The sequence below is a fragment of the Lissotriton vulgaris genome, chromosome 1_1, assembly GCF_964263255.1.
Source record: "Lissotriton vulgaris chromosome 1_1, aLisVul1.2, whole genome shotgun sequence".
Taxonomy (NCBI): domain Eukaryota; kingdom Metazoa; phylum Chordata; class Amphibia; order Caudata; family Salamandridae; genus Lissotriton; species Lissotriton vulgaris.
In genome coordinates this window covers 1217964279-1218036367 of record NC_141685.1, presented here as the reverse complement: position 1 = coordinate 1218036367, position 72089 = coordinate 1217964279, and positions in this window count along the sequence as shown.

The window sequence follows — 72089 nt, the reverse complement described above, 5'->3', positions numbered from 1 at the left end:
AGGAATTTGCATTTACAAAACCTTGAAAATTCAATGAAAAAACCATTGGTTTTAGGCCATATATAGTTAGGGATTTGCATTTAGAAAACCTTATTTTACTCGCATAAAACCATTGAAATTCCATATATAGTTAGAAGCGCTAACTATATATCGCGCACCCGCAATCCACTGCTGATGATGTCACATATTACATCATTCATGACATGGTTAGTGACATCACTGATGACATCACTGATGACATCTCAAATGACATCACTGATGACATCACTGATAACATCTCATTTGACATGACTGATCACATCACTGATGATATCATTCATGTGATAATACCATGAACCTCTTCAGACTCTAATATAACCTTAGATACAATCAGTGTAAACAGACAGTCACAGACTGTCACTCATCCATGGAGTTACTCACACACCTAGTCAGTTATGCCAAAAATCAATCACACCTCCATTTTCTCAACTATACAGTTATACACACCTTACTTATTCAAACATATACTAACACATATTTACTTTACTCTCTTATACAATCTCTGATACATGTTCACAATGATCCATACAGCCACTCACACATTCACTGGCTCTTATGCACAGTTATTTATAGATGTCAACTCTCACATGTACTGTGTTTTACATATGTACTTAATTTGACATGTAGCACTGAGATATCCATTCACTCACTAATACACTCATGCACAGTCAACCGCCCATACAGCTGTTTCCACATGCACTTTTGAATCTATACATATAGTGAATCAACTACTCACACATCTATGTACAGAGTCACACACCTCCCAGCCACCCATACACACACACTCAGTTTCCCATACAAATACTTGGACAACCAATCAATAACCCATACAGTTACTCATATAGCTACTGATCAACATATGCAGCAGTGTGTAGAACAACAGATATAATGATGCACAAATTAAAACAGTTTAGTCACTAACCCATGCACTCAGTGAGACACATTTAATCACTCACTCAATCAGTCAGTCATGCACCTAGTAAATCCTTCATCCAGACACTTATATATCCACTCATTATTCAATATGTAAAACATATTTTAACTTTACAGAAACATACAGTCACTGGATGTTGTAATCAGTGATGTCATCAGTGATGTCATTTGAGATGTCATCAGTGATGTCATCAGTGATGTCACTAACCATGTCATGAATGATGTAATATGTGACATCATCAGCAGTGGATTGCGGGTGCGCGATATATAGTTAGCGCTTCTAACTATATATGGAATTTCAATGGTTTTATGCGAGTAAAATAAGGTTTTCTAAATGCAAATCCCTAACTATATATGGCCTAAAACCAATGGTTTTTTCATTGAATTTTCAAGGTTTTGTAAATGCAAATTCCTAACTATATATCGACTATAACCTATGGTTTTTTCTGTGAATATATATATATGTATTTGTAATTAGATGTAGTTGTATATAGATGATCAAAATATCAATTGTAAATAATGAATTTTAAACAGAGTTTGTTGGGCAACTATCATAGTCACCTATGCAATTGAATACATGTGATAATTGAGTAAGAAGTGGGAGGACCATATTTACTGATAGATAGTATTGAAGTTAACCACCTGAGGAAAATGATCATGAGGAGTCATGTAACTGGGAACATTAATGATAAAATGAAAAATAAAAATTTAAATATACTTGTTGTATGATGTAGAATGTAGGAGTAAACACGGTTGGCTCAACAACTTATAACATGGAAATTAATTGCCAAAATTTACAAGGTATAGCCCTAGTTTACATAGTTTTTAAACACTGTTTTGCACAGGAGCACTTTATAAGGGGTACGGGTAAGAACACATATAATGCAAAAAAGCAAATAAGGTAATTAAATTGGAGTGTTTATAATGATTCCTAATCACAGTAATGGAAAAAAGACTGATATTGGGATTTAACCCAGAATTGCATTGAGTATGGCAACATCGTGGAAATGTGAAAAAATATATATATTTTTGTATACACACAATGGGATTTAACCCGGAATTGTTCAAAAATATTTAGGGATTTATCCCAATATTAAAGAAAAATGGACCGCAAATAACAGTAAACAATCATTGTAAATACGTGTATATATCGGTTCAAAGTGATGTGTAAGTCCATCATCGGTGTTTACCCAATGTATGTAAAATTTGAAAAGAACCAATCACTAATGAGCACTGTGCACTTTAAATATGTCAAAAAAACAAGGTTACGCTGTCATGTGATCAAGGCTTTTCAGCCGAAACGTTATGGCGACAGCTGAATAAACGCAACTAACCAGCATCCAAGTGTGGTCCGTGTCTGTTTCCAGCGCGATCAGGTCAGAGGTGATAGTGGCAGGAGAACGGAGGTTTTCCATATATATATATATATATATATATATATATATATATATATATATATATATATATATATATATATATATATATTCACTGAAAAAACCATAGGTTATAGACCATATATAGTTAGGAATTCGCATTTACAAAACCTTATTTTACTCACACAAAACCATTGAAATTCCATATATAGTTAGTTGCACTAACTATATATCGCGCACCCGCAATCCACTGCTGATGATGTCACATATTACATCATTCATGACTGATGACATCACTGATGACATCTCAAATGACATCACTGATGACATCACTGATGACATCTTATTTGACATTACTGATCACATCACTGATGATATCATTCATGTGATAATACGATGAACCTCTTCAGACTCTAATATAACCTTAGATACAATCAGTGTAAACAGACACTCACAGACTGTCACTCATCCATGGAGTTACTCACACACCTAGTCAGTCATGCAAAGAATCAATAACACCTCCATTTCCTCAACTATACAGTTATACAAACTTTACTTATTCAAACATATACTAACACATATTTACTCTCTTATACAATCCCTGATACAAGTTCACAATGATCCATACAGCCACTCACACATTCACTGGCTCTTATGCACAGTTATTTATATATGTCAACTCTCACATGTACTGTGTTTTACATATGTACTTACTTTGACATGTAGCACTGAGATATCCATTCACTCACCAATACACTCATGCACACAGTCAACCGCCCATACAGCTGTTTCCACATGCACTTTTGAAACCATACATCTAGTGAATCAACTGCTCACACATCTATGCACAGAGTCATACACCTCCCAGCCACCCACACACACACTCAGTCTCCCATACAAATACTTGGGCAACCAATCAATAACCCATATAGTTACTCATATAGCTACTTATCAACACATGCAACAGTTTACAGAACAACAGACATAATGATGCACAAATTAAGACAGTTTAGTCACTAACCCATGCACTCAGTGAGACACATTTAATCACTCACTCATACAGTCAGTCATGCACCTACTAAATCCTTCATCCAGACACTTATACATCCACTCATTCTTCAATATGTAAGACATATTTTAACTTTACAGAAACATATGTTGTCATCAGTGATGTCATCAGTGATGTCATTTGAGATGTCATCAGTGATGTCATCAGTGATGTCACTGACCATGTCATGAATGATGTAATATGTGACATCATCAGCAGTGGATTGCGGGTGCGTGATATATAGTTAGTGCAACTAACTATATATGGAATTTCAATGGTTTTGTGTGAGTAAAATAAGGTTTTGTAAATGCGAATTCCTAACTATATATGGTCTATAACCTATGGTTTTTTCAGTGAATTTTCAAGGTTTTGTAAATGCTAATTCCTAACTATATATGGTCTATAACCTATGGTTTTTTCAGTGAATTTTCAAGGTTTTGTAAATGCTAATTCCTAACTATATATGGTGTATAACCTATGGTTTTTTCAGTGAATATATATATATACATACATATATACATATATCATCTGTATATCTATATAAATACAAACATAAATGCATGCATACATATACTTATATGCATACAGATGCATGTTATTTACATGAAAGTTGAAAAAACACTAATAAAAGCAAAGCTAAAAAGCCACCTCATTACAAACAGAATGGCTTTAACTTAAACGAGGGCGAGATCTATTGCATTTTCAATGCTTGTTTACTTTGGTTCCATCAAGAAGGCATTCAGATGTGTCACACATTTGCCATAAATTCTGAATGTTAGCACTCTAGTTGCACATTAGATCACTGTAGTAAAGCTACTGCTCACCAGGGACGTCTGCTGCTGGTATTCAAAGTGCATGTTTCAGTCTGCATGTCAGAATTTTTTTAATGAAATAGAAGAGGATTTGAGAAGTCACTCAAAATGATCCCTAATTTTTCTTTCTGAAGCACTAATCATACTTTCTATGGCAAAATTAACCCCCTCATGTTGTTCCTTTTTAAATTGAGTGTTTTCAGACTTCCCACTTCATTCCAATCAAGATGGCTTCTGGTGTGCCATACTTTTGTCATAAGTAAGACTGTTAGCGCTCTAGTTGTTCTTTAGAACACTCTGGGACATTCTGTCATTGGGCTATACTTGGGGTACATCTGGGTGATATTTGGGCTACATGTAGGCTCTTTTGTCTCTGGTGGCCATCTTGGGAGACTGTATGTCAGAATTTTTTAATGAAATTGAAGAGGGTTTGAGAAGTCACTCAAAATGTGCCCTAATTTTTCTTTCTGCAGCACTAATCATAATTCATATGGCAAAATATACCCCCTCATTTTGTTCCTTTTTGAATTAAATGTTTTAAGAGTTACCACTTTATTCCAATTAAGATGGCTTCAGGTGTGCCATACCTTTGTAATAAGTAGGACTGTTAGCGCTCTAGTTGTTCTTTAGAACACTCTGGGACATTCTGTCATTGGGCTATACTTGGGCTATATCTGGGTGATATTTGGGCTACATTTGGGCTCTTTTGTCTCTGGTGGCCATTTTGGGAGACTGCATGTCAGAATTTTTTAATGAAATAGAAGAGGATTTGAAAAGTCACTCAAAATGTGCCCTAATTTTTCTTTCTGCAGCACTAATAATACCTTCTATTGCATAATATACCCCCTCATTTTGTTCCTTTTTAAATTAAATGTTTTAAGAGTTACCACTTTATTCCCATCACGATGGCTCCAGGTGTGCTATACCTTTGTAATAAGTAGGACTGTTAGCGCTCTAGTTGTTCTTTAGAACACTCTGGGACATTCTGTCATTGGGCTATACTTGGGCTACATCTGGGTGATATTTGGGCTACATTTGGGCTCTTTTGTCTCTGGTGGCCATTTTGGGAGACTGCATGTCAGAATGTTTTAATGAAATAGAAAAGGATTTGAGAAGTCACTCAAAATGTGCCCTAATTTTTCATTCTGCAGCACTAATCATACTTTCTATGGCAAAATATACCCCCTCATGTTGTTTCTTTTTAAATTAAATGTTTTAAGAGTTACCACTTTATTCCAATCAAGATGGCTTCAGATGTGCCATACCTTTGTAATAAGTAGGACTGTTAGCGCTCTAGTTGTTCTTTAGAACACTCTGGGACATTCTGTCATTGGGCTATACTTGGGCTACATCTGGGTGATATTTGGGCTACATTTGGGCTCTTTTGTCTCTGGTGGCCATTTTGGGAGACTGCATGTCAGAATGTTTTAATGAAATAGAAAAGGATTTGAGAAGTCACTCAAAATGTGCCCTAATTTTTCATTCTGCAGCACTAATCATACTTTCTATGGCAAAATATACCCCCTCATGTTGTTTCTTTTTAAATTAAATGCTTTAAGAGTTACCACTTTATTCCAATCAAGATGGCTTCAGGTGTGCCATACCTTTGTAATAAGTAGGACTGTTAGCGCTCTAGTTGTTCTTTAGAACACTCTAGGAGGCTGCAGTAGAACACAAAGGAATCAACTGACAGTCTCTGTCCTTGTTGGATGTACATGTTTTACTGAGAATGTCAGACTTCATTTTCACATGACTGAGAAAGATAATGTGAATTTACAGAAAATATGCTTTCAGTTTAGCTTATAGATCCCCTTCCAAACCACTGTGGGAAAATCATGAGATATTAGTTTTCTTTCAAACAATATTCATGATATCACAGCAGAAGGTTTTTTCACATGGTAAAATCACCTTAGAACCCACCACAATTCCTAAAACGAGTATGGTACCATCAACAAATGATTTATAATGTAACTAAAGTCCTAAAACCCTCTATTAACTACAATGCTTTTTAATGAGGTGCTATCATATATATTGGTCCCAAGATGGCTGCCAACACTTCTTGGATGAAGTGCTGACAGCCAATCAGATCAGATGTGTGGTTAGGCTCCGCCCAGATATATATCTTTTTTTTAACCTAAATTACTCAAAATCCGCTGGAGCACATATATTGAGACCTAGCAAAGGCACATCGGGCTAACAGTCCCTACATTTTTGCCAAGTTTCGTGCAAATCCATTCAGCCGTTCGAGCTAAAAGTGAGGCCAACCGCCCTATGGAAATTAACATGGGAAAAACACGTTTTGGGACCCCCCTTTTTTCTCGGCCCCCCCTTGATGAAACCCCCCCAAATTGTCAGGGGCTGCTCAGAAACAAAATGTTCCATTTTCCTGAAAATTTCAGCCAATTCCGTCCACAAACGCCAAAGTTATTAGACATAGAATTTTGAAAAATCCCATAGAGAAAAAATCCTAACTATATATACCTACTGGCGACCGCCAGTAGGTAATATATATATATATATATATATATATATATATATATATATATATATATATATATATATATATATATATTACCTACTGGCGGTCGCCAGTAGGTATATATAGTTAGGATTTTTTCTCTATGGGATTTTTGAAAATTCTATGTCTAATAACTTTGGCGTTTGTGGACGGAATTGGCTGAAATTTTCAGGAAAATGGAACATTTTGTTTCTGAGCAGCCCCTGACAATTTGGGGGGGTTTCATCAAGGGGGGGCCGAGAAAAAAGGGGGGTCCCAAAACGCATTTTTCCCATGTTAATTTCCATAGGGCGGTTGGCCTCACTTTTAGCTCGAACGGCTGAATGGATTTGCACGAAACTTGGCAAAATTGTAGGGACTGTTAGCCTGATGTGCCTTTGCTAGGTCTCAATATATGTGCTCCAGTGGATTTTGAGTAATTTAGGTTCAAAAAAATATATATATCTGGGCGGAGCCTAACCACACATCTGATCTGATTGGCTGTCAGCACTTCATCCAAGAAGTGTTGGCAGCCATCTTGGGACCAATATACATGATAGCACCTCATTAAAAAGCATTGTAGTTAATAGAGGGTTTTAGGACTTTAGTTACATTATAAATCATTTGTTGATGGTACCATACTCGTTTTAGGAATTGTGGTGGGTTCTAAGGTGATTTTACCATGTGAAAAAACCTTCTGCTGTGATATCATGAATATTGTTTGAAAGAAAACTAATATCTCATGATTTTCCCACAGTGGTTTGGAAGGGGATCTATAAGGTAAACTGAAAGCATATTTTCTGTAAATTCACATTATCTTTCTCAGTCATGTGAAAATGAAGTCTGACATTCTCAGTAAAACATGTACATCCAACAAGGACAGAGACTGTCAGTTGATTCCTTTGTGTTCTACTGCAGCCTCCTAGAGTGTTCTAAAGAACAACTAGAGCGCTAACAGTCCTACTTATTACAAAGGTATGGCACACCTGAAGCCATCTTGATTGGAATAAAGTGGTAACTCTTAAAACATTTAATTTAAAAAGAAACAACATGAGGGGGTATATTTTGCCATAGAAAGTATGATTAGTGCTGCAGAATGAAAAATTAGGGCACATTTTGAGTGACTTCTCAAATCCTTTTCTATTTCATTAAAACATTCTGACATGCAGTCTCCCAAAATGGCCACCAGAGACAAAAGAGCCCAAATGTAGCCCAAATATCACCCAGATGTAGCCCAAGTATAGCCCAATGACAGAATGTCCCAGAGTGTTCTAAAGAACAACTAGAGCGCTAACAGTCCTACTTATTACAAAGGTATAGCACACCTGGAGCCATCGTGATGGGAATAAAGTGGTAACTCTTAAGACATTTAATTTAAAAAGGAACAAAATGAGGGGGTATATTATGCAATAGAAGGTATTATTAGTGCTGCAGAAAGAAAAATTAGGGCACATTTTGAGTGACTTTTCAAATCCTCTTCTATTTCATTAAAAAATTCTGACATGCAGTCTCCCAAAATGGCCACCAGAGACAAAAGAGCCCAAATGTAGCCCAAATATCACCCAGATGTAGCCCAAGTATAGCCCAATGACAGAATGTCCCAGAGTGTTCTAAAGAACAACTAGAGCGCTAACAGTCCTACTTATTACAAAGGTATGGCACACCTGAAGCCATCTTGATTGGAATAAAGTGGTAACTCTTAAAACATTTAATTTAAAAAGGAACAAAATGAGGGGGTATATTTTGCCATATGAATTATGATTAGTGCTGCAGAAAGAAAAATTAGGGCACATTTTGAGTGACTTCTCAAACCCTCTTCAATTTCATTAAAAAATTCTGACATAGTCTCGCAAGATGGCCACCAGAGACAAAAGAGCCTAAATGTAGCCCAAATATCACCCAGATGTACCCCAAGTATAGCCCAATGACAGAATGTCCCAGAGTGTTCTAAAGAACAACTAGAGCGCTAACAGTCTTACTTATGACAAAAGTATGGCACACCAGAAGCCATCTTGATTGGAATGAAGTGGTAAGTCTGAAAACACTCAATTTAAAAAGGAACAACATGAGGGGGTTAATTTTGCCATAGAAAGTATGATTAGTGCTTCAGAAAGAAAAATTAGGGATCATTTTGAGTGACTTCTCAAATCCTCTTCTATTTCATTAAAAGAATTCTGACATGCAGACTGAAACATGCACTTTGAATACCAGCAGCAGATGTCCCTGGTGAGCAGTAGCTTTACTACAGTGATCTAATGTGCAACTAGAGTGCTAACATTCAGAATTTATGGCAAATGTGTGACACATCTGAATGCCTTCTTGATGAAACCAAAGTAAACAAGCATTGAAAATGCAATAGATCTCGCCCTCATTTAAGTTAAAGCCATTCTGTTTGTAATGAGGTGGCTTTTTAGCTTTGCTTTTATTAGTGTTTTTTCAACTTTCATGTAAATAACGCACCGTTTTCACCAAATCGACTTTGCCCAAGCACACCCTTCCCTTCGGCCAACAAATCCCGAAAATTCGGCACACCTGCCGATCCACTCTCCCTACAGCTCACCCAAGCCCCGTCCCTCTAGCGCAACGGGAACACCCCAAATTCACCCTCTCCATGCGCACCAAAAACTCCCATTGAATAACATGACAATTCGCTACTCCGCACAAAAATTGCTCTTTAAAGCACTTCCACTGCTCCGATCCGCTTCAAACTTGGCTGGACACTAGTTCCAGCGATTCCCTAACATCTCACCAAAAATCAGCCCAATCCATCCACTGGAACGGGGACGAATTTCAACCCGAATACGCGCCCCCCGCAAACACAAAAAAAAGCCATAAAACGGCCAAATCTCGACCAAAAACCGCCAAAATCCCTCAAAACCTTGCCAACACCAATACGCACGAAACTGAACCGGCCCCTCAGCCCTAGGCTCCGGGAACCCTACTTAATTGACCCAAAAGCCCTAAAAAAGCAACATAATACACACGAAAACGCCCTAACAACCCTAAAATGCATATAAGTATATGTATGCATGCATTTATGTTTGTATTTATATGTAGATATACAGATGATATATGTTTATATATGTATGTATATATATATATTCACTGAAAAAACCATAGGCTATAGACCATATATAGTTAGGAATTAGCATTTACAAAACCTTGAAAATTCACTGAAAAAACCGTAGGTTATAGACCATATATAGTTAGGAATTAGCATTTACAAAACCTTGAAAATTCACTGAAAAAACCATAGGTTATAGACCATATATAGTTAGGAATTCGCATTTACAAAACCTTATTTCACTCACACAAAACCATTGAAATTCCATATATAGTTAGTTGCACTAACTATATATCGCGCACCCGCAATCCACTGCTGATGATGTCACATATTACATCATTCATGACATGGTCAGTGACATCACTGATGACATCACTGATGACATCTCAAATGACATCACTGATGACATCACTGATGACAACATCCAGTGACTGTATGTTTCTGTAAAGTTAAAATATGTCTTACATATTGAAGAATGAGTGGATGTATAAGTGTCTGGATGAAGGATTTAGTAGGTGCATGACTGACTGTATGAGTGAGTGATTAAATGTGTCTCACTGAGTGCATGGGTTAGTGACTAAACTGTCATAATTTGTGCATCATTATGTCTGTTGTTCTGTAAACTGTTGCATGTGTTGATAAGTAGCTATATGAGTAACTATATGGGTTATTGATTGGTTGCCCAAGTATTTGTATGGGATACTGAGTGTGTGTGTGGGTGGCTGGGAGGTGCATGACTCTGTGCATAGATGTGTGAGCAGTTGATTCACTAGATGTATGGTTTCAAAAGTGCATGTGGAAACAGCTGTATGGGCGGTTGACTGTGTGCATGAGTGTATTGGTGAGTGAATGGATATCTCAGTGCTACATGTCAAAGTAAGTACATATGTAAAACACAGTACATGTGATAGTTGACATATATAAATAACTGTGCATAAGAGCCAGTGAATGTGTGAGTGGCTGTATGGATCATTGTGAACTTGTATCAGGGATTGTATAAGAGAGTTAATATGTGTTAGTATATGTTTGAATAAGTAAAGTTTGTATAACTGTATAGTTGAGGAAATGGAGGTGTGATTGATTCTTTGATTGGCTGACTAGGTGTGTGAGTAACTCCATGGATGAGTGACAGTCTGTGAGTGTCTGTTTACACTGATTGTATCTAAGGTTATATTAGAGTCTGAAGAGGTTCATCGTATTATCACATGAATGATATCATCAGTGATGTGATCAGTAATGTCAAATGAGATGTCATCAGTGATGTCATTTGAGATGTCATCGGTGCCGGTACACAAAAAATTCTTGCAGCATTTGCGAGCTATAATTAATAAGGATCAAACCTATCCGGTTGCCAGGCATTTTGAGGCGTGTCACAATAGTAAACCTCAAATCCTAAAATACTTTGTAATCAAATCCATCCCTGTGACAAGCAGAGGAGGGGATCGGGAAGCTTGCATGAGAAGAACAGAAACCAATTACATTCTAGAATTTGACTCTAGTTGGCCAGGTGGATTAAATACTACTGAGGACCTGCATACATATTTGTAAATAGTCTATTTATGTATGAGGCTCTATTTGTATGATTATTTAATAAGACATGAAATTATACAGATATATCATATATTTTTGGACTCATGTTTTGAAACTTTGCAATATTTATACTGCCTAGGTGTAATGGTGTATTTATATATATTTATTTAATCACTATTTTATGAAAATCCTTTTAAAATACAAAACACTAGGTTTTTATCATCTCAGTGTAATTATTGTGTGTCATGATTGATTTTAGCTGTACATTTTAGGCATCAGGGTAGGTTTTATTCATATGTCTTTTACTTTGGCTAAAACTTTTTAACATGTCACTGATTCCATTTTTACATGAGTTCTTATATATTTATATATGGTAATTAATTTGCACAAATGAAGTAAACAATTATAATCTTATGTGTGTAACTGTATGATCAACTGTTTAAAATTTAAAATCAAACCCTGTTCCCAGCTAACTGAGTATCCCCATGAACTGATGAACAAACCAATATATCTGTGAATGTTTATTCCATATGATTATCGGGTTTTGTTTTATTTATTGTAGCACCAGTCACTTTAAATTTTGTACTGTAGCACTGTGTCACTTTATTAGATTGAAGGGGACCCTTCCAAATAATTGTGGCGAATAGACATTGATTATCTCTTACATAAGAAATATATTGAAAGTGCTAAGTATCCTAGAAACCAAAAGGTTCTACATAGAAAAATATTGAATGTATTTTCCTACAGTTTAAAGTGTACCCTTACTGGCTACAAAATCTTTTTAAGTACAATCTGCTTTTTGAATATGATTTGTTGAATTATGCCAAGATGAAATGTGCGAAAAAATCTTCTTTGATCTCATGTTCTTAGAAAAATTAGAAAATGTTTTCTTTTCTTTAAAAAAATGTTTTTCACGTTTGGGTGGGCACGTGTAATATTTGGAATGTAATTATTCATGTTGAAGAGACATAGGTTGAATTATAAATGTTATGGAATCAAATGCATTCATGCAGTGAGGAAAAAATCTATATTGGCAGTTTATCATTATTTGTTTTATGAAAACAGAAACTGTATCTAGAAGAAAGATGTTTATTGTATTTATACAAATAATTTCTTCCTGCAACCATGGCATTTCAATAATACATTTATGTGGATAGTATATCTTCTATGTCTATGACAACATGTCACGCACTTGCACTTTAAAAATGGGCTGAGCACTATGCAATGTCATGTGATCAAGGCCGCAGGGACGGCCGAAACGCGTCGTGGCAAAGCTGTTTTGGGGAAATAAATATTTTGAATGCTGCAACAAGTTGGTCTATGCCTCGTGTTTCCGCTCGACGGGTGAAGTGCTGCTGCTGCGAGGTATTGCAGATATATAGATATATATATATATATAAAAGCAGATCCTGCTACCAAAGTTTTCCCCTCAGGGCTGGAGGAACAGAAAACAGGAACAGACCACCAACAGCTCGTGAAAGTTGGTGCTTCTTTATTTCATCACGACCTCTCTAGCATGACGCGTTTCGACCGGGTCTCCCCGGTCTTGATCACATGACATGCCAACATAGAGGCGTGTTTTAAATAGTGCATGTACAGAGTAAGCCACTCCTCACTTATACAATAGACATGAAAAAAATCCTTATCTTGCTCACACAAAATAAAAAGCTGCAATAGCACAATACATAAATAAATGAGTACAATATTCTCACTGCTGTTCCCCTCAATGCCAAAAAACGAATAAAACAAACTTAATATGATACATCATTATGGCCAAGTGGCCTGAGACATTCATGAGGTACTGAACAGTATTACAAGCTTACATATATCATATGATGAAACAAGATAATTAATCAAGTTTATATATCACTAGCAGCTCGTCCCGACGTTGTCCGGGGATGAAATGTAATGTGTGCAATGTTTGTAATAGTAAATCCTAATTCATGTGGCGCCAAGTGAATTCCGCGGTTCTGAAAGCCGCGCCCCTTTTTTTAGGCCTGCCCCCTCTGACAACGCCGAGGCTCACAAATGAGTAAAGGTTTGTTTTTGTTATCGCCGCAAGTATTGTGAGTGTTATTAGTAATGGAGCGTGAATGGGCGCGCACATTGAAATCCAAGACCATTCATTTAGTGTTTTTTGTTTTGGCCCAGGCCCCTCTGACAACGGTGATGGCCACAAAGGCGTGAATGTTGCGCAGAATGAATTCCGCGCTTCTGAAAGCCGCGCCCCTTTTTTTAGGCCTGCACCCTCTGAGAACGCCGATGCTCACAAATGAGTAAAGGTTTGTTTTTGTTAGCGCCGCAAGTACTGTGAGTGTTATCAGTAATGAAGCTTTAATGTGCGCGCACAGTGAAATCCGTGCACTTTTATTTAGTTTTTGTTTTTGTGCCAGGCCCCTCTGACAACGGTGACGCCCACAAAGGCGTGAATGTGGTGCTGAGTGAATTCCGCGCTTGTGAAAGCCGCACCCCTTTTGTTAGGCCAGCCCTCTCTGACAACGCTGAGGCTCACAAATGAGTAAAGCTTTGTTTTTGTTAGCGCGGCAAGTCGGCAGTTAGCGCGGCAAGTCGGCAAGTACTGTGAGTGTTATCAGTAATGGAGCGTGAATAGGCGATCACAGTGAAATCCGCACCCATTTTTTTTTGTTGTGCCATGCCCCTCTGACAACGGTGACGCCCACAAAAGAGTAATGTAAAGTGTCGTTTGAGATGCCCATCGCTACTTTGACTCGCCCATCGCTGACAGCATAACACCAACGCCCACAAGGGACTACTTTACCCCTAAGGTTCTTTGACCTTTCTAATGTATATGGTGGCCAGCTGTATAGCCTATGTCCATCTGCTGCAACTCCCCTTTACAATGCTGTATTGGGTGTTGTGATTGGTGCTGTACTTCTTGAGATTACCCGCCTCAAAGGTTTCAGCTCTCTCTTTATAACAGTAGTATAGATAAAGAGAATGGCTTCAGAAAGTGCAAGTGCTAATAAATGTGACACGTGCTGTATGTTGTAAAAATTAATTTGGGAAGTATTGAAGGGCGGAAACTGGTTAAAAATCCAGATTGCATGTAATAGGATAGAAAGATTACATTGAAAGATGTCATATAACAAGATATATCAAGGATCCTTGAATATCAGATTAGGTACTGTAAGATGTAATTAGCGGGAACTTGCCTTGTAGGCGTACAAGGGTGCAGAGTTATAAATAATGGAATGAGGTAGATGATTAGCAACAATAGCAGCATAAATGCATAGCACAATATATATATATATATAAATACAGGGCGTGGTGTCTCAATTTGACAGTCCTTCCCCACATTTTACCCTGGGAGGAGCGGCGGTAACAGTACGAGGGGACTAAGGGAGGCAGCCACGGACTGTGATGAGATCCTGGGGGTTTGGATACCACTCGCTTGCAGCTTGCATGGACCCACTGTCTTAACTTGCTCCCCCACGCCACCATCTCAGCAGGCCGACACAGTGCATGCTGGTAGGTGTAGTTCGATGGACTGAAAACGAACTTTACACAGGTGTGCCTACTGCATTAGGGGGAGGAGTTTTGGATGCAAGCACGTATTTTACACAGGATCGGGATTAGAGGTGAAGGACTTACCACAGTGTTGGGCGCTGAAGAAGGCTATCTCGCCGAAATGCATCCGCCCCAACTGTGATTTCATCATTAAAGTATGCTGTTTACCCTGAATTCCCATCCGGCCTCTGATTTCTTCTCCTAAGAAATTTTCCGTGATATTTTCTTCACCAACCAGAGACGCAGCACAGCAGGCCCTGCTACAACAAAGTGTCCCAGACTTGTTACTTGCTCTTCGCTGTTTCAGCGTGATTGTGATCGAGGTATTGATATGTCCGGAGACAGGCAGGAACCCCAGACAAATGTGGGCAGACGGAGGTATTTTACTTCTACAGGGCGTGGTGTCTCAATTTGACAGTCCTTCCCCACATTTTACCCTGGGAGTAGCGGCGGTAACAGTACGAGGGGACTAAGGGAGGCGGCCACGGACTGTGATGTGATCCTGGGGGTTCGGATACCACTCGCCTGCAGCTTGCATGGACCCACTGTCTTTACTTGCCCCCCCCACGCCACCATCTCAGCAGGCCGACACAGTGCATGCTGGTAGGTGTAGTTCGATGGACTGAAAACGAACTTTACACAGGTGTGCCTACTGCATTAGGGGGAGGAGTTTTGGATGCAAGCACGTATTTTACAGAGGATCGGGATTAGAGGTGAAGGACTTACCACAGTGTTGGGCACTGAAGAAGCCTATCTCGCCGAAATGCATCCGCCGCAACTGTGATTTCATAATTAAAGTATGCTGTTTACACTGAATTCCCCTCCGGCCTCTGATTTCTTCTCCTAAGAAATTTTCCGTGATATATATATATATATATATATATATATATATATATATATATATATATATATATATATATATATATATATATATATATATGGCGGTCGCCAGTAGGTATATATAGTTAGGATTTTTTCTCTATGGGATTTTATATATATATATATATATATATATATATATATATATATATATATATATATATATATATATATATATATTACCTACTGGCGGTCGCCAGTAGGTATATATAGTTAGGATTTTTTCTCTATGGGATTTTTGAAAATTCTATGTCTAATAACTTTGGCGTTTGTGGACGGAATTGGCTGAAATTTTCAGGAAAATGGAACATTTTGTTTCTGAGCAGCCCCTGACAATTTGGGGGGGTTTCATCAAGGGGGGGCCGAGAAAAAAGGGGGGTCCCAAAACGCATTTTTCCCATGTTAATTTCCATAGGGCGGTTGGCCTCACTTTTAGCTCGAACGGCTGAATGGATTTGCACGAAACTTGGCAAAATTGTAGGGACTGTTAGCCTGATGTGCCTTTGCTAGGTCTCAATATATGTGCTCCAGTGGATTTTGAGTAATTTAGGTTCAAAAAAATATATATATCTGGGCGGAGCCTAACCACACATCTGATCTGATTGGCTGTCAGCACTTCATCCAAGAAGTGTTGGCAGCCATCTTGGGACCAATATACATGATAGCACCTCATTAAAAAGCATTGCAGTTAATAGAGGGTTTTAGGACTTTAGTTACATTATAAATCATTTGTTGATGGTACCATACTCGTTTTAGGAATTGTGGTGGGTTCTAAGGTGATTTTACCATGTGAAAAAACCTTCTGCTGTGATATCATGAATATTGTTTGAAAGAAAACTAATATCTCATGATTTTCCCACAGTGGTTTGGAAGGGGATCTATAAGGTAAACTGAAAGCATATTTTCTGTAAATTCACATTATCTTTCTCAGTCATGTGAAAATGAAGTCTGACATTCTCAGTAAAACATGTACATCCAACAAGGACAGAGACTGTCAGTTGATTCCTTTGTGTTCTACTGCAGCCTCCTAGAGTGTTCTAAAGAACAACTAGAGCGCTAACAGTCCTACTTATTACAAAGGTATGGCACACCTGAAGCCATCTTGATTGGAATAAAGTGGTAACTCTTAAAACATTTAATTTAAAAAGAAACAACATGAGGGGGTATATTTTGCCATAGAAAGTATGATTAGTGCTGCAGAATGAAAAATTAGGGCACATTTTGAGTGACTTCTCAAATCCTTTTCTATTTCATTAAAACATTCTGACATGCAGTCTCCCAAAATGGCCACCAGAGACAAAAGAGCCCAAATGTAGCCCAAATATCACCCAGATGTAGCCCAAGTATAGCCCAATGACAGAATGTCCCAGAGTGTTCTAAAGAACAACTAGAGCGCTAACAGTCCTACTTATTACAAAGGTATAGCACACCTGGAGCCATCGTGATGGGAATAAAGTGGTAACTCTTAAGACATTTAATTTAAAAAGGAACAAAATGAGGGGGTATATTATGCAATAGAAGGTATTATTAGTGCTGCAGAAAGAAAAATTAGGGCACATTTTGAGTGACTTTTCAAATCCTCTTCTATTTCATTAAAAAATTCTGACATGCAGTCTCCCAAAATGGCCACCAGAGACAAAAGAGCCCAAATGTAGCCCAAATATCACCCAGATGTAGCCCAAGTATAGCCCAATGACAGAATGTCCCAGAGTGTTCTAAAGAACAACTAGAGCGCTAACAGTCCTACTTATTACAAAGGTATGGCACACCTGAAGCCATCTTGATTGGAATAAAGTGGTAACTCTTAAAACATTTAATTTAAAAAGGAACAAAATGAGGGGGTATATTTTGCCATATGAATTATGATTAGTGCTGCAGAAAGAAAAATTAGGGCACATTTTGAGTGACTTCTCAAACCCTCTTCAATTTCATTAAAAAATTCTGACATAGTCTCGCAAGATGGCCACCAGAGACAAAAGAGCCTAAATGTAGCCCAAATATCACCCAGATGTACCCCAAGTATAGCCCAATGACAGAATGTCCCAGAGTGTTCTAAAGAACAACTAGAGCGCTAACAGTCTTACTTATGACAAAAGTATGGCACACCAGAAGCCATCTTGATTGGAATGAAGTGGTAAGTCTGAAAACACTCAATTTAAAAAGGAACAACATGAGGGGGTTAATTTTGCCATAGAAAGTATGATTAGTGCTTCAGAAAGAAAAATTAGGGATCATTTTGAGTGACTTCTCAAATCCTCTTCTATTTCATTAAAAGAATTCTGACATGCAGACTGAAACATGCACTTTGAATACCAGCAGCAGATGTCCCTGGTGAGCAGTAGCTTTACTACAGTGATCTAATGTGCAACTAGAGTGCTAACATTCAGAATTTATGGCAAATGTGTGACACATCTGAATGCCTTCTTGATGAAACCAAAGTAAACAAGCATTGAAAATGCAATAGATCTCGCCCTCATTTAAGTTAAAGCCATTCTGTTTGTAATGAGGTGGCTTTTTAGCTTTGCTTTTATTAGTGTTTTTTCAACTTTCATGTAAATAACGCACCGTTTTCACCAAATCGACTTTGCCCAAGCACACCCTTCCCTTCGGCCAACAAATCCCGAAAATTCGGCACACCTGCCGATCCACTCTCCCTACAGCTCACCCAAGCCCCGTCCCTCTAGCGCAACGGGAACACCCCAAATTCACCCTCTCCATGCGCACCAAAAACTCCCATTGAATAACATGACAATTCGCTACTCCGCACAAAAATTGCTCTTTAAAGCACTTCCACTGCTCCGATCCGCTTCAAACTTGGCTGGACACTAGTTCCAGCGATTCCCTAACATCTCACCAAAAATCAGCCCAATCCATCCACTGGAACGGGGACGAATTTCAACCCGAATACGCGCCCCCCGCAAACACAAAAAAAAGCCATAAAACGGCCAAATCTCGACCAAAAACCGCCAAAATCCCTCAAAACCTTGCCAACACCAATACGCACGAAACTGAACCGGCCCCTCAGCCCTAGGCTCCGGGAACCCTACTTAATTGACCCAAAAGCCCTAAAAAAGCAACATAATACACACGAAAACGCCCTAACAACCCTAAAATGCATATAAGTATATGTATGCATGCATTTATGTTTGTATTTATATGTAGATATACAGATGATATATGTTTATATATGTATGTATATATATATATTCACTGAAAAAACCATAGGCTATAGACCATATATAGTTAGGAATTAGCATTTACAAAACCTTGAAAATTCACTGAAAAAACCGTAGGTTATAGACCATATATAGTTAGGAATTAGCATTTACAAAACCTTGAAAATTCACTGAAAAAACCATAGGTTATAGACCATATATAGTTAGGAATTCGCATTTACAAAACCTTATTTCACTCACACAAAACCATTGAAATTCCATATATAGTTAGTTGCACTAACTATATATCGCGCACCCGCAATCCACTGCTGATGATGTCACATATTACATCATTCATGACATGGTCAGTGACATCACTGATGACATCACTGATGACATCTCAAATGACATCACTGATGACATCACTGATGACAACATCCAGTGACTGTATGTTTCTGTAAAGTTAAAATATGTCTTACATATTGAAGAATGAGTGGATGTATAAGTGTCTGGATGAAGGATTTAGTAGGTGCATGACTGACTGTATGAGTGAGTGATTAAATGTGTCTCACTGAGTGCATGGGTTAGTGACTAAACTGTCATAATTTGTGCATCATTATGTCTGTTGTTCTGTAAACTGTTGCATGTGTTGATAAGTAGCTATATGAGTAACTATATGGGTTATTGATTGGTTGCCCAAGTATTTGTATGGGATACTGAGTGTGTGTGTGGGTGGCTGGGAGGTGCATGACTCTGTGCATAGATGTGTGAGCAGTTGATTCACTAGATGTATGGTTTCAAAAGTGCATGTGGAAACAGCTGTATGGGCGGTTGACTGTGTGCATGAGTGTATTGGTGAGTGAATGGATATCTCAGTGCTACATGTCAAAGTAAGTACATATGTAAAACACAGTACATGTGATAGTTGACATATATAAATAACTGTGCATAAGAGCCAGTGAATGTGTGAGTGGCTGTATGGATCATTGTGAACTTGTATCAGGGATTGTATAAGAGAGTTAATATGTGTTAGTATATGTTTGAATAAGTAAAGTTTGTATAACTGTATAGTTGAGGAAATGGAGGTGTGATTGATTCTTTGATTGGCTGACTAGGTGTGTGAGTAACTCCATGGATGAGTGACAGTCTGTGAGTGTCTGTTTACACTGATTGTATCTAAGGTTATATTAGAGTCTGAAGAGGTTCATCGTATTATCACATGAATGATATCATCAGTGATGTGATCAGTAATGTCAAATGAGATGTCATCAGTGATGTCATTTGAGATGTCATCAGTGATGTCATTTGAGATGTCATCAGTGATGTCATCAGTGATGTCACTGACCATGTCATGAATGATGTAATATGTGACATCATCAGCAGTGGATTGCGGGTGCGCGATATATAGTTAGTGCAACTAACTATATATGGAATTTCAATGGTTTTGTGTGAGTGAAATAAGGTTTTGTAAATGCGAATTCCTAACTATATATGGTCTATAACCTATGGTTTTTTCAGTGAATATATATATATATATATATATCGGCAGTAGGTATATATACTTAGGATTTTTTCTCTATGGAACTTTTGAAAATTCTATGTCTAATAACTTTGGCGTTTGTGGACGGAATCGGCTGAAATTTTCAGGAAAACGGCACATATTGTTTCTGAGCAGCCCCTGAAAATTTGGGGGGGTTTCGTCAAGGGGGGCCGAGAAAAAAGGGGGGTCCCAAAACGCGTTTTTCCTATTCATTTTTCCATAGGGCGTTTGGCCTCACTTTTAGCTCGAACGGCTGAATGGATTTACACGAAACTTGGCAAAATTGTAGGGACTGTTAGCCCGATGTGCCTTTGCTGGGTCTCAATATATGTGCTCCAGTGGATTTTGAGAAATTAACGTTTAAAAAAACAGATATATCTGTGACTGCGTCCCGGATAGCGCTCCAGATCGCGTACTTTTCGCGTAACGGAGCTTTGCGAAGCGAAGCTGATTGGCTCTCCGGTGTCTGTCAACATTCTAAACAGTCCGGTGCGGCCGCCATCTTGTCTCTCGGTAGGATCGAGAGACAAGAGGAGGAGAAAAACGAAGGGGGAATTTAATGAAAGGGGGCAAGGTAGACCCCTCTTGACCCCCTAGGAATGATGTTGGGGTTATTAAAGGGTCCCGTGGGGCAAATAAACAAAATTTGATTTTTCGCGGTAGAAGCGCTTCTCGGTTCGCGAACCGGGTCGCAAACTGGTAGCGAAACGTGAATTCGCCATTTTGTGTTTCGATTTAATTAAATTACTAGATGGAGGAAAAGCAATGTGAGTATTGGGTATAAGGGGGTATGGGAGACGTATCCTGACCCCCTATGTTTTCTGAGGGTGGTTGAGGAGGCTCATATATGTTGATACTTGTCTTCCAGCGGTTGCGCGTGAGCGTTTTTTTTTTTTTTTTTGCCGCTTGACTTCTGTTAACGTTCGATTTGAAGGAAATCAGGAAGTGTTGATCGCCATTTTGACACTGCGAGTAAATATATTGTTAAAAATAATTGTTATAAATTAATCCGTATTGATAAACATTGTCTGCGCCATCTTGCTTTTTTTCCAATGCCACACTTTTGTCGTGCACGGCAGCCATTTTAGATGCCTTGACCAGACCCACTCTCTGCACGACGCCGATCCTCAGCATGGCTCCCCACCCTCGCAAGCATCTCCCCCACGCACTGGTCACCCTTCCTCTCTCTCTCATGCATGGGCCATAAACCTCCCCCATCTGCGCTGCTCTTCCCTGAGTATCACACCCTGTGCCCGCCCGACACCTCCCTTTCACCCTATTCACTACCGCACCCTCTGACACTCCTCTTCCTCTGTGTCTGTTTGTCCAGGCCGGTCCCAGGCTATCACCTAGCCCTGCGGATGTAGTTTATGGCCCCAACTGTAAAGAATCATCCCTGTTCAAAGGAGTTACAGTAGATCAAGGTCGCCACCTCATGAGATCCGTCACACCACACGCGTTCCTACTATCTGATAACGATCCTGTATTGTGATTGGGGAGGGGATTCTCACTGTAAGGGTGTGTGGGACCGAGCCTGAAGGGGAAGATTCCAGGGATGCCTTTTTGTACATCAAAGTCTTCACAATTATGTGTCACATTAAAAATATATAGCACTCCAACAAAGTAGTAGGATTATAACACTTTAATAACTTATAAATATATACAACGCTCCAACAAAGTAAACACGTTAAAAAAAACTTTTTAAACAACTATTTACATGGCATTGCTTTAACCAGGATAGACAAAGAAATGACACAGTGATGTAAAGGTTTCTGAAAGAAATGCCAAGAACGTCCCATGTGAAAGTGAATTTTATCTGGCAATTTATTTCTTTTCCTTCTCATGAAAAGAAAGTTAATGCCAGGTTTGTTACCTGCCTCATCTGCAAAAAAAAAACTCTCGAGAGGGACCGAAAAAAAATATAGCTATGGTAATCATACCATGCATCGGCACATGGAGAGGTGGCACCCTCTTCATTATTCTAAAGCACAACTTCGAGATTTGGTGGATAACCACCGACCGGCAAAAACATCCACCAATGACTTAGCAATAAGTGAGTCAGAGGCGAGGGAAACGGTCCCAAATCTGCAAAAGAACTTTGGGCAGATGAGATTGACTTGTGTAGCATGTGGAAAATTCATTTCATGCGGAGAGATGAGTATTACTTTAATAAATAGATCATATGAAAATCATCAATGTCCAAAACGTCCTAGAAAGTAATTTTTGTCATTTTTGAGGAAGAGAGATAACCTACAGTGGTACGGAGTCGTTTTCGTTCGTACTAGGGGGGCCAGGTGACATTCCTTCGGGGTGGCTTAGGGGCATTTAAAACAACTTCCCTGATACAGGTAGCATATAAAGTAGAGGCTAAATACCAGGATCTTTATCGATTGCTTTATGCTGTTTAAAAATGAAAAACACATACAACAAACCTGGACCATTCATATTTTCAATGTTTCTGCGTACTATACTTTTTAACCCTTAACTAATTGAGCTGCTTCATTTCACCTGCTTTTAAAAAAAAAAACAGTGGCCATTTCTTCGAAACTTACCAATCTACGCGTTACAACTACGTTTGCTTTTTCAAAATCCTTTAATAAAAATGTTGGTGCCCAAATACGGGCCTACAACCCCGTGGGCCGGCCACGGAGCAGGCTGGAACTGTAAATGGGTGGTGAGGGGGTATTTATTTGTGGAAAACATAACAGAGTCAGTGGTCGTCGATTTCATAGTAAAAAGTGCGACAAGTGCAACAAAATCATATCGATAATTCATTGTGAGCAAGTACCATTAGTGTTGACAATTCCAACCTTCAATAATAAATACAGTAATCAATGATGCATTAGAACTTAATATCAATTCATTGTTCGAACGTGTAATCAGTCTTATCCCATATCAATTCATGTGCTAAAAACTGCATACATATCTCATGATATCAAGGCTGAGCAATCGGGGCACAACAAGGAGTTGAGAGTTTCATTTGTACCGGCGCCATTTTGGGTGAGGTCAGGAAGGTCCAAGTATAGTCAAAATGTCTCCACCAACTCGTGGTTGGACCGGGACCTCTTTTGGCAGTCCAAAAGTTTTCGTTGAAGGGTAGCAGAGGGGACTGGCGACATGAACCATCAGTGAAAGTGGGGTGGGAGGCAACAATCTCTCCTACCGGGTCATACTGGTGTCCCACCGGAACTGATCAAGTTGGTAGTCTTGCAGGATTTTGATCATTTCAAGACTGAGGCCGGCGCCGGCATGAGTGCGCCGACGTCCCTCGGCTACGTCGTGGTCGTTCCGTGGGTGATCATGGCAGTCATTCCCCATCGGGGGTCGGGGGCCCCCGTGGCTCTTATAGAATCTTCAAAGTTGAGGAGAACATTTCTGGACGCAGGACTCATTTTCTAGCTGAACTCAAAAGCGTTGTTGTACCGCAAAAGTAAACGAGACACCCGCTGGGTGATCGGAGTATCATTGCCTCGCAATAGTGGACGAGACCTTTTGTCGGGTCAGTGGAGCGCCGCTGCATCGCAAGAGTGGAGGAACCCTTGTCGGGTGAGTGGAGCGTTGGGGGTGCAGCTGAGGGGCCCCCACCTGGGGGGGTGGGAGAGGATCGTTTGCGCCGCCTCTCCATCCCAGCGCACCCCACGCCGACACCTGGCGTTGATATCGTGATGTCCGGACCAGTCGATAAGAGGGGGGGGGTCGGAGGCAGAGGCAAGACATCCCCCCCGTGGCCTGCAGGGCGCCGCTTCAGGACCGAACGGGGAGCTCATACCAAGCCGGGGCCAGACCAGGAGATACAAGGGGAGGGGGGGGGTCGGTGGCATGTGCAAGACATCCCCCCCCAGTGTTGTTGCAGACATTATTGAAGAAAGAAGAAGATCCCGTCGGCCTCGGCTCCTCTCCTGGTGCACCTTACACGACGACCCTTTTGTTGGGTGAGTGGAGCGTTGGGGGTGCAGCTGAGGGGCCCCCACCTGGGGGGGTGGGAGAGGCTCGTTCGCGCCGCCTCTCCCTCCCAGCACACCCCACGCCGACACTTGGCATTGATATCCGTGATGTCCGGACCAGGCGATAAGAGGGGGGGGGTCGGAGGCAGAGGCAAGACATCCCCCCCGTGGCCTTCAGGGCGCCAGAAGAGAAAGGGAGGACCAGCACATTCCGGGCCGACCATCCCACGACTTCTCCGGCTGATGGCGGCTAGTCGGGCCCCGCCCTGCACGTGTCGAGGCCTCGTCTTCCGGATGGGCGTAACCGTGGACCTGTTGCACTTCGGGAGTTTCCGGAATGGGGGTAGGTATCTGCTGATTTGTATCTATTTCATGTTACTGTTATTGGGCGTGGCGGGCGGTGGGACAGACATGCTTGGAGCAGTGGGGGGTGGCCGAGGTTAGCTACCTCGTGGCTGCCGTAACGTCAAGCTTGGCTTCTCTCACCACTTCCATGTTTCTTATTTCTAGCAAAGTCAAAAACTCATCAGTGGCCTACTGATTTTGTTCGATTTCTTTCCCTTCTTTTTCAAGTGTGTTTCATTGTAAAGTTTCTGTTTAACAGGATACAGTGATTACTTCGTATTTTACATATGTCTTCTTTATTAGGGGTACTCTTCGGTTGAGCCAGATGATGTACCTCTAATAAATGGTCCGGGTGGAACTAGTTTCTCAATCAGTGGGGAGTAGATGGGCATGACAGATTACAACGGGGGACAAAGGTCCGCATTACCCACCCTTCACTACTTGCAAAGACTAGACAGAATATTTCTATTCCACGTTATTTGCAAACAGAGAATACCTCAAAAGAACTATTCCTTGAACAATAAATGTCCAGCCAATCAATCAATCAGTGGGGAGAAAAACAGGCTTGACGGATTACAACGGGGGACAAAAGTCCGCATTACCTATCCTTCACTATCTGCAAAGGGAGACAGAATATTCTTCTCTGTTTGTAGACAGGGAATATCTCAAAGAGCAATAATCAATAAAAAATTAACAACTTTAAGGTAAATACTCACAATATGACTACTCAACAAAGTTAAAAAGTAACGGATATAGGTACTTGAGAGGTTTTCTTTGGCAGATAATCTACAATATACACTTGTACATATGAGTCTGATACAGGGCGGATCTCTGTATAACTATGGATAATTAGATATTAGGATGGCATACAAAGCTCCCAACCTTCTTACTTTTTCTCTTAAAGGGTTTCAAATTGGGGACAAATATTAGGCTGTGCTCTAGAGGTTGACGGTGTTGCTCCACTGGTACTCGGGCCTTCTCATGAAGCAGAAGGAGCCGCTCTCAATCTCCTTAACTCTTCCCTTGCAAAGTTGACCGAATTCTTAGTCTGCAACTGCTTCAGCATACTTGCAGTTCCACACAAGTCCTTTTTATTGGGGTCTCCTCTTGAAAGCAGTCTTGCATATGCGGCAAGTAACTTTTCTTGCATTCACCTTTTTTAAGACTTGTGAAAATGAATTTCAAAACATTCAATAAATACGGTGTTACTATGCATTGTGTCAAATGCTTTATTAAAAATATGCAGAAAATGTTCCCTTTATTTGTTGTTAAGGTCTTTACAAGAGAATTTGAAAGGAGAAAGTAGGAGATGAATAACACATGTAGGACGTTATATCTCAAACTGCAAAAATTGATAAAAAGGGTGGACCAAAGTCTGCATGTACAATGCCAGTGGAAGCGTTTCAGGCACACTGCGAAGATTTAAAAAAATATAAATATTGTCAAGTTTTACTTTGACTTGTGATGTTTGATCTCATTTAGTCACTTCAATCTAATTTTAAACACTAATTTTCTTTTTGTTTTGCAGATTAACTACAATACTTATTTTGGACTCCATATTATATGTTGTTTATTATATTGTTTTGTTACTTATAGTTCTAGTTATTTATTGTAGTGTTATCTTTTAGTTATAGTTCCAGTTATTGTTTTAATAAAGGTTAATTAAAAAAGTACATACGTCTGTTTTTTTGTGGGGGTAGCAGTCATCAATAGAAATGATATTTATAATTTGAAGTATAATGCTGAAGCTCACTCATTAGCAACATATTGTGGTGAACTTTTAACCTATGTGCTGATGTAAGTGTTCCATAAACTACTACTATGGTAACAGGCAAAATAGTGTTTGGGGGTAGGGTATAATACACAGGAATGCTGTAAAAATAAATGGGCAAGGGCTGTTTTGTTTTCCACTGTTGCAACATAAAGTGATCGATAAAAATCCGATAATCAGGCCTATCAGCGACTAAGACAGCAGGCCAAGTCTCTTTTGCTCAACGGCTCCCTCATGGGACGAAGAAACGCCCTTTTTCACGAAATAGGAATATTTTACTTGCAGGACAGTTGTTAATTTCCCGTGAAAATACATTAGCCTGGAACATTGTTAGTGATAAACTGTAAATGCATCTGGGTCCTTTGCTTAAAAAATAAAATATAAAATATATTTGTGAATTAGAATAAGAATATATGTTACAGCTATAGATATTTGCTATTAAAAAACCATTGAAATTCACTGAAAAAACCATAGGTTTTAGGCCATGTATAGTTAGGGATTAGCATTTACAAAACCTTAATTTACTCGCACAAAACCATTGAAATTCGCATATATAGTTAGATGCAATAACTATATATCGCGCACCCGCAATCAACTGCTGATGATGTCACATATTACAAACAAAACAGGTGATGGACAGAATGTGGATCAATGTCACACATTCACCCCAGTCCAAAGATCTGGGCCCAAATCCATCGTTTTTTTGCACTCCACACCACCCTGGGTTAGACAATGGCGATATGCAAATCAGCTCTGACCCTGTGCCCCATGGGAACAGTCCAGTCCGAACTACAAAAGCCATGTCCTTCCCAGAACGGAATCAAGCATCCGAGGACCGGACCGGTTTCGAGTTAACACCTCTCATCAGCCCGGCTAGCTTGACTCCAGTGGTGTGGAGTGCCTGGGACCCACGTCTGGGCATTGATCCACATTCGGTCCATCACCTGTTTTGTTTGCAATATAGTCACATATTACATCATTCATGACATGCTCAGTGACATCACTGATGACATCACTGATGACAACTCAAATGACATCACTGATGACAACTCAAATGACATCACTGACAACATCACTGATGACATCAATCATGTGATAATACGATCAACCTCTTCAGACTCTAATATAACCTTAGATACACTCAGAGTAAACAGACACTCACAGACTGTCACTCATCCATGGAGTTACTCACACACCTAGTCAGTCATGCACTGAATCAATCACACCTCCATTTCTTCAACTATACAGTTATACACACCTTACTTATTCAAACATATACTAACACATATTTACTCTCTTATACAATTCCTGATACAAGTTTTCAATGATCCATTCAGCCACTCACACATTCACTGGCTCTTATACACAGTAATTTATATATGTGAACTTTCACATGTACTGTGTTTTACATATGTGCTTACTTTGACATGTAGCACTGAGATATCCATTCACTCACCAATACACTCGTACACAGTCAACCACCCATACAGCTGTTTCCACATGCAGTTTTGAACCCATAGATCTAGTGAATCAACTGTTCACACATGTATCCACAGAGTCACACACCTCCCAGCCACCCCCACACACACACTCACCCTCCCATACAAATACTTGGGCAACCAATCAATAACCCATATAGTTACTCATATAGCTACTGATCAACACATGCAGCAGTTCATAGAACAACAGATATAATGATGCACAAATTAAGACAGTTTAGTCACTAACCCATGCACTCAGTGAGACACATTTAATCACTCTCTCATACAGTCAGTCATGCACCTACTAAATCCTTCATCCAGACACTTATACATCCACTCATTCTTCAACATGTAAGACATATTTTAACTTTACAGAAACATACAGTCACTGGATGATGTCATCAGTGATGTAATCAGTGATGTCACTGACCATGTCATGAATGATGTAATATGTGACATCATCAGCAGTGGATTGCGGGTGCGCGATATATAGTTATTGCATCTAACTATATATGCGAATTTCAATGGTTTTGTGCGAGTAAATTAAGGTTTTGTAAATGCTAATCCCTAACTATGTATGGCCTAAAACCTATGGTTTTTTCAGTGAATATATATATATATATATATATATATATATATATATATATATATATATATATATATATATATATTCATATTCATTGAAAAAAACAAAGGTTACAGAGAGATTGTGGATAGGCTTAGATTTCACTCATACAAGACCATTGAAATTCAGCAACTATAGTTACCTGAGCTAACTGAAATGTACACCCTCACAAACGCACTACATATGACCTCACATATTACACCACTCGTGACTTTACTGACAACATCACTGATGGCAACTCAAATGACATCACTGATGACATCATCCATTGAGTGTAAGTGTTTTCTAAAGGTTACGGAGTGTTAAACATATATACTAAGTTAAATTAGTACACTTTGTGTAATACTGAGTGATACTGTTTATAGCATATATAATATGAATGGTTATTTGACTGTGTGTATCTGTGTGTGAGTGAGTATGTGAGTTGTTGCGTGCTTATCTAGGTTCCTGATCGATACTGTGACCTTATGCCCCTATTCGGCTATAAATCCATTTATTCCCTATATTGGCATAACCGTTCAAGTGCGATTTTCTGAAAAGTCATCTCTGGCCTCACACGAACAGAGCCACATTCCAGCATGACTCTCTGCTACTTCCTTTGCGACCAATTAGTGCAATGACAGAGCAGCAGTCACTATCTGATATTCCTAGATAACACTCCGAGTTCTTCAACAAGATAAAAACTTAGCAAACCTGGAAATCCCCGCTTGCTATGTTTTGATTAGTAATGGAACTCTAATGAGCAACTGATAACTGTCACTTCCTAGTGACATCTTTAATTGACGTCTTATGTCCAGCAAACTTGCGTCAAACCCGGCACCTGTCAGGTATAAATATTACCAACGTTGCCTTAAGCAATGCGAAGCTGTGAGCTGTTAGCTGTGAGCTACTGTTGCTGATGCCAGCTGCCTGCATGACCCCGTGTTGGTAAAAACTAGCACTCTGTCGCTGCAGCCTGCTATCCTGTGGTGGTGAAGCTGCTGATTACCATTATCGCCGCTACAGCGCGAACTATGGTTCAGTACGCTTGAGGAGCCGTGCAGCCGTCCTCTGCGAAGACATCCAGCCGATTCCAGCTGCCCGCGGACGCTGTCACCCCTCCTTCCTCGACGCGCTGAGAGAAGCCGCTGCATTTCTCGTGCAGAGAAATCCAGTCCCGGCGCTTCCGGTTTACCCTCGCGGGTGACTGGGATATCGAGAGAGACCCCTGAAGGAGATACCAATCCTCCATCATTCTATTCAGAGGTATGGTGTTGACTAAACCCTTAGATGAGAATTCTTGAAACAAACCTTGGCAAAACCAACTTAACTTAAGCTACTTACTTACTCCCCTTCTCACGTGTTAGGCTTAGGTCAGGCACACTGGGGTAGGCTTAGTTAGAAGCACCAGTTGAGTATGTTAGCCTAATGTATATATGACTGTATATATGTTTTATTACTTTTAAACCATTGTATGGCTAAGAAACCATATCAATGCTTTTAAAGTTCTATTTCGCAATACTTATCTTACAGTACGTACTTTTTATAATAACAGTTATTGCAATTGTGGCAATACATTTCTCTTGTATGAGAAGAAAGACTGTTCAATAAATGTTAACCCTTTATTGATAAACGCCCGTCTCTCTATTCTCTACATACTGTGAAAGTAAACTGCACTAGACTGACTGAGTGAAATCTATGTCTATTGTTTCACACGACCCTAGAGATTGACTCTTGATCTGAGGAGCAAAGTTGTCATGTTGCACGGTTGTTGGAAAACTGAATCCCTTCTTGTCTGTGCCAAGGAAGCTGATCACTTCCTATGCAGAGAAGAAAGTTTCCAGTGACCTCTGAGCTAGTTGGTAACACAACCCAATTAAGTTTAGCATAGTCAGTGGAGGCCTGGAATATAAGCAGTTCCACGTCGATACTACTGTTTATGTTATTCCAATGCGCAGGGCCTAGTGGGAAACTAGGAACTACACTACATGGCGCCCAACGTTTGGTAAGGCGAAAAACTAACGCAAGACTTATAGAGTAACTCAGTCGTGCATATTTCACACCCCTTTCTCCCGTAAATACTCCAATAGACGTCTGGAGTGGGTGAAAGGTTAAAATCCGCCCGACCTTAGTAGGAAGAGATTCCTATGTAAAGCTCTGGTTTATTCAATGTTGAAGGATACAGTGTTCCAAAATATTGTGCATCTAATCTTTGTCTCCTTGGAGACCTACTCTGCAAAACTCGCATTTTTACAATGCCAGAAAACGGAGCCCCTGGGGCCGCAGCAGATGCGACTCAGCAAGGTCCCGAATACACAGACCCGGGTGCTATTATCATCCCGGTCCAGTTAAGAAGATCTATAACTTTAAAACTTATAGAAAACGGACTGCCACCTCAAGGTGGTACAGTAATTTTCGTGATAGAGGCTCACGAATATCGGCAGACAGAGGTATTCTATTCATGGATAAACTTTCCAGCGGTAAACGCTATAACACAAGAGTTTCACTATTACAAAATAGAGGAACCTCCGGATGAGTACGCCCCTTTCGAGGAGGTTGAAATTCCACTTAAATTTCAAGAGCACCTGCTCTGGTTTAATGGCGCCCTAAAACACAATGATCACATAACCAGGCTCGGTCCACTAGGTAGACCAGGAGCCACGTGGCCGGTTCTAGCCAGCTACACACCACATCCTGACATTGCAAAAATGTCTAGAGAAGAGCTGTTAGCACAGCTAAACACATTAATAAAAATACATAGGCAATTAGTCCAATATGTAATACGGACTGCAACAGTCCAGCCAGCTGTTAATACACCACAGCTGACCCCTCATCAGGGGAACACAAATAAAATTACACCACAGAACATACAGTCATGTCTTGGTAAAACACCCGTAAAACGGGAACAAATTCCTTTCTGGTTAGCCCAGAAAATCACTCAAATAGAGGCAGTATTTCCTGATACTACCCCTATTGAGAAACACAGAATCTTGACCATCTGCCTTCCTATGGGAATCGCACCACACGTGGAGGACTGCGACACTTGGGGTACAGTCTTTGCTTCCATTTACACAAAAACACACGGTGTTCCGTCTATGGCGGTAATACCAGAAGTGCTAAAACAGATTCAAAATGAATTCGGTCCAGAGCCCGCTTTAAATCTAGGTATGAAATTACTGAAAGATTTCAAGCAGGTCACGGCTATATTATTAGCCAATGTAAAGGGAGAAGCAGCATCTGTGGCGATTCGCCAGAAGTTGAGGGAAACCGATATAAAAGATCCTGTTGAGCTTGCAAAAATCATAGAAAAGTGCTATGAAGAATTAGGTAGAGACAGCTTGGGTGGAAAACCGGTAAAGCCCCAACTGCTCGAAAATCCTGAAAAATTATTTATTAAAAATAATTTAAATACTCCTAAAAAGAGCTGGGATGGAAATAAACAATCCACTCCCAAGGAAAAAGTTTTCCAGTCCAGAGGAAGGTCTCCTCGACGGAGGGAAAGAACTCCGACTCGAGAACGCCAGTCTCCCCAGAGGGAGCCCTCTGAGAAAAGATATAACCTTAGAAATAGGGATAATATAAAAAAACCTGATAGATATCAAAGTATTGATACACGTCCCTCTCGATCTTCTCCACAGAATTCGGAAAGAAGAGGACGGTCAGACCCAGGAGAGCACACCAAGTCCAAAGACAAGGAACCTGCTCAAAATAAGAAATCTCAATTTCAGAAAAAGAAGGTAGCCAGTATTAGAGTAATCAACCATGCAGAGAATACTGAGGACACAGTTGAAAAACGGGGAGTGGGCATTGACAATGTTGGACAGTGCAGCAGAAATCAGTATAGCGCACAAGAACTTGATGAGTCATCTGGAGACAGTGGACACGAATGAATACATTCAGGTTGAAACTGCCGACGCCAGACTTAGCGAGCCCCATAAAATATACAAAATAACATTGCGTATAGAGGGTGATAAGACTAGGAAAATTAAGGGTCTATTTTGGGATAAACTCTCAAAAGGCTATGATATTCTGTTAGCTGAAAAAGATTGGCCCCCAGAGTTTGTCAGGGAGTGCCCTCGTGGCGAAGAAGTGATTATGCCTGCCTTCTCGAATCACATACCGATTCACAAAAAATACACATATGCAAGGAAATGGGCAGTAGCCCAGGCACCTGCATTGTATAAAAATCATGTAGGATGGGATGAGGATTCACCACCTCACAAAATCCAATTAAAAAGTGAACCAACTGCCCAACGGCAGTATCCCATAAAGCAAGAAGCTAAAAAACAGGTCAGGGAGATCTTAGATCAACTTGAGTACCAGGGGGTGATTGAAACATGCACCTCTCAAATGAACAATCCTTTGTTTCCTGTCTCCAAGCCAGACAATTCATATCGTCTAGTTTTGGACTACAGACACCTTAATACATGTTGCAAAACTTTTGCAGAACAAAACTCGCATAGTGCAGCCCTAATGAATAACATAGTTAGGAAAAAATACAAAACGACATTAGACATTTCTAATGGTTTCTTTTGTCAAAACATTGCACCAGAAAGCAGATACTTGACCGCTTTCTCCGCATTTGGGTCACAGAAAAAATTCTGTCGACTCCCACAGGGGTTCAAGAACAGCCCAGGACTATTCTCAGCTAGGGTAACAGAGTTACTACAAATCTATGATGATGAAGCATTATCTTACGTAGATGATATTTATCTCACAGACGACGACTTGGATACTCACTTGAAAAGAGTGAACACCATTATACTTGGGTTCGCAGCAGAGGGTTACAAATTCAACTTTAAAAAGTCTCGAATTGCCCATCTGACAGTACTGTTCTTAGGGTACGAATTATCAAGTGAAGGGAAAAGCCTAGCGGACAACTTCTTAGAAAAGTGCGCTGTATTCCAAGCTCCAAAAACGCTGAAGAATTTACAATCCATTCTAGGTTTTCTGAATTTCGGAAGAACTTACATACTAAATTACGCAGAGAGGGTTAAACCTCTCTACGAACTAATAAAACCTGATTTAAAACAAATCAATTGGACTCAAAAGCACACAGAAATTTTGAGATCATTGCAAACAGACATGTTAGCAAAAACAAAATTAGATACACGTGACAACACGATAGATCTTGTAATCCGAGTCATCCCAGGAAGATGCGGATTCACGTACCTAACCTCTAATGAGGGAGAAAAGGTACCAATTTCAATTAAATCTCACTTGTACACACAAGCAGAAAAAACATTCAGTCACACAGAAAGAACTGTGAACGCAGTGCAAATCGCATTAGCAAATGAACGAGAACTAGCACACGGCAAACGGATTAATATCCTTATAGCGGAATCCGCCTTCGAGGCGCTATTCAGCCCAGTAAACCTGCCTACAGTGTCACTAGATCCGAAATGGATACAGTACATAGATTCTCTAGGAGCGGAAGACGTGAAATACTATTTCGCCCCGCAATACACAGAACTGAATGATTTAGAATATGAAGAAGAATATCCTCTGCCAATCGAAATCCTGCCTCTCCCACAATACGCCTGTATAATCTATACTTTGCTTTGTACAGCATTTTAATGTAGAGAGCAAATCCTACAATGCAGCATGTGCGATTATTAAAGGTCGTTGGCTGTGCGGTAAATTCAGACCGAAAGTAACAAAAACTGAATCTGTAAGAAACTGTTCGGTTCAAAGAACTGAAATCAGATCTTTAAAGATGGCGCTCGAAAATGCAGAACGCGAATTCCCCACACTTATAGTGTGCGATTCTCATTTTTGCGTCAACTCTTACAACAATTACATAGACGGGGAAACCATGCTGGCAGTAAAAACGACCGTAAAAGGCGATTGTGCAGCACTGCCCATAAACTATCCACTCAATTATGCATACATAATCGATGCAAACTCCGTTCCTTTTGCTCGAATCCCTGGAGTGGGGGATAGAGTAATTCCAAACAGGAGCAGGAGGGGCTTCCTATTACTGGAAGCACACATGGGGTTGGGTCTGAGACACCAAACAATCAAAGCCTCTCTGAAAGAATTGCAATCAGAGTACTGGTGGCCAGGAATGAGTATAGATATTCAATGTTTTGCTCAAAATTGTGAAGACTGCAATAGAGATCGCAGTAATGAACAGGCCAGTGTAGTTTCAGGATCCCTTCTAGACAGCATAAGGCGGTCTATCTGCGCAATCAAAGAAGAGAAGCGCGTCCCAGTGTACAATGTTTAGGGCGAAAAGCACTTAAATAATGAGGCCTCCAGCGCTCGGCTGACGCTAGAACGGTTATAAAAGATTAGCGAGTCCATATCGGCACATACGCAATTACCACGTTCCATTCTGACCAGGGTCCTGCTTTCAGCTCTCGAGCCTATAAGGAGGCCATGGCCAGCATGGGAATTGGGTTGCGGTATTCTTGTCTGTCGCACAAGTGTGGTAGAAAGAAAAAACCGGGACATAAAGCAATCTATAACAGCGAAGGTTTTAGGTTCAGGCGCTGGGTGGGTCAAACATTTAATAAGTGTCCAGACTAGTCTTAACAACATGCCAAGAAATTCTCTAAAAGGTTTCAGCCCATACGAACTATTGTTCGGAATTAGAATGAACGTTCAGGACCTCGATAGTCAGATGTCAGTGGTACAAGAAGAAACAAAGCAGTTTGAAGTAAAAGACCGTTTGGCTGTTTTACAGGAACTGAATGAAACAAGAAAATCATTAAGCAACATAAAGTTAAAGCAACAGCCAAGTACCACTGACGAGGCACCACCCGCAACAGCCCCAGCAAGGCCTGTCTGGATTCCAAAGATTGGGGATCTAGTCAGAGAAAAGATCGCGGTTAAGAAGGAATTTGGGCCTTCTTACAGAAAAGCAGTACCTGTCTTAGCAGTCACCGGAACAAGATCAGTTGTGCTACCGCCCCTTGCTGGTAAAAAGGAGAACAGAGTCGTGTCCATCGACCTGGTAAAACCACAAGCATGTGGCCTATAATCAACAGTAGGCCCAGTGGACTCCCAAGAAACAACAGAATACCCAAACTTGCAACAATCCAAGAGGTTCAAACTGAAAGACTCATCACATTCGATCAGCCTGCAGTGCACAATGAAGGACTATGCAATACAGCCATGGAACTCGTGCCTCTTGAAACACAAATTGAAACAGTTCGTCAAGAAACAACACCAGTCTACACTGATGTGGCATCAGAAAGTGCTACCGAGAGACAGATTGAAAGAACAATCCCATCAATTGACAGAACTGCCTCTGGTTATTTCATCAACTTCGACAACTTCTCTGAAGATTTAAACGACCCCGAAGTGATGCCAGAAACAAAAAAGTATTCTAAAGAAAATACAACAGGACTCCTTCAACAAATCAAAGAACTATATCTGGATTCACCGTTGATTGAGCATTGGATTATCTCAGGAGTTTTCATACTCCTACTATGCCTAAATTTAGTTTTAATTTTAGGGAAGTTCATTACAATTGAATGGACACAGCAAGTCAGAACATCAACCTAGTCCTGAAACCACACAGATCATCCCACGTGAAGAAAAGAGAACTGTCAACAGTAAACGTCACAGCAATTCCAATACCTGGTGGGGTAGTATGGGAGAAAACAGACTATGAGATCTATGGTCCGGTCGAAATCCTGAAGTATCCTCATCAACTAAAGGTTTCCTTAAGTGACTTTGTGACACCAAGTACATTCTCTGATGATTGGGACTTTAACAGTATTAATGACATGATGTCTGATTTAGTAATGTCAGCTAGATTCACAGATCATGATTATTTACAAGGTTCATCTAGTTATGAGCAGTTATTCTGTTATACCCACTATGGGGATCATTACTTGCATAAATCTGCACCGCCTAGAAATGTTTTTATGTATAATCAATGGGAACATTGTTCTACACCACCTAAAAGCAGTTCTAAAGCATTTTTTGAGAAATTCAAATACTTCTCAGGGTTTAACACCAGTGATGCAGAAACGTTTTATTACAAACTGTTAGATAAAACAGGAATGAAAACAATGCTGACAAATTCTAAATTGATATATTCAGAAGCATTTTATGACAAAATGATGACATTTGGTTTTGATTATTGGAAAAATAATATTGAAACGAAAACAATTTGGGGTACAAAAGATTGGCAGGTGCAAGGCATAGAAGCACTGTTTAGAACCTGCATGATACCAGAACAAATGTTATTTTTAAATGACACAGTACACCAAACATCTTGTCTTGGCTTAGCTAAGATCAAAGACCTTAAAACACCATCTATACCAAAGCCAATACCTGAAAATACAACAGCTGATATTGAGTTAGACGTGTCACAAATTTTACATTTCAACAGAACACATCCTGATTGGAAAAAGTGGTTAATCTGGCCTACAGACACAAATAGCTGTCAAGATAGATTCCTGAATAAAACACAGGGTTTAAAAATGACCAGATTAGACCCTAGATACTCCCAGAGACAACATCCAGGGATTATAACAACATACAGTGTAGGGAAACTCTGCCTAGAATGGCTAGCTATGTCCACACTGGCTGAAATTAAGCAACACTTGTCTTTATTAAAAGATGGTGCTGATTTGCGCGATTTCATTCTTGGACCACGCAAACAGCGTCAAAAGCGTTTCATAGCGACCAGTATCTATGCTGCTTACAACGAGGCTTGGAAAGTAAAGCAAATTGAAACTGCTGAAAAAATAGGAGAAATTGATCGTATTAATTTGGAGAAATCACTTTCTGTGGTAGACAATGGGTTAATGACTCTGTCTTCCAGAATATATTCTTTGGACAATATTGTATCCTCTGCCTTTGATGTGATAGACAGAGATTTGCTAATGTTACAACATGGCCAGTCTCAATTACGCTCTATTATAGAACTAGGCTGGACGCTGCAAAATCTTCGTTCAGGCTATGTGCCTTGGCGTTTAATCAACACAACGTCATTATTTTCCAGTTTTAACCTTACTGATAAACAGATCAGTTTGGCACAGAAAGGAGCAGACTATACAATCTTGAGCATCGAGAAACTCGAGAGATTACCATTGACAATGTCAGAGAGCCCTGTCATTGAATGGATAATACACGGAATTATCACAATTCCGATAACAACTTTCCGATTTCATAAATGCCTTGAGTACATACCTGCTGGCCAGTATGAACAATTGGGTAAGGGATATGTAAAATCCGAATGGAAATTACCATACACTCATTCTTGCTATAGTGACAGCGACAAAAATGTATTTCTTAGTGGTGACAACTGTAAACACTCACTAAGCGGTATACTTTTGTGTCAGGGTATTAATTTACACGGAGCATGTGATGGAAATTCAAACAACCTCTCATGCCACCAGCTAGTCACACCTGCAACTCAGATAGAGCCCTTCTTTATGCAACTCGCAAACGGGAGTTACATTCTTAGAACGGATCACAGGTGCTGTGGCCTCGCGCCCGGACTAAGTTATCTAGTACAAGTAACGTCCATGGTCAAATGTTGTATGCAAGCATTGTTTCCGAGCGGGCCTCCAGACATAGTGACTCCCCTCTGGCCTCGTCTGAATCTCTATTCTATACGAATTGATACATTAAGCAAAATGAAATCTGTGCTTTTACAGACAACAGTGCCTATAACGTCATCTAAAGAGACGTATGATCTTCTAGTCGCAAGGACGGCTACTGAGGTCCATGACCTTTTATCAACAAATTGCCCCGTGCATTTCGTAGAAATGTTTAGCCAACTCCTTAACATGTCTAGTGCAACAAGCATCCCAGGCATATTTAAGACAGTCTTTACAGGACTGCTAACACCCTTCCAGGCAATTTTGGGAATCTTTCCTAATTTTGTGCACTCCATCTTTGGCGGCATTCCACTATTTTTGGGACTCATCGCAGGGATTCTATTTTTGACCATCCTGCTACGATATGGCAAGCCTCGGCTCAGACATAGCTCCCATGGGAATGGAAGAGACAATCCTAGCAATGCGCTACAGGGACAGGATAACTAACGTCCTCGGATTGGCCAGGCTGAGAGATCTAAACATGACCTGGTTCCTTTCATTCAGACCAATATGGCAAAATTGCATTTTACCTGTGCTACGGTGTATGCTTTGCGGCGAGGAATGCGTGTTGGACATCTGTCTTTCACTTCCATCAGCAGTACCAATGGACGTCGATACTTTGCTAAGTCCAATAATGGCTCACGCATTGTGTTGTCCCCAGCGGCTACCAATCCTGATGACGGCATTCGTGGAGACTCCTGTACTACAGCCAAGTGGTAACAGTGGAGCGAGTGACAAAAGCAACATCATCCAGGTACAACGTTCTGTGAGCATTGCTGGTCCTGCCTTCGATGACAGCAATCATTCTCACACCTGCCAAGTTACAGCGCTATCTAATTTGGTTGAACTATCACCTGATTTTGTAGACCAATTCTTTGCGAGCCTGTCTGATACGATGTTCTCACCCATAGAGAAACAATAACTTTTGAGAAGCTTTCCGACACACAGCGTTCCCATGAACTCTGAATTCGGCCTTCAGTTTTGATCAACAAAAACTGCCAAGTGCTTTGGAAATCTATTTTTCTTTGAATTGGACAATTTTTTCTAATATTGACCTTTTTTGGCACGAACAATTCTTTGCTTAACGTAGAAACTATTCTTAGAGAACAGAAGCTTCACACTTCTATTTCTAAACACATCTAGAGACATAACAACATAACACCAGCCTCTAGCACACATGTTATTACAATGCATTTTTATGTGATGATTTATCTCGCATTTCTTCTGTCAGAGATACTTCATGTGTAATTCCTTTTGCATAATCGTTCATTGACTTCATATGCAATAATTTTGAATGATTACTATGCTTTAAAAAAAAACGTACAGTACCTAAATTCCATGTATTACAAGTACGCCTATTTCGAATGCATTTATGTATTTTGGGGTGGGCAATGTTACACATGCATCTTATTGCTTAGTTTTAGTAATTTTGATGGACATGTATACGTGGAGTGGGTGTTGCGTGCTTATCTAGGTTCCTGATCGATACTGTGACCTTATGCCCCTATTCGGCTATAAATCCATTTATTCCCTATATTGGCATAACCGTTCAAGTGCGATTTTCTGAAAAGTCATCTCTGGCCTCACACGAACAGAGCCACATTCCAGCATGACTCTCTGCTACTTCCTTTGCGACCAATTAGTGCAATGACAGAGCAGCAGTCACTATCTGATATTCCTAGATAACACTCCGAGTTCTTCAACAAGATAAAAACTTAGCAAACCTGGAAATCCCCGCTTGCTATGTTTTGATTAGTAATGGAACTCTAATGAGCAACTGATAACTGTCACTTCCTAGTGACATCTTTAATTGACGTCTTATGTCCAGCAAACTTGCGTCAAACCCGGCACCTGTCAGGTATAAATATTACCAACGTTGCCTTAAGCAATGCGAAGCTGTGAGCTGTTAGCTGTGAGCTACTGTTGCTGATGCCAGCTGCCTGCATGACCCCGTGTTGGTAAAAACTAGCACTCTGTCGCTGCAGCCTGCTATCCTGTGGTGGTGAAGCTGCTGATTACCATTATCGCCGCTACAGCGCGAACTATGGTTCAGTACGCTTGAGGAGCCGTGCAGCCGTCCTCTGCGAAGACATCCAGCCGATTCCAGCTGCCCGCGGACGCTGTCACCCCTCCTTCCTCGACGCGCTGAGAGAAGCCGCTGCATTTCTCGTGCAGAGAAATCCAGTCCCGGCGCTTCCGGTTTACCCTCGCGGGTGACTGGGATATCGAGAGAGACCCCTGAAGGAGATACCAATCCTCCATCATTCTATTCAGAGGTATGGTGTTGACTAAACCCTTAGATGAGAATTCTTGAAACAAACCTTGGCAAAACCAACTTAACTTAAGTGATTACTTACTCCCCTTCTCACGTGTTAGGCTTAGGTCAGGCACACTGGGGTAGGCTTAGTTAGAAGCACCAGTTGAGTATGTTAGCCTAATGTATATATGACTGTATATATGTTTTATTACTTTTAAACCATTGTATGGCTAAGAAACCATATCAATGCTTTTACAGTTCTATTTCGCAATACTTATCTTACTGTACGTACTTTTTATAATAACAGTTATTGCAATTGTGGCAATACATTTCTCTTGTATGAGAAGAAAGACTGTTCAATAAATGTTAACCCTTTATTGATAAACGCCCGTCTCTCTATTCTCTACATACTGTGAAAGTAAACTGCACTAGACTGACTGAGTGAAATCTATGTCTATTGTTTCACACGACCCTAGAGATTGACTCTTGATCTGAGGAGCAAAGTTGTCATGTTGCACGGTTGTTGGAAAACTGAATCCCTTCTTGTCTGTGCCAAGGAAGCTGATCACTTCCTATGCAGAGAAGAAAGTTTCCAGTGACCTCTGAGCTAGTTGGTAACACAACCCAATTAAGTTTAGCATAGTCAGTGGAGGCCTGGAATATAAGCAGTTCCACGTCGATACTACTGTTTATGTTATTCCAATGCGCAGGGCCTAGTGGGAAACTAGGAACTACACTACTGCTGTATGGTTCCGTGAATGGGTGTGGGAATGGCTGTGTTTGTGAAAAAGTGGGCGTGTGAATAGCTGTATGTTTAAATATGTAGGTGTGTAAGTAGCTGTGTGGGTAAGTGAATGGTTTTGGGAGTGGCTGTATTGGTGTGAGTGGCTGAGTGACTGTATGGTTGGATGAGTTGATGTGTCAGTGGTTGTATGGGGGACTGTGTGGCTGGGTGAGTGGCTTTATGGGTGAGTGACTTGGTGTGTATGTGGCTGTATAGGTCAGTGAGTAGCTGTCTGAGTGGGTGGGTGAGTGAATAGGTGTATGGTTAAATAAGGGGGTGCATGAGTAGCAGAATGGGTAAGGGAATGGTTGTGGGAGTGGCTGTATTTGTGAGTGAGTGGCTGAGTGACTGACTGTATAGGTGGGTGAGTTGATGAGTCAATAGCTGTATGGGTTACTTTGTGGCTGTGTGAGTGGGTTATGGGTGAATGACATGATATTTAAGTGCCTATATGGGTGAGTGAGTAAACATATACATGCTTATCTGAATGTGTTAGTGGGTATATAAGTGGTTGTGTGGGTGTGTGAGTGGCTCTATTATGAGACTATATGGGTGAGTAGCTCTATTGGTGAATGAGTGGGTGTATGAGTGACTGTAAAGGTGGTTCAGTGGCTGTTTGAGTGATTGTATCGGTGAGTGAGTGGCTGTATGAGTAGGTATATGGGTAAGTGAGTGGCTGTGAGAGTGGCTGTGTGTGTCAGTGAGTGAGAGTATATGTGGCTCTGTAGATGAGTAAGTGAGTGTGCAAGTGGTTATGTGTATACTGTTTGTAGTGATATTAAGAATTATATATTTACCATGGCTCCATGTGGTATAATTGACTCCATTTTCTGTGCTGACTCCATTTTGTGTAACAGACTCCATTTTCTGTGCTCTCACGTAGCTGCAAAGTGGGAAGGGGACGTTTTTGTTCCTCACTTGTTTTCGCTGCTTGTCGATCAGAATGAACTGGAACATGTTGTGTGGTATGTGTGCTTGGTACCTTTCAGGGAATGTGTGGAATGTACATCTCTGTCTCGAAGTCAGAATACAGGGGCCTGGCCAGCTTTTGTCTTGACCTTGACAAAGACCAGAGCAACCAGCTCAGATTATTGCAACAGAAGAAAGGGGGTGAGGTTTCTAGAACCTTCGCCTCATGGTGAGTACAATGTATTAAAGCTGGAGAATGTTGACAGGAGGATTTGAGCTCACTTGCGGAGTAGACGTACTGTGGCAAGACAAATTGAACCGTCTCGGTCAAGAGTCCAAGCCCAGCTGTCAACAGGCTCCCCAGCTTGAGTTTGCAAGGATGTGAATGATTGGTGAGGTGTTATTTACTATTTGTATACAATTTCTACTTTTCTTTGCTCTCTCCTACGTGTATTTATGCTACATGCTATTCTGGTTTTGTGCTTAGGTTACTTTATACGTGGGAGTCTGCAATAACTGATATATTTTGCCTTCCTTTCCAAAATATTGAATTAATAAACGTGTGTGTCACTTTAAGTGCACCTGAATTTGTTTTCTTGCTTCGCCTTAAGAGAGGGCTGGGTGTTGTTTTATTGCCTCGTCTTTGGGAGTGCTGTTTTACATGTGTTATTTAAAGGTGCAGCAGTGCATTTGCCTCCTCTTGGGAGTGCACACTTTAGGTGTGTCAAATTACAAGCACTACAGTGTTTCTAAGTTTTTTTTAATTCTATTTCCTAACTATAACTTCACTGTAACATTTGTTTTTAGGGTGAATTTGAATGATTTTTAAAATTATATTTTCAAAGTATATCTCTGTAATGTTTCGTTTTTTTAGTTTATTTCTAGTGTTTATTTTTAGTACTAAGTATACTACAGTTTGTTTTGCTTGTTTATTTAGTAAAGTATTTTTCTAAACTGTAGACATTTAAAAATATAGATGTTATGTACGTTTTAAGAGGTCATGTCTATAAAACTGCTCTGCATTCCTCAGTTACCATAACATGGGCTCTATATACTACAAGTATTTACGTTTTGACATGGACAGAATATATTGAAGTGATGGATTAAATTTCACAGAGAAAAGCAACAGGGTGTTCTTCAACAACTTGAAAAGCTGCAACCTTTTTTGTTTCAAATCTTTTTTTATTTCACCCCCGAACAGGGAGTACGCTGAAGAGTAAGCCTACAACCCCTTCCGGGCCGGCCACGTTAGTACAAAAATGCAATAAACAACATTGACAGGCCATAATTATGGCAACATTATACACAGCGTTCCGCCTACAACCCCTCAGGGCTGGCCGTGTCTTATATTTCCCAGTATATACCGAGCAGTCACTGCCGAGGATAGCCTAGTCTCTAGGACCAGTTGTAACCAGGAACCAGAACTGTGAAAAATATGAGACCCAAGAGGTCTGAACTTCAAGTGAAGAGCAGAAAAAGAATAGCAGAGTATTGAAGACAGTAGGAATGAGGATAGAAAGAAAACTAGGAGAGAGAAGAGCCCCAGGGTGCGTCAAAGGTGGCATGGGGGGGAAAGGGGAGCATCGCATCGGGTAGCCGCACCGTCCATAACTCCAACAGCATTCTGGACTTTGCTCACTGGGGCATCTCATGACTGCAGCCTGTCCGGCTCAGGGGGGCCACAGAGTCCTCCACTAGTCGTAGGGCCCGGAGCTTAGGGGGCATGTGTCGCGCCTGCTCAATTGTACTTAGATATTTTACCAAGGGTTGCCACACCGCCTTGAAGCGTGTGTCACGGGCCTGCAATCTAGCTGTGAGGAGTTCCGTTGAGATGACATGCTAGAGTCCCACAAACCACGCAGCAATGGGCGGCTCCTCCGGTTTCTTCCAGTATAGAGCAATGAGCTGCCGAGCCGCCCCCAGCATCTGAAGCGCCAGTGCCCAATCGCTCCGGGTCAGTGCCCTCAGGCCTACAGGTTTGATACCCAGCAATATCATGCAAATGGTCTCAGGCAGAGGAAACCCCAAAACCCCCTAATGTGGCTCAAGACCTCCTTCCAGAAGAGGGTGAGCGAAGAGCAGGTCCACAATATGTGCAGGAAATCACCAGTCGCCGACCGACCTTCGATTCAGTGAAGGAGCAAGCTAACCGCTCAAATGGGGTAAAAGCTCGCGTAGCTGCTTGATAGGTTTCGTCCGTCATCACCCAGTGCCGCAATTGCGCATATTGCATCCTAGCCTCAGGTGGCAGTCGGAATTGCTCTCTACAGTGGGCGAAGGTCTTAAGAGAGCCCCGGTCGAATAGGTCCGTGAGGACTCTACAATTGCCCTCAGGCCACTTGTGGAAAGCTCTGGTGTGATGTGCCGGGGGGAAGCTCGGGTTCCCCTCAAGTGGGGTATGTGGTGAGGGAAAGGTCGTGAGGCCCTTGCGTACCGCTACCCTGTCCCAGATCTCCAGCACCGTTTTCGTTGGCACCGCCAGATACTCACTAAGGGACCGCCCCGCCTTGGGCTGCCATGCCATGTCCCAGATGGTGTGCCCAGCCACGTCTTGGTCCATATGCAGCCACCCCTTCTCGCTCTCAGTCGCTGCCCAGTAGTACTCCACCAAGTTAGGGCAAGCCAGCCCCCCTCAGTCTCAAGGGGCCATGAGAAGCGCTTGGGAGAAGGGGGGCCTTCTACCCCCCAGATGAAGTTGGTTAAATCTCTCTGTAGACTTCAAATGTGATGAAGCGGTATGGGAGTAAGGAGACACTGAAATAAATATAAGATTTTAGGTAGTGTGGACATCTTAATCGCATTGAGTCTGCCCAGCCATGACGGCACGAGCAGCTTCCACCACCGTAGGTCTTCGAGGACCGATCGCCGACACTCCCTCCAGTTGGCTTGCGTCCAACCATCCAGCGAGGGGGTCAGCTGTAGGCCGAGATAACATATATGCTGTGACGTCCATCGATAGGGGGCTATCCGCTCCAGGTGGGGGATTTCTGCCTGCGGGATGGTAAGATTGAGCGCCAAGTACTTGCTGTGGTTGATCGTAAGGCCGGACACACGTTCATAAAGGCAGAGTGCTGAATGCAACGCCAGCAGGGACTCTCGGGGTTTAGTGAGTGTAAGGATAAAGTAATCCGCGAAGAGCGCTACCTTGTTGTTTTGACCGCCTAGGGGGATGCCATGGATGTCAGGCGCCCGACGAATCATTTCTGCCAACGGCTCTATTGCCAACGCAAATAACAGGGGCAAAAGTGGGCAACCCTGCCTGGTCCCCCTCCTGATGTGGAATTGTTCGGTGAGCTGGCCATTCACCCGGATCCTGGCCCGTGGTCCCAGGTATGGCGCCATGATCCTTGCGACCATCTTCTGACCGAGCCCTATTCTGTACAGGACCGCCCAAAGGAAGGACCAGTCCGCCCGGTTGAACACCTTTTCAATGTCTAAAGAGAGAAGACAAGCTGAGATCTGCCAGTGCCGGGCCTTCCCCACGAGATGCGCCACACTGCATACATTGTCGGCCCCCTACCGGTTGCGGATGAAACCCACCTGGTCAGGGTCTATCAAGCCCTGCATATGGGGGTCCAACCGCCTCGCCAACAACTTGGTGCATATTTTAAGGTCGGTGTTAAGCAGGGCAATCGGGTGGTACGACACACACATTGTGGGGTCTTTTCCCGGTTTCGGAATCAAGGCGATTTCCGCCATCCCCATATCTGGAGATGGCCCCTCCTCGTCGGTGAAGAAGTTGAATAGCCGGAGAAGGTAGGGGCGAGCAGTCCTTGGAACATGCGGTAGAAAGATAGGGGAAGCCCATCAGGTCCTGGAGTCTTTCCCAGGGGAAGCTCACGAAAGGCTGATAGTATCTCCTCTTGCGTGATTGAGTCTTCCATGAGCTTCTCATAATGGGGTTGTAGGGTCGCACCCTTATATTGCCCCAGAACTTCGTCTACTAATTCGGGCGGTGGTTACTCCTCCTTGTACAGCGCTGCATAGTAGTCCCTGAACGCCTGGCATTTGTCCTTCGCTGCCGCAACCTTGGTCCCGTTCGGCAACTGGACGCTCGCTATATGTGCTTTAGCAGCTCGGGCTCTGAGTCTCCTCGCCAATAGCCTCCCCACCTTGTCCCCTCCTTCGAAGTACCTCTGTTTTAACGCCAGGAGCGAGTTCTCCGCCCGATTTGTGTGCAAGACCCTCAGCTCGCCTCTAAGATTAGCTAACCGCCGTTTCGTCCTCAGGGTGGAGCCACCCTGGTCCTGGAGTTCCGGCTTTTTGATGTCTCCTGTCAGTTCATCTTCCAGTGCTCTGGCTTCTTGCGACCTCGCGATCGAGAGGGATGTGATATGCCCCCTTATCGTAGCCTTAAAGGCATCCCAGACCACTGGGAAGGGTGTCTCAGGCAGGTCGTTACACTCAAGGTAGGAGATAATGGCCCCCCTAATGTCCTCGACATCTGCTGGGTCCCAAAGGTTATGCGGCGGTAGACACCACCTTCGCTCTCGAGTAGGGCAAGTGGTCGGGTCCTGCAGAAGGAACTCGACATGGGCATGATCGGAGAGCGATATATATGACATTGTGACCCCTAAGACATCACAAGATAGGTCATGTGATATAAACAAGTAATCAATGCGAGAATAGGATCGATGAACATGGGAGTAAAACGAGTACTCCTTCTTGTCCGGGGAAAAGTAACGCCATATGTCGAACAGCCATAAATCCGCGAACTGCTTGCGCAGCATCAAAGTCATTGCCCCCGCACCACTGAAGAAGCCCTCACTCCGATCCACCTCAGGGCTCCAGACCAGGTTGAGATCCCCTCCCAGAATGAGCGAGGGCCCACCCTGCGGCACCTGATCCCTCAAGAGGTCTCAAAGGTAGCAATTCTGTGCCTGGTTAGGGGCATAGATGTTGCACAGCGTGAAACGACGGCGTCCCACTTCCACCCCCACTCTGAGGAAGGGTCTGTCACCACTTCGAAAGGGTCTTTTGCCTCCCCGCCTGATACCAGCCCTACACAATATTGCCACTTCTGCTGTTTTCGTGTCTGCTGCAGCCCAGAACTGAAGGGGGTACCTAGGTGTGCCATGCGCGCAGTGTCAGCATGTAAAAGGTGTGTCTCCTGCAGGAATATGATGTCCAGATTGTGGCGAGTGAGATAGTACCATACCTGTTTACACTTGTTGGGCGAGTTAAGGCCTTTAACGTTAAGTGTCAGTACCTTGAAAGGGCTAGGTGTATTCATGGCCACACTAGAAGTTGCCATAACCCATCCACGCCCCTACAGAAATCATCCCGCCCAATCCACTCACACTATAGGCTAGCATCCTCCCACCCCACCCAACCAATGCTCAGCGCCCCCTCCACGCACCCCCTTGGAAACAGAGAAAGAAAGGAAGGAAGAAAAACGAGGACAGGGCTGAAGGACACTGTCCCCGTTACAGGGCATCCTACACCCGCAGGTTTGGACGCACAGGATGTCACTCCCTTAGGGGCAGTCCAATGGGGTTGTGGTGATCTGAAAGAACAAACAACCGGGGAGCTCCCGCCCCCCCAACCCACACATCGGGAGTCGGGGCCCTGGGTGGGCGGCCGCAATGCGTCGTCACCCCTGAGTTCTTACAGGGTTAGAGGTGGTATCCCCCTACTAGGGGGAAAGAAGGAAACATCGCTCACGTCATGGCGTAGGGGACCGCCTATCCAGCTCTTCTTTGACCCCCTCAAGGGACCGGATGTGGGCTATGATGTCCTGCTTGGCTTGGGAGGGTGAGGAGCCAACATGGGGAGAGATGCGATGGTGTCGACGCACCGTGGTCCAAGACAGCTCCGCCGGCGTCCTCTGCTGTCAATTGTTTTGTAAATTCTCACAACCAGTGACCAATCACTATGAGCTAAAATGGCAACCACAACTTTGTGAGGGGTGCATGAGTGTCTGGGTGAGTCTGTGAGTGGGTGTGTGAGTAGGTCTGTGAATGGATGTGACAGTGTGTGAGTGGTGTGTGACAGTGAGAAATCTGTGAGTGGGTATGTGAAAGTCTGAGTCTGTGAGTGGTGTGTGAGTGTTTGAGCAGGTCTGTAAATGGGTGTATGATATGGTCTCTGAGTGGGTGTGAGACTGTCCGAATGGGTTTTCGAATGGGTTCATAAGTGTTTAAGTAGTCTTCTGAGTAGAAACATGACAGTGTGAGTAGGTCTTTGAGTGGGAGTGCGGGTGGCTGAGGACGTTGGTGAGTGTCCCTGTGGGTCTCTAAGTTGGTGGGTGAGTGTGAGAGTGGGTCTTTGAGTGTGTGTGAGAGTGTTTGAGAGGGTATGTGAGTGGGTGTGTGAGAGTCTTAGTGGGTCTGTGAGCGAGTGCATCAGAGGGTGAGTAGCTCTCTGGGTGTCTGAGTGAGTTGGTCTAGGAGTAGATGTGAGTGTGTATCATTGGGTTTGTGAATGGGTGTGAGAGGTTTTGAGTCTGTGAGTAGGCATGTGAGTGTCTGCATGGGTCTGTGAGTTGGTGTGTCATAGTGTGACTGGGTCTGTGAGTGGGTGCATGCGTGTGTGAGTGGGTCTGAGAGTAGGTGCTAGAGTCTGTCAGTGAGAGTGGGTGCATGAGTGTCTGAGTAGGTCTTTGAGTGGGTACAAGAGTGTCTATGTGTGTCTGTAAGTAGGTATCTGAGTGTCTGTGAGTGTTTGTATGAGTACCTGAGTGAGGCACTGAGAGCATGTATTATTTGGGTGTGAGACTGTCTGAGTAGCTCTGTGTATAGGTGTGTGAGTGTCTGTGTTGGTCTGTAACTGGGTGTGTGAGTGACTGACTGAGTTTTTGAGTGGGTATATAAGTGTCTGAGTGGATCTCTGAGTGGGTGTGAGACTGTCAGAGTGGCTTTCTGAATCAGTGCATATGTGTTTGAGTAGGTCCGTGAGTGGGTGCATGACAGTGTGAGTGGGTTGGTGAATGGCTATGTGAGTGCCTGGCTTTGTGTGTCAGTGGTTCTGTGAGTTTATGAATAGGTCTCTGGAAGGAAGGGACAGATTGTGAGTTGGTCTGTGAGTGGGTATGCGAGTAGGTCTGTGAGTGGGTGTGAGAGTCTGTGAGTGGATCTGTGAATAGGTATGTGAACGTGAATGGGCCTGAGTGGGTGCATAAGTGTTTGAGTGGGTATGTAACAACTACAAGAGTGTCTCTGATTGGGTGTATGAGTATCTGAGTGGCTCCCTGAGTGGATGGATTTTGTTTTTACAATGAAATTTGTGGATCCACCATGATTTTACATGGGGGCCACACTGAGGGTCACAGCAGATATGAGAATTCCAGCACATAAAAAAATACTTATATGCCTATTTCTTTTCAATCTACCCTAATCCCTTTTATTGAATATATTTATGAATATTCACAACCAGTGGCTAGTCCCTGTTATCTAAAATAGTGGCCAAAACATTGTGAGTGAGTGTATGAGTGTCATAGTGAGTTTCTGAGTGAGCATTCTACTGTCTGAGTAGGTGGGTGAGTGGATATGAGAGTGTTTTAGTGGGTCTGTGTGTGGGTGTGTGACTATGTGCGTAGTGTGTGAGTGAGTGTGTGAGCAGGTCTCTGAGTGATTCTGTGAGTGTCTGAGTGGGTCTCTGAGTGGGTGTATCCATGTCTGAGAGGGTCTCTGAGTGGGTGTGATAATGTCTGTGTGGGTCAGTGAATGGGTGCATGATCCTTTGCCAAGGTCTGTAAATGGGTGTTCAACAGTGTGAGTGGGTCTGTCAGTGAGTATGTGAGTATCTGAGTGGGTGTGTGAGTGCTAGTATGGGTGTGTGAGTGGGTGTGAGAGTATGTGCATGAGTGGCTGAGTGGGTCTGTGAGTGGGTGCATAATTGTCCTAGTAGGTATGTGAGCAGCTGCAAGGCTGTCTATGAGGGACTGGAAGTAGGTTTGTGAGTGGATGTATGAGTATTTGAGTGAGTCACAGAGTGGATGTATTTTTTGGTTGTGAGAGTGGGTGAGTAGGTTCATGAGTAGGAGTGTGGGTTTCTTAGTGGGTCTGTGAGTGGGTGTTTCAGAGTGTGAGTAGCTCCGTGGGTGGATAAGATTTTGGATGTGAGTGGGTGAGTGAATGTCTGAGTGGGTCTGTGATTGGATGTAAGAGTCTGTGAGTAGGTCTTTGAGTGGTTGCTTGGGTGTCCGAGTGGGTCTGTGAGTGGGTATATGAGTTTCAGAGTGGGTATGTGAGCAGCAATAAGAGTATCTGTGTGGCTCTGAAAGTAGGTGTCAGAGTGTCTGTGATGGGGTATATGATTATCTGAGTCAATATATTTTTTTCAATTTAATACTGAATTTGTGGCTTTGTCACGATTATACAGGGGACCGTGCTGAAGGTCGCAGCAGATCTGAGAAATCCAGCATGTGGAAAAAAATACTTATAAGCCCATTTCTTTTCACTATTGGTCCCTTTTTTCACCCCTGTATTGCACACATAGGGCCAGGGTACTGTGGAAGCTAAATGTAGTTGATAATGGTGGCATTCATGTTGTTTAACTTGACATTGTGATAAATCAAAAATGATGGAAATTATAGACAAATGTATAACCATTGCTTGAGCTCATATAACAGTGCTGATAGACAGTTTGTGCTTTGTCTGCCAGTAAGCCCGCAGGAACACAACACAGTGCAAGGCTTGTACAAGAGAATACATCCATAATACTGCATTCTTCCTGCTTGCCTTAGGAACAGGCCCTGTAGGACTTAGAGGTATAGAAAGACAGACATAAAGATAATGTGGTTCGTTCTGATTGGTCAGCATCTATTGCTTGGATGGACATATGTAACTGTTAAACTGTTAAAATGTAAATACGAGGGACTTGTCACGTACATGTTAGGTGGATTCCCGATCTATTCTTGTGTAACGTTGTGCTGTAAATTTCAGAGCATGATGTATTTTACCACCACCTGCCGGAATATGATGGCCCGGCCAATCTCCTGCTGCACATGAGATATTGTAGCTAAAGGTTGTGGTTGGCAACTATATATTCTTGTACTTTACTTCTGCTTATTCAAGCTTTCAGTACCCCAACTGATGCTCTGGTGCGCGCAATAGATCTCTATATTTAACTCAAGTGTTGTGACGGAGTTTCTTTCTGGGTCGAACCGGTTTTTGACAGTTTCTACATTTGGTGGATAAATGCAGTCCCTTGAGCCTTGGCCATCTGCTGCTGACCATCACCTTCGGGCCCCCTGAGAGGGCACACTTCTGCCTCAAGCTCCTGTTTTCAGCCTGCAGTGACACTCTGAGGGCGGCTTGGAGTGGGCAAACTACTGCTCCTTTTGCCTGTGGTGACCATCAGCGAGAGGGAGGCTGAACGCTCCACTCAGAACTGGCTGGTCAACTCCTTGGTAAGATTTGCCACTCTTTTACAATTCTGCTCCATTCACTTTACCTGCATGGCTCCGTCCGCAGTGGCTCTTGGTATTCTTTTTACTGCCCTGTGTATCGGCATTCAGATTTTTGCCATTTACTGTTCCTGGTATGATCCCTCTGCTTGTCCTTGTGCCTGCCCCCTGAAGGCTTTCAGACAGTTGTTTCTTCTAGGCAGCCCATGTTAATTTCTATGCAGACTGTTCTGGTATAGGCTGTCCTATGGATCTTACCGTTGTTATCTTCTCTTTCTTTATATTCCATATATTACCTTATTGTTATTTTTGATGTGATGATTCTGACCCTCCGCCGGTTGTTGTTGTACGACCCCTTCAACATGGACTTTATCTTCCTGATGAGTTTGGTATTTTCTTGGTCTAAAGGGAACCTGTGTTTGTAATGATCCGAAGGGAGCAGTAAAAGGACAGTTAAAGGGACCATTTGGACAGGGTGTTGTCTCAGTTGGTGCACACCCTCAACAGGCTGGCCAGAGTTCACAGGGAACTCAGAACAGTGTGGCCCACAGGAAAAGGGTGTGGTCGCAGTTGAGGTACACTCAGGGTTGATGGGTTTTTAACTGCAGATACTCCACTGCAATTCTCTCTTTGACTGTAACTCAGTTTTCACCTCGTTCCAGTAACGAGCGAGGAATTAATTGGTTTCTTGGTTTTGAATGAATTCGTTCCTTTTTCCTTTGTGATTTATGTTGTTATTCTTATTGTTTATTAATTAACAATATGATTGTGTAGCGCTCTAGTGCTCCGAGGGTCTCAGGGTGAGCCCCCGGAAGCACTCTGCACAATGTATCACTTTCTGGCCAGGCGTGGCCAGAAAGCTTTAAATAAAGGGACCGAAGTGGCACGGCACTTCCGGTCCACACCAGAGCCGTAACTGTGTGTGTGTCAATTTATTGCGCTCAATAAGCGGCGCAGCGCTGCAGGCCCAGCTCGGCCCCTGGGGCCTCACACTGGCGACGAGGGTGGGATGCCCATAAGTTAAACGGCGCCAGCCAGCGGCATTTACCTGCCCGATCACCAGCCGACTCGATCGCCCAGCCGCGGCACCGGAGAAGAACATCAGCGACGGCGGCCACCACCAAGAGCGGAAGCTACATCCCAGAAGCTACACACACCGGTAAGCAGCGTGAGCAAGGAGCTGCGTGTGGCACCGGCGGCAGCGACGGCAGGAAGGCCCAAGACAGAGACGCGCGCCGAAGGAAGCGACCCGGCGGCAGGCCCAGCGGTGCGCGCATGCGCAGAAAGCGAAGTGCCGTCACCAGAGAAAGAAACCCGGGGAGAGCGCGAGGCCGGAAAGGCGCCTCGAACAAATCGAGCGCGAGGCCCCGTAGACACGAGGAAGACCCAGCGAGGCCACCACACCATGTGGCGACACAGCCAAACCCAAGCGCGCGCAGGCAGCGCCCCATCACAAAAAGAACAAAAGAAAAACAAGCACAAGCAAAGACAATCAGCCGTCTGTTGCACACCGGTCTGAACAAACGCAAATAAGCACAAGCAAGTGCAACCAACAACCTGATAAGCAGTGGGTCACACAGGCACCAACAAGCACGAGCAAGTGCAACCAGGGATACAATAAAGAGACGCCCAAGAGGCAAGCGCCCAACCACCGCCCAGCACCAAGATGACCACAAACCCAGGAGGAGCATCTGGGGGAGCCGGCCAAGCTCAGCAAGCAGCGCCACCAGCACCAGCAGTAAATCTCGGAACACAGCCACCAATGCCATCAGCCCACTCACAGATCCAGGCACTACCACCTTTCAGCGAGCTGATAGACCCCGGGACAGCGGCCCCCAGATGGGCTGTGTGGTTAGGACAACTCAACAACTACTTCACTGCCACCAGGGAGAAAGATAACGAAGTAAAGAGGTCCCTGCTGTTACACTTTGGAGGCACGGAACTATACAAGCTATTCAAACACCTACCAGACACAGGAGATGACGATGACTACGACGCTGCAGTCAAAGCGTTAAACGCACATTTCGACCCCCAGCTGAACCCGCACTATGAGCGATTCAAGTTTCGCCAATCCAGACAAAGGGAAGGAGAAACCATGGATGCGTTCCATGCGCGATTGAGGGATCTCATAAGCACGTGCACGGATGATGACGAAAAGAAAGAAGTAACCGCACAGCTCATTCAAGGGTGCCGCAACAAACACCTAAGAACACTCATCCTAAGACAACCGCGCATCACACTTGAAGAAATATTGATCCTGGCCAGATCCCACAAACTATCAGATGCACGTGCAACAGCAATGGAAGCAGCCCTGAACCCGCGGGCAGAAGCAGGAACCGTGGTGAAGACGGAAAGGGTGGATGCAATCCGCAACACCAGTCGGGGAAGTAGAGGAAGATGGCCGACCAGGACGCCGCGCCGAGCGTCATGCGGATACTGCGGCCGAGACGAACACAACCAAGATGGCTGCCCAGCACGTGGCAAGACATGCTCAAAATGCGGAATACCCAACCATTTCGCAAGCGTGTGCAGGGGTGGCTCCCGTGGAAGAGGGGCGTCCGGGAGAAAATCAATCACAGGAGCGGTGAAACAGCTATCGCTAGACGACGCAACGTCGTCTCGTTCACACAAATCGCCGAGGCAATCCCAATTCGACGAGTCCTCCTCAGAGGATGAAGACGAATGCTACTATGTATCATTCGTAAGTGAGCTAAAGAAGCGGCGGAGACCACAGCCAAAGTGCCAAATACACATCGACGGATCCCCAGCGACTGGCGTCATCGATACGGGAGCCACCGTGAACGTCATGGGAATCCAGCACTATAAAGCACTGAAGCCAAGACCCAAGCTAGTCCCCTCGAAGGCGCACATACTAACATACGGCAGCCAGGAACCTCTCCCACTACGAGGGAAAATGACGGTCCAAGTAAAGGCAGAAGACAATGAGGTGACGACAACGTTCCACGTAATAGACAAGGAAGCAGACCTGCTCGTAGGCAGCAACACAGCGGAAGACCTCCGTCTCATTGCGTTTGCAAACGCCGTCAAAGCGCTACAAACAGAAGACATCCTGGAAATGTTCCCCACACTATTCGAGGGCCTCGGCACAATATAAACGACCACCGATCAAATTGCACATCGACCCCGCCTTCCAGCCAATAGCCCTGAGGCACAGGAGGATACCTTTTCACTTGCGCGCAGCCGTGGAAAAGGAACTTAACCAACTTGAAGCACAAGGGGTAATTGAGAAAGTATCGGGACCGACGCCGTGGGTATCCCCAATGGTGATAGCCGAGAAGCCGCGCCAGCCAGGCAAAATCCGCATCTGCATAGACATGAGGGTCCCCAACAAAGCCATTCGTCGGGAGCGGCACCTCACCCCAACAGTAGATGACATCCTGACGGACCTGAACGGGGCCCAATGGTTCTCTAAGTTGGACCTTAATGCAGGATATCACCAGCTCAGGCTAGCGGAGGAGAGCCGCTACATCACAACATTCTCAACACACCTGGGGCTGAGGCGATACAAGCGACTAAATTTTGGTATCTCATCCGCAGCCGAAATCTTCCAAAACACAATCAAGGAGATCTTAACAGGACTTGACGGAGTGCTGAATGTCAGCGATGATATCTTAATTCACGCCAAAACAAGTGAAGAGCACCACCGAAGACTGAAGGCCACCCTACAGAGACTCGCACAGTATGGCGTCACTCTCCACAAGGACAAATGCCAGTACTTCAGGAAATCAATAGAGTTCTTCGGATACGTATTTGACTCAGACGGAGTGAGGGTAGACCCCCGCAAATCACACGCCATCAAGAACGCTCCAGCACCGTCAACCGCATCCGAAGTAAGGAGTTTCTTGGGAATGGCACAATACTGTGCCAGATTCATACCCAATCTGGCCACAATCGCAGAGCCTCTAAGAAACCTGACGAAGAAAGACAGCTCGTGGAAATGGGCGGCAACAGAGGACAAAGCATTCCACCGAATCAAAGAAGCACTACTGGACAGCCCAACAATGGCATACTTCAACACTGCAAGACCCACCGAGGTACTAGTGGATGCCAGCCCAGTGGGCCTAGGAGCTCTCCTGTCGCAAGAATCCGAACCAGGGGTGTGGGCCCCACTGGCATTCGCAAGCAAGGCCCTGACAGCGACAGAGTCGCGGTACTCGCAAATTGAGAGGGAGGCGCTGGCAGTAAAATGGGCGTGCGCCCATTTTCACCTCTACATATCTGGTCACCCATTCAGAATGGTGACAGACCACCAACCGCTAATTCCCTTATTCCGGGGTACCGCTCCACACCCACCGCCAAGGATTGAACGCTGGGCGATCCAAGTTCAACAGTACCAAATGGACCTAGTATACCGACCAGGGGCGAAAAACCCGGCGGACTTCCTGTCTCGCCATCCCCCCGCGGAAGAGTCCAGCAATACAGATCCGGAAGTCCAGACCGAAGAATTCATCAACATGCTAGCAACAGGCGCATGCCCCTGCGCGCTGACCGCCAACGTCATCATCTCCCACTATGACAACGATGCAGTCGTCAAGAGAGTAAAGGAAGCAATACAATCCGGAACGTGGGTAAACTTCCTGAAGGATACCAATGGGTGGAACGAAGCAGACAGGACACGCCTGCAACAGTACTGGAAGGTTCACGATGACCTCAGCTGCGCTGACAATGGCCTCCTACTGAGAGGAACCCGCGTGGTCATCCCCAAAGCGTTGCAAGAGAGAGCAACCACCCTGGCACACGAAGGACACCAAGGCACCCGCATAATGAAAGCGAGGATGCGAGAGAAGATATGGTTCCCCAACATGGAGGAGGACATCGAAGCCTGCGTGCGAGAATGTCGGGCATGCCAGATCACAAGCAGCCCCGAAGTACCAGCCCCAATAATCACGGAGGAACACGCCCCATCGCCATGGGCATGGCTAAGCCTGGACTTTGGCAGCTTCCCAGACGGGAGAGTCACAGTAGTACTAGTGGACAACTACAGTAAATACCCCATAGTGGAAACGGCAGCATCAACCAGCTTCACGAACATTCGCCCCATCCTCAGCAAAACCTTTGCTCTGTTCGGCATCCCGATGGTCATCAAGACAGACAATGGGCCCCCGTTCCAGGGGAGTGAGTTTAAAGAGTTTCTGAACAACCTTGGAATAAAACATCACCGAATCACCCCGCAATGGCCACAAGCTAACGGTGAGGTTGAACGCTTTATGAGGACAATAAACAAAGTACTGCGGAAATCCTCAGTGGAAGGGAGTGACCCGGAAGAAGCACTGCAAGCATTCTTAAGGGAGTACCGCAGCACACCACACAGCACCACCATGCAGTCACCATGGGCGTTGATGCTAGCCGGACCTCGGAGAGACTTATTACCCATGGCTGACAGTTGGGCTCCCGCACCGTACTCACCAGCAGACACCCAAGAAAGGAGAAGGAGGACAAACGAGAAGGCAAGCTGCAAGAGGAGGGCCCAAACAAAGACCCTGAATCCGGGAGAGACTGTGCTAATCCGAACACGGAGGCCGGGAGGAAAATTCAAGACTCCATTCGAACCGGAACCCTGGGTCATCAAGGAAACCCACGGAACAGCAGTCACAGTCAGCCGAGACGGAGAAGAGGTGACTCGCAACGTATCGTGGTTCAAGCAGATACCCGCTCCGAAAGGACAGAGCTCAAGTGGTGGCATACCAGTAGCGAGGGAAGAGGGAGAGAATACAGCCACGAACGATAATTCGTGCCTGCCCCCGGACACCGCAGAACAACCATCTCTGCCATCACCGGGACCTCCTCGTGACCAGATCCCTCCGAGAGGCAAGTGGCAATATAATCTTAGATCCAATCCACGGCCCAATCACAGACTGGCAGATTTCGCATGTTGAACTGACTGTTATAGTCGTTTTGAAAAATCCAAGTTGGGAAGGGATGTAGCGCTCTAGTGCTCCGAGGGTCTCAGGGTGAGCCCCCGGAAGCACTCTGCACAATGTATCACTTTCTGGCCAGGCGTGGCCAGAAAGCTTTAAATAAAGGGACCGAAGTGGCACGGCACTTCCGGTCCACACCAGAGCCGTAACTGTGTGTGTGTCAATTTATTGCGCTCAATAAGCGGCGCAGCGCTGCAGGCCCAGCTCGGCCCCTGGGGCCTCACAGATTGGAAGTCTGAGTTTTGACTGATCTGACTTTAACATGACCACACCAACTTATATTGTCGTTTTTATAAAATAATGATGCCAGATTGCTTAATAGACATTCTGACACTGTTTCTGTAAAGCACATTTCCCAAAGTCTGTGACCTCCTCCTTATGAAACTAGAGTTTTCAACGTTCCTCATTCTCCCACTCATACTCCTTTGGAACTAATAACACAAGGAAAAAGGTGCTCTGGTAGCTCAGCACTACCTAGGAACTGACCCTGGCTAATTGGGTCATATGTGTATGCATGTGTAAGTGAAGAGTTCACCGGTTTTTGCCTCACTTTTTCCTGTGATTCTGAAATTCTGTCCATTCACACCTCTGTGGGTCTAGGTGGCCCACGGAGACACCAAGTGGACGGAACTAATATTCTCCCTCTCTTTATTTTCTCCAACCTGTGAATACTTATTGTGAACTTATAGTAAATGTGACATGACTTTACCTGGTGAACGTCTCTCTCTCTGCATCATTTAACACTATGCAGCTGGCTGTTTGACCATTGCATGACTGATTGAACAAATTTGTTACCTTACCCATGCCCTTTGGGAATGAGCAGCAAGAGTTAGTCTGCTGACCACCTTCTGTGTCACTGTACTGAAGCGTGTATACACGTTTGTTTGCAATAAGGACACTCTCCTATACCATGGGTACTTCACTTAGCAAAAATAACTTGAACAACAGTCAACCTGCAACACCAATAACACCAATAACTTTGGCACGTTTTAATGAGTATTGTTACATTTTCCCAAAAAAGTGCCCTTCTTTGGTCTGTTCTGTATGAAAAGTGTTGGGGTGATCCGTCAAGCAGGGCTGAGAGAAAGGAGGGCCCCAAAACATTTTTTTCCCTTGCAATGTTATTGGAGTTTTAGCATTTTTTGGACACGAGTACGGCTGTTCTGCTGAATGGATTGAAACCTGATTTGGAAGAAAGCTAGATCTTGGTCCAGAAAGGTCTCATTTTGTAATTTGGCATAAATCTGTGTAGTAGTTTTGAAGTTATTAAAGAAAAATAGACATCTGGACAGAGTCTCCACACAGATCTCATGGTGAGATATGATTAGTTGCGTTTGTTTTGCTAATGACTTTGGCACCTTTTGACGAATCTTCAGGAAATTTAAAAACGAGTACGCCAATCACTTCAGCTGCTGTCTGGAAAGTTTTGGGGAGATTCGTCAAACAGGGGCTTAGAAAAACGAAGGTCCCAAAATGCTTTTCCTCATGCAATGTCTATGGGGATTTAGCATTTTTTTAACATGACTACAGCCCAGACTGCTGAACAGATTGATACCAAATTTGGTGGAAGCTTATCCATGCCAAGAACTATTTTAGAGTGGTTAAAGAAGCTCTTTAATATCTTTACATATGGCTCTGGATTTGACCCTTAAGATTATCAATGATGACTCTCCATTTATCAGTGGTAGGTTGACGAGTCTATTATATGCTGAGGATTCAGACGTAATACATATGACAGACAAAATGTTACATAAGCTTGTGTCAATTTTTAAGTTTGAGACGAATCCGTAGAAATTTAATATTTTAATTGAGTCCAAATATGTACCTAAAATCATTTAAACTTGCTGGAATTAGTATGGAGACAAAGGTGTTTAGTTTGACTATCTTGGTCTGAGATTTGGGTGGCCAAGAACACTATGGGCCATATTTATGTACAAGTCATGCAGGACAGCACAGCAAGTCACCTTGCTGCGCTGCACTGTGTGACAGGGAAAGGGAAGGAATGTGCTGCATTTAAGTCAATATAGTGCATTCCTGCCTTTTCACTTGCGGTGGTGCCCTTTTAGCTGCCTTGCGCCAACGCAGGCACTCTTGCACCATTGTGAAAGGGTGCTTGTTATTATTATTAATTGTGTTTTGTTAAGCGCAATCAACCCGGAGGCCTCGTAGCGCTGTGTATAAAGGAGGATTGTTTTTGTGTAGGAAGAGGCACCTTCCTGCAAAAAACAATCCCCTGAGGCTTTTCCTTCCCTCTATGTGTGCTTCAGAATGCAGAACACATGGAAAGAGAAAAAAATTAGAAGAAATGAACATATTTCTCCTGGCTACGCCTCACCTGGAGAGGCATGGGTTTTTTGCGCATTCCAAGGTCTACTACTTTTGGTAAATCTGGGAATGTGTCAAAATCCATGGCTGTTGCATGGAAACACCAATGGATGTGCCTCTCTGGTGCAGAGTAATGCAACCAAGCATTTTGTGCTGCGTTGCATTACTCAAGCTTTCTGAAGCTACTCAGGGCCACGCAAGGTGGCCTTGCGTGGCTTCATAAATCTCATTTTTTTGTTGTATCACTCCTGCACCATGTTGCATGGTGGAAGAGTGAGGCAAAGGGTTCATAAATATGCCCCTAATTATTTGCAGATCCTGTTTTTTTACAAGCCCTTTGGACAACCGGTGCATCACTTTTTCCCATATTAAAATGTTGTGTAGCATTTTAGAATCCAAGCGTAATTTACCATTTCATGCCCTTATATAGGTATAATTCACATTGCCCTTATATAGGCATAGAAATCATGCCCATATTTAGACATAACCCATCCAGTCCAAATGCAGGCATGGCTACTTCCACTTGTTCCAAAAAGCCACAACGACTTCTTGGAACACTCGGCTTCAGCAGTCAGGGATATACCCTTGTTGAATATTGATTTGCCCTAGAAATCATGTAGTTTTCAAAGAACTACCATTCCCTTGGGGTTCTTTGATGATGTTATTATGTTATTATGTCTGACATTACATCAAACTAGAGACCTTCCAGGTATAAATATGCCTACACTTGCCCTAGCAAACACAAGGTGGTTCGGAGCAGCTCGACTATCTACTTGCCCAAAGCAGCTAGCTACAGCCGAAGGAAGCCGACCCTCCAGCTGATGCACTGATCGAGAAGCTGTATTACTCTTGCCGAGAATCCAGCTCCAGTGTTTCCAAGCTCCCCTCGCGGGGTGTTGGGAAATCAAGTCCGAGACAGAGATACCAGACCTCCTTCATTCTAAAACCAAGGTATGGAGCTGATTAGACCTAGACCCTAAGAGAAATCTTGGATAGATTCTTGGCAAAGAAAAACTAAACCTATGACGCACCAGCGGTTTAAGGGGCTTGTAAATAATCCCCTTGGTTCGTTAGTGTGGGAGCTAGGAGAGTCTAATTGTTGTATTTGGGGCTGCGGATACCTGAACCTAGCTCTGGGACACCTCTCTCGAGGTAGCTACGAGCTCTATAAAAATGCATTAATAATAAGGACTTTAATGCAATGCTTAGTCCTTACTTAGAAAATCTCTATGGGAAGAGAGAATAATCTTGCTTTTATTACATTGTCTGCATTGCCTTTAGACTAAGTTCCGTTTAGGCATCTTACTACTGGCTATTTTTTCTTTAAGATGGATATCCGCCAAATCTAAATATTGTAGGGCTTATTTACAAGCCTTTTGCCCCACTTTTGCGTCATTTTTAACCTGTGAAAAGTGACCTACGGGTGGCGCAAGGGGCTTGTAAACACGCTCCTGTTTATGTAACAACGCTATGTTTGACATTGAAATACGTTTTTCGCTTTTATCTTTCCCTTCTATTCAAAGCTAAGAAAGTGAAGACTTGAAATATCAATTAAATAGGTTTAACCATGAAGAGGGAGGTCCCATTGACCCTAGCAAAATATAACACTTGTGTTCTTTTGTATATAACTTCATTCACATTGTTCGAGGAATTTAGATCCAAGCCAAGCTTCAAAGTTTTTTGTTTGAGACAATTGAAATGAAAACCTATTATTTACTGTGCTTTGCTACATGTGCAAGCATAGGTAAGCCCCACTTTCATCGACCAGGAGAGTAATTACAAAAGGGGTGGTTGTAGCGGATTGAAGCTGTGAGTCTAATGCTGCGACCAAAAAGGCACTGAAATCAACCCCAGGTCGAAGAGGTTGTTAAATTCCCGTTAGGTAACATGTGAGTGTGGTGTGCGCTCTAGTCTACCGGCGTACACGTGATGACGCGTGACGCCGTAGACTAGAGCGGGATAGTCGCGCATGCGCAAGAGACGGAAAAGGAAAGGCGCGAAAGGAGAAAGCCGGCAGTTGGCGACCGGAGCGGCAATCTGTTAGACGCTCGGCGCCCTTGAGTGTACATTGCAGAGATAAAGATAATAAACGGAGTAAACCCATTTCACATGTGTCAGAGCATCCTGTGGGGGAAGAATAGGACATTACAGTGGCGACGAGGCTGGGACCCGGACACCACCAGGTGCAGGGACATCGGCAAGAAAATTAAAACTCCCCACAACCACGTCCACGAGCCAGGAGAGCACAGGATCTGCAAGAAAAACAAACAAGGGCGTGGCAGCAGCGCAGCAGCACGACCAGGAGCTAAACACCAACAGCAATAGCCAGGTCAGTGTGGCCCAGGACCCCGGGAGCCCCCAGGCAGCAACCTGGCAACCAAGGGAGACACCCCTAAGTCAGAGGAAGGGGGGAGGACAGTGCAGACAGCGCACACTACGAGGGACAATACCCCAGGTAGCCCAAGGGGTCAAGGTGACACGGCAGTGAGCGCAGGAGCGTCCGGTGAACCCACCCAAAGGGCCCAGGAAGAGGTACCTAGAGGCGAAGCCAGAATGGCGAACCAGGCATCAGCCCTAATGGCACCGGTCCCATTCCTAACCAGGCCAGGTGAACCCCAACTCAAATGGGAAGACTGGAAGGAATACTTCCTCAATTACATTGAAGCCCTGGAGGATGAGAGCGAAGGGGAATACAAGCCGGAAAGAAAAAAAAGGCTGTTGCTCCACAACTTAGGCCCAGAAGGGGTCAGGGTGTTCAAGAATCTGGTGCCCAAAGAGAGAGGTGCAGCGGAGACGGACGTCTTTGTGAATGCACTGGACGATCTGGACAGTCATTACCGTCCAGCAGCTTGTGTCTCGATAGACCGCTATAACTTCCAACAGAGAAAACAGGAGGCAGGAGAGTCCATTGATGACTATGTGGCAGCGCTCCGCCGGCTAGCAATCACGTGTAGGTACGGGAACCTGCAGGATGAATACATCAAGGACCAAATAGTGATGCACACCACCAGCAGAGCAGTCCAAGACAAGCTATGGGCGATGAATGAAACTACCTTGAAAGAAGTGGCAGCAATGGTCAAGAAGGCAGAAATGTCGAAGAGGGGCGCAGACGCGGCGAAAAGAGAAAGTGGGCCGAGACCGATGATTAACAAAATCGACGAGGCGCCACAATCCAGCAAGCCCAAAAGCACCTACGGAGACCCGAGGAAGGACACAAGAGGGCCAGGGAAGCAGTTGCCCCGCCCCAGCCAGGGAACGAAATTTGCGTGCTATCGATGTGGCAGTGCGGCACACGCAGCCCAGGACAGGCGTTGCCCCGCGTTTCGCGCCAGGTGCGCATTTTGCGGGTTGAACGGTCACTTTGAAAAGGTCTGCCGAAAGAAAGGGACGAAGTCCACGGTCAAGTGCATCGACGCGGCCACAGCCAACGTAAGTGAAGAAGAGGACCAGGAAGAAGACGACCTGGTGCTATGCATAGAGGATCAAGTACTGGACGTATCCGGGAAGCGAAGGGATAAGCCCCGCACCGACATGCACATCGGGGGCGTCAAGGTATATGTGGCCGTGGATTCTGGGTCCCCCTGGACCATAGTGCAAAGATCGATCTGGGAAGAGGATTTCGCGCCAGTATTAGGACCCGACCTGGAGCCGCCGGACATCAGACCCATTTCGTATACCGAGAATTCCATTCCATTGGTAGGATGCAAGGACCTGGAGTTCGAATTCAGAGGAAGGTCGGCCACGTGCACCCTGTATGTAGCGGAAAAGGGCCCATCCGTCCTAGGATGGAGAGATGCAGGTGCCCTCGGCATAATACTCAATCCTGGAGGGAAAGAACAGATCCTGCTCACTGATGAATGGCCCCTCTCGCGGGAGGAAGACTGGAAAGCAGCATACCCCAAAGTGTTTGAAGGCACGGTTGGCAAACTGGACAAATTTGTGCATAAAATGGTCCTTAAGGAAGGAGCAGTACCGGTAGTGCATAAGGTCCGGAACATACCGATATCCACAAGCGAGGCAGTGCGCCAGGAACTACGGAAGTTGGAAGAACTGGATATCATCGAGCCAGTGGACAGTGCAGAATGGCTATCGCCCTTGGTGGTGGTAAAAAAGCCCAAGGGCAAGGTCCGGCTCTGTGTGGACCTGAGGGAGCTTAACAAAAACCTCATAGTGGAGAGGTTCCAGCTCCCCAGAATAGAAGAGATGCTAGCAAAGACAAAAGGTATTACCCATTTTTCCACCATAGACCTCACGTCTGCATACTACCAGATAGAGCTCCACCCGTCGAGCAGAAAGTACACAGCGTTCATAACGCCCTTTGGATGCTACCAATTCAGGAGAATGCCCTTCGGCCTGGCGTCCGCTGCGGCCGTCTTCCAGAAGCTGATGCATAAATTGTTTAAGGACATCTCGGGAGTGCAATACTTCCAAGACGACATCCTAGTGATGGGCTCCAACAAGGGAGATCACGACAGAAAACTACACCAAGTACTGGGAGTGCTGCAAGGCAAAGGAATGACGGCGGAGTGGAGCAAGTGCAGGATTGGGTCTCGCTCAGTGACCTACCTTGGGCACGAGATAGGCACACACGGGATCTCGCCGAAGGAGCAAAATGTGAAGGCAATCAAGGACGCCAGAGCCCCAACTACCAAAGAGGAAGTGCGGTCATTCCTGGGAATGGCCGAGTATTACAGCAAGTTTGTAAGACATTTTGCCACGAGAACGCACAGGATGAGACAACTGACCAGGCACAATACAAAATTCGAATGGGATAAGGAGGCCCAGGCAGAATTTGAGTCCATTAAAGACTGCATCAGCCATGCAATTCCACTGCAGGGGTATGTCCCCACGGGCAAGACCATGGTGACGACAGACGCAAGCGACAAGGGCTTGGGGGCTGTCTTGGCGCAGGAAAGGGAGGACGGAACAAAAGAAACCATCAGTTTCGCATCCCGGGCGCTGTCCCCGACGGAGCAGAGGTACAGCGTGATTGAAAAGGAGATGCTGGCCGTCACGTGGGCGTTGAGCAAATTTCGCCAGTTCATATGGGGCACGAGATTTAGACTCCAGACGGATCACAAGCCACTCATCAAAGTATTGACGTCATCAGGCCACGACACAGCCACCCCGAGAATAGCAAAAATGACCCTGAAGCTGCTAGATTATACGTACGACGTGGAATACCTTCCAGGTACGCAGAACAGGGTGGCTGATTACCTCAGCCGGGCATCGGCCATGGAAGAGGCGCCAGGAGAGACTCCGGACACAGAGGAGATGGTCGCTAGCATGGAGGATCATGAGTCGTCCATCAGTGCGCAGGAATGGCAGGCGGCTTATGAGCTCGATGAGGAGAAGATGGAAGTAAGGAGACATCTCACCGTGGGGTGGCCGGACAAGAAGAAGCTAACGGAGGGTGTCCGACGTTTCTATGAGATGAGAGAAGAATTGTCCCTGAGTGACTCGGGGATATTCTTGTACAGAGGAGAGAGAGTGGTGCCACCAGTGACGTTGATACCCCGACTGCTGAAAGTGCTCCACGAGGGGCATCTGGGCATAGTGAAAACCAAAGCATTGGTCAAACAGATGTATTGGTGGCCAGGAATGGACGCCCACATCGAGAGACAAGTGCGGGAGTGCGGACAGTGCCAAGGAGCGGACAAGGTGCTCCGCCCCCTCAGACCCGCTCTGGGGAAGTTCGACACCCCGCATGGCCCTTGGGAGGACGTGGCTATAGATATCCTGGGGCCCGTCCTGGACAGTAGAGGAGTAAACAAGTACATTTGTGTGTTAATAGACAAATACTCCAAGTGGCCAGAGGTGGACATACAGGAAGCGATGGACACAGACACGATCCTGAAGTTCCTAACTGGGGTGTTCCTCAGAGAAGGAATTCCCAAAACAATCCTCAGCGACAATGGTCCGCAATTTGTATCGGACAAGTGGAAAAGATACATGAAAAGGAATGGGATCGAGGTGAGACACACGGCCGTGTACCATCCAGCATGCAACGGCCAAGTCGAAAGGTTCAATAGAGTGCTCATGGGCTCCATCCAGGCAGCCATATCGCAAGGAAAAGACTGGGAGATGGAGATGATGAACATGATTTGGGCATACCGGATAACGCCCTCTGTAGTGGGGTACAGTCCGTTTCAAGTGTTAAGAGGACGGCACCCCTTCACCCGAGACAACGTGGCATGGAGGGAGAAGACCATCACCAGCAAGTGGTCCCCAGCCGTGGTGCAGCACAATCTGGAGAAGGCCCAGAAGATTTACGCAGCACACTACAACAAGAGACGCAGCGCGAAGGAAACGGCGCTGGAAGAAGGGGAGTGGGTTAGGATCAAACTCCCCACCCTACAGAAGAAGGGCGAAAGCAAATTCAGCCAGCCGCTGCAAGTCAAGGAGGTGCGTGGCAGGGCGGCTCTCCTCAGTGACGGCAAGGTCTGGTCGCAAGACCGCATGGCCAGGGTCAACAAAATACTGGTCTGGCCAAAGGCCGAGGAAGTCGAGAGAAGCGTGGATCACCCGGAAGATAGACCTCTTCCCGAATTCAGCTCAGACAACCAAAGGGAAGATGCAGGCGAGGACAATGAAGAAGTTGTCCTGAGAGCCAGGCCGAGTAACGGAGGAGGAATACAAGCTAAGGCGGAGCAGGGAACAGATGTGAGAGAAGCTGGGGTGTCCCATGGAGAGACGGAGGCGAGAGAGAACATGCCGGTAAGACACACCCGCAGTGGAAGGGCAGTTGTGGTGCCCTCTCGTTATAATGACTTTGTGATGGACGGACACTAGCTGGTGCCTTCCCCCGGTGCCCCACATAGACTAAGTCCACAGTTGGAGGACACTTGGTTGGGGGGGGAAATGTTTTACGTTGTGTTTGGTAAAGGGGGGAGATATGTGGTGTGCGCTCTAGTCTACCGGCGTACACGTGATGACGCGTGATGCCGTAGACTAGAGCGGGATAGTCGCGCATGCGCAAGAGACGGAAAAGGAAAGGCGCGAAAGGAGAAAGCCGGCAGTTGGCGACCGGAGCGGCAATCTGTTAGACGCTCGGCGCCCTTGAGTGTACATTGCAGAGATAAAGATAATAAACGGAGTAAACCCATTTCACATGTGTCAGAGCATCCTGTGGGGGAAGAATAGGACATTACAGTGAGCGTTCCACCTCTCTATTGCGGACTTCAGCCCCATTATGCAATCTGATGACAGAGTATTAATATTTTCTTCGGAGTACCAATTCAGAATTTTCAGAATTGACAACGTTGCGCCTGTGTCCTCTGCACCAGGTGCATGCTATCGATTTCTGTAAAGTGGTCGCAAGAGACATGTTAGGCGCTTTACAAGAAAAAATATTTAGAAGTGTGTATGTTATGCGCTATCACTTTAAATTCTGCACATATGGCTGCCGGCATTTTCAACTTAGCTTTTGATCACCATTGGCAGAAACTTGAAAATCAGTTGAGTGGCAACACTTGCCATCAGATATTGCTTAATGATGCCACTAATGAGTATAGTTTGATAATTGCTGGAAAACCACCGAATTGGAACGATGAAGATTTATGGACAAACGGAGAGTGTAATTATCTCTTTCTTGGCAATCCAGCTATACTCAAAAAGCAAAGTCTGCCAAATGGGTGTATTAATGCTGCGCATCCAGCAGAAAAAAAAACAATTATTAAAAAAAAGAAAAAAGTGTATGACCGTTTGGAAGTATTCGAGAATAAATTGACGTTTTCGTTTCCATACGTACAAGCAGGAACTCGCTTTCCATCCATCACTATTGGGTGAGATTCTGACTCTGGTAGACGAAGAGGCACCTTTTAGGTCAGATCTCAATACTTAGTGTCTTTGGATTGCTAATGTGTTTTATTTGTTGCTCATCTTTATGAGACCTGTTCAGAAATACAGTCGAACGTTCTTTCAGTACCATAAAACAAACATATTTCATGACTACCACGGACTAATCCATAAGAATTACTGCAACTTTGATACCACATAGGAGGAACAGGCCAATACCATCCTATTTAAGGAACTCTACAAACCTATAAGGGAAAGTTCTGTAGTATGGAACAGTAGGAAATAAAAAAAACCCTCATCATATATAGAATGATGGTAAGATCACTAGTCAATGCAATTTGAAGAAAAAAACACCTGAACTCATACAGCTGCAATAACAAGTAACGCCACGAGAGAGAAAGCAATCAAGAACGTCATAGACTTTGACACATCTTGGAGCAGGCCCGTTCATATTTACAGAATATAATCCAGTGATACATTCCGACTGCATACATATATTATCATGTTGTGAAACAATCATAACGAACGACAAAGAAGGTTGCTGTGAGGTGCCTGAATTGTAAATGACCACCCAGCACCATCTCTCACAGACACTGGGCCTAGAATAGTGAGATAAGGGGTTGGCATTGGTCTAGTATGGTATTTGTCTGGCGCTTTGATCATTATGTGTGTATTGTGTGTAGTATGTGTATTTGCGTGTGTGTCTGTGAGTGTGCATGCGTGTGTGTGATGTCTGTTCTCAGATGGCTTGTAGATTTTGTGTGGCAGAGGCTGAATATAGCTGGTGGCCCAATGTTCAGTGTTGGATTCAGGTATGGTAACCACGACGGATTCTATCACAATGTAGGGGTTCGTCTAGGTTTAGTTTTAGTGTTGTGGTCTTGCAAGAGGTGATTAGGAAGGACAGGAGACAGTGGAGGTAGTAGGAACAAAGACAAGGCACGAAGGAGAACACGAGACCCTTAGAAATGGAGTTAGCAGTGACAGGTTGAGAACATAATAGTTTAGATCTTTGGTTTTCAGGTGATTTTTGTTGAGGGTGTTAGGAGTATGGACTATTTGGTCCACGTACCAAAAATAGGTAACAGAAGAGTTTCATAAAAAATATAATTGCTAATGGATTGACGCATTCCACTGTGGCAGTTACAAATAAGAAAACAGGAATATGCAGAAAAGGCGGGATTCGTGTTTTTGGTAGTTCCCATATTATATCTCTTCAGAATGGATTTACCAAGTTTTAAAATTCATAAAGTAATGAACCATAACCATCAGTATTGAAGGCTTTAAAAGTCTGTGAAGGCTGATAATATTCTGCCTTGGAAGGAGGAGAAGAAGAGATGATGACGCATAAAGACTTTGTAGTTAGCCCCATCAGTAAAAGAAAAAAAGATTTCTGAGCAAGTGGTACATGTAGCACCATAATTAATAAATGTCTTTGCACAGATAAGATTGATTCACTCAAAAATATATGTACCTACAGACTGGATCGTTCATATTTCAAGCAGCTGCATCTATTATTACCAAGTAGTGTGTGCATGTAGTTATACCTACTCAGAGGAACTTTTGTTTCGAAAATTGTAACATGTGTTTGGTGCTTAGGGGGTGTTATACAGGGAGTGATTAGGTAAATTTGTCCATGTCAAATCAATTTGGTATTTGTAAAGTGCAAACTACTCACTACTATGGGTCTGATGGTGCTGGGGGTGTAAGCTGAGCTGCTGACTGAGTCGGGGTAAAGTTTCTGAACTACTAACCCTACCTCACTTAATTTCCATACCCAGTATGGGTATGAAAATTAAGTGAGGTATTGCCTAGAGTGTCATGCTGCTAAATTGAGCTGCTGCTGGACTCTGGGATGAAACCGTGAGCCCAAACTGTGTGTGCTATGCTGTGAAGTCGTGTGCTCTGGGCGCTGTGCCACACCTGTTCAACTTGTATATGGTGCTTAGGTGGTGTTGTACAGGGAGTGCCAAGGTAAATCAATATGGTATTTGTAAAGCACAAACTACTCACCCCTATGGGTGTGTAGAGCCGGTGATCAAAGCGAGAGCTCTGTGTTAAAAAGTCAGATGTTCTGGCCGCTGCGCCACAGCTGTGAGGAGAATAAATTTTGGCGAGATTCCGGGAGTTGCAGTTACCTGGCAATAAAATAGCGGACCTAAGTTGTAAGTTATAGGGTGGCTCTAAAAAGTGCCCTTGTGTTCATTAGTTGGAGCTACATATAAATGCGGATGCACAGCTTCAAGTTATTCAGGAAAACTCATTTTCCCTGATCTGTGAAGTATACTTCATCACTTCTGTTCATATCAAAAAGTATGTTGTTGTAGATGGACCCCATTGTGTGGTCTTTGAGGTATGCAGACACAGCTTTGTTGACTTTCTTCCTAGATTTTTCAATCTGAGAACAAAATTGTTTTGACCATTTCCACTTGTGTCTTTGGCATATATTGGAATATACAAAGACAGTTTGAGGCAAAAGTAATATCAATTGTCAAAGGTGTCCTTCATAAGCATTTTCAAACCTACCCCATCAATGTGCCTAGGTCGTTTCCACCACAGTGCACAATCACGAGGTCAGGGTGTTGGAGATGCAAACAGGTTTTAACCAAAGGCAACAATTGGTGCCACTTCAATCCTCTCTGTGCAAACCATTTAATGTCCACATTTTGTAAACCTAGGTCTAAGTCAATACGTCTCTGTTCTGCATACCTCTTGCACTAGAAAATATAGCTATGTCCTACAATCCACACTAGCATTTTGAAGGTATGGCTGGAAGGTATGGAAAGATGTCTGTAGCTCATGCAGTTCCTTCGTAGAATAAGAGATATGTTTAAAGCTGGGGAACAACTTTTTTTGCCATACAAAACGATACCTGATTGGGAGATGAAAAGCATTGTTCTTTAAAAGTAGAGAGCACATTCGTTTTGTGGAAAAGCATATTTGTGATTGGTTAAGAAAAATCAGTTTGAACGTGGAGTACATATTATAGGATAACATTTGCTCAACTCAACCACACCTGCTACTTGCATTTGGAAGGTACTGTTCGAACTTAAAACAATCGTGAACTTTTAACCTGCACGTGCCATTAAATGCTCGAGAAACTGTTGCAAAAAAATATTGTAAGGTTTAAAAAAATTGATGAACTTTTAACCTGCACGTTTTGTAGAATGTTCGAGAAAGTGTGTTGATAGAATACGTTGCACTGCTGACTTCTATGTGTCATTGAATATGAAAAAAATGATATAGAAAATTAAAAAGAAACTAATAAAGAGAAGTTTTGAAACGTAAAAGAATCAACAAAGTATTCTAATTTATTCTTTACATATATTTATGTGTGGAGGAACAAAATTATAGAAACAACAGCACCAGGAAGAGGAAGAAGCAGGGAGTGGGGGGAGAGGGGGAGATGGGCACAATGGCTTACATGCACAATCAAGTGCAGCACAAGTATAGACAAACAATGGCCAAAATGAAATACACCAACAAGGAGCATAAATTGCACAACCCTCCACCATCACACGACTGAACGAGCATAAAAGTGAAAACTACTCTGCATTCATACAGGATGTGTACAAAGGCCGGTCATGGGTGTTGTGGGATGTCGGTGACCGTGGTCATCATGGATGAGATGCCCAGCACGTGGCACATGGGCGGGTTCACTGTGTGTTACGTTGCCAAACAGCTGCTCCTCCCTCCCACGAGCCCCCACACTTTTGTACGGTGCACTTTTGTATCCTGTGCACTCGTACGGCACAGTATTGAAATGCCTATTCCGGCATATCCTGCGGCATTCCAACTACACCATGAGAGTGCCGTTTGGTGGTGGTGCATGCCACTTTACAACATCGTCTCCTGAGGCCCTTGTGGCAGGCCACACCAGATCATAGAGACACACTTACCGCACTTCCTGCATATGGACATGTCCAAGACACCCCGTTTCCCTTGCCGGATAGGCACATCCCTGCGTTGACCTTTGTACGCCAGACCAGCACACGTTTGTTGTGCATGCAGGAAGATGCGTGCGTAGCTTCCTGTCCAGAGTCACTGCCAATGCTGAGGTGACATTGTAACGTCTGCTGAAGACAGCACACTGTGATGTTGCAGGGCCCATGCCTGTCATGCTAACTCAGTGGCCACATGGACGCACTTGCACAGTTGCGGATTTGGGGGGCGTTGGCGGTCCTGCGGTCATTGCGATGAGTAATGTGGCCCTCATTGTTATCCCTGTATCATGCTCATTGACTCTATGGCACCTGTGGGTGTTCTGGTGTGGCTCTTGGATGTGTTTCCTTTCATGATGCTGGTAGTCATCCTGCTTAACACCAGCAGAAAGCAGGTGTAAAATCCCTGGTGGTAACGTGGGTTATCCCCAGAATTTCTTTTGCATTGCAGTTGTTGTGAAAGTTGTGATGTGATTTTTCTGTGTAAAGAACAGTATACGAACTGGGCAGTGTATCCCGTCAAGATCCAGCACCTGACCCACTATTCCTAATCAATATAAATACAATGAGAAGTCTTCATTGATTTTGTGTGTACACTGTAAGTGCAGGCACTACCTCAGTGCAATTCAATACAGGATTTAAGTATTTAGAAGAAATCGCAAAGGTGTCCCTCGTGACTTTT